At 36.7% G+C, this 72,089-nt stretch overlaps 1 long non-coding RNA gene across 1 annotated transcript; it reads left to right on the top strand.

The window, feature by feature from the left end:
• The first annotated feature begins 19,787 nt into the window (after positions 1 to 19,787).
• LOC124098458 (uncharacterized) lies at positions 19,788 to 48,617 on the top strand. Its single transcript, XR_009227611.1, has 8 exons — positions 19,788 to 19,964; positions 20,677 to 20,793; positions 22,670 to 23,024; positions 27,219 to 28,315; positions 30,524 to 30,744; positions 34,631 to 34,714; positions 38,078 to 38,129; positions 47,030 to 48,617. It is a non-coding gene; the product is annotated as an uncharacterized LOC124098458 (long non-coding RNA).
• The last annotated feature ends 23,472 nt before the right edge of the window (positions 48,618 to 72,089 follow it).

The raw sequence follows: 72,089 nt of genomic DNA, 5'->3' as shown, positions 1-72,089 counted from the left end.
CAACCGTCACACTCCCAGGGCACCTTCATGTCGTTAGATAAGGGCCCTCTGCTCCATCATTCTTCCTGAAATCTTCTAACTGGAAGCACACAGAAGCAGCTCAACCAGGACAAATCAGCCCCTATTGTCTTTATATATATTTTCCACTTATCTGTGTTCCTTTGCATGGTATGATCTGAAAGACATTGTTAACTGAGACTATAAAACTGAGACTGGATGAATGCACAAGTTTTCAAACATACACACTCACACACTTTTACACCCAATTATCCAAGTAAGGATTTTCTGAGTTTTCATTATTAAAAAAAAAAAAAAGCTTATACTATTTACTTTTTCCCTCCATTATTGCAATGATTACTATGTGAGCAATAATGCAAGAGAAACTTTCAGCACTCAGTCCTTAGCTAAACCATTAGTTGAGGTCTAATGTACTAACTACCCTACCTTAAATTATATAACACTAAAATAACCAAACACACACAACAATTATACAAACACAGATCAGTAATTTTGTGATTTTGTAATCTACTCAATTAGATGCAGGGAGGTTTCCAACTCATTAAAAATCCCAATTTTTTAAAACATGCCACAATTTACAATTATGTGTTTCCTTTGGCAAACAAAAGGACAAAACTAACGACCTTCAGTGAAGATTTTTTCCCCTTAGAAGCACAAAACAGAATATTATTCCTCTCCAGACAACATGGATTTTCCATGTCCAAACATTCTCTGAGTGCTTATAAGAACTTTACCTCCAAAGTCTGACATTTGTTTCTAGTTAAAAGACATAACCAACACCATTGCTAATCTAGTAATACACCCCCAATCCTACGCATCACTGCTAGCTACAATCCCCTTTATATTAACTTCCCACCATGTAGAGTCAATGATTTCAAACTCATGTGGTTAGGGCTAAAGTCAAAATCCTTCCTGAATTACATATAATAAAATATGTGAAAACTGGACCATAGTATGGCTTAAAGGTTTTGTGCAGATTTCACAACAGAATAACATAAGCTGCAGTACAATGGTTTTGAGCTTTTGTGTTCCCTAATAAGTCAGCTCCCAGCAGAGCACTTCCCATGTTTTACAGTGACATCTATCAGCCAGTCATGGGGAATCCCAACGTCACTCAGTTTTCCTCAGCACCACTCTGAACAGCTTCTGTCCACAGAGTGGTGCAATCTTAACAGGTCCCTGGCACACAAAGTCCATTGTTAACATATGGGAATGGTGGGTGAACACTGCTCTTTCTTGTCACTAAAACCAAATAATTGGACATTAATTAACTGCAGGACACAAGAATCAACCAGAAATTTAAATAATTGGGCTTCACTAGCTACAAATTAAAAAGAAATGATATACTTTGCATCACAGGCATACTGAATATAGCATGATGCTGAGTTTTGTGAAAATTCAATTAATCCAACCATCTATTAGACCGATATATAAAGACCAAGGAAAAAAGCTATTATGCATGTTAGAATTTGCAATGTGTAATCATGTTAATTTATGGTTTGAGAAGAAACCCTGCTATGCGTTAGTGATTATATGGTAATCAGGAAATAATACAGATATTTAGATCCTAGAAATTATCTTATGAATGGCATAAACGCAAGCTATCTCAGAAATGTAATTAGATTACCAGCTAATTTGTCAAACCTGATAATATGACGCAGACCTGGGAAGAATACTTTTCAATGGAAAAATGGGAAAAGGTCTGGGAAATCCTCCGCTAAACTTCTTTTCTGAAATTCTTCTTCAGGGCCTACATGTGAAGCTCCATAATTATGTTCATCTGTTCTGATTCACTGAAGTGCCAAAATATACTCCAAACCAAAATATTGAGAAAACAAAAATTCTTGAGATGATTTCACCAAAAAAAATACTTTATAACTTTTGCATACACATATACACAAGATACAGATTGAACCTATCTGTTGGACTTTAGTTCACCAAAAACTCTGCCACCTGCGTAAAGAAATCTCCGAGTGGTGTCCTTTCCTTGCCTGGATTCCCAAGGGACACAAACAATCCCTGCCCATCTCATCTCCACACTCAGGATTCAAAAGTGAAGAGAAGGCGTTAAAATCCTGTTCACCTCACTCATTCTCCTTCAGAGGAAAAGCCCCACTCAGGGGCGCATAATAAGCAGCTCCTAACCAAAACCAAATTCAATATTCCACAGGCAAGAAAACAGCAGGCACATTTCGATTCTACTTAGTTGAACCAAACCCCAAAGGTTTAAAAAGTTTCAGGCAGCCCCAACCAAGGACCAAACTTGGGCTTTCACCAGTGGCAAAGCCTAGGAAACAGGAACGTGGAAAAGGCTCTGCCTGTGGAACCCGTGAAATCTCCTTTCCTGAGGACCTCTTGAGTCCGCCACCCAGACCCCAGCAACTCCTGAGACCTCCTCTGCTCCGCAGCCGTCGAATCCGGGTGCCCACCGCGCCCTCCAAGCCCCGCGAAGCACGCCCCCAGGGGCGAGGAACTTACCGCACCGCTTGCACAGCACGCGGCCGACCTCCTTCTTGAGGTTCCGGCCGGTCTCCAGAGGGGGGAACGATGCTCGGAAGGCGGCCGGCGCGCGGCTGCTGCTGTTGGCATCGGGCTCCATGAAGAAGATGTACCTGCTGTCCTCCTTGAGCCTCCCGCAGGAGGGGAAAGCCGGGTGACCCCAGTTCCCCAGGCGCACGGTGAGCAGCGAGTCCTTCTTCAAGCCCCCGGTTTTCACCGCCCACACCTGGTGCACTTTCACCAGATAGGGTGCCTCCTCCTCCCCGGGGTCGCCAGCGCTGGGCGCTGTGGCTGTGGGCCAGGAGGGCACGGTCCCGTTGGCGGTGGGCAGCGGGTCCTCGGCGGGCGGCCCCAGCGCCCCTGGGCCGGCGGCTGGCGGCTCGCGCTTGCCACCCCACGCCCCTGCTTCGCCCGCCGCCGCCGCCTTCCTGTCGAGTGCCCCCTGCTGCCGCCGCGGCGGGTGCACCTTTCCCTCGATCACCACCGCGGCGCGCTGAGCCAGCTCCTGCACCGAGCCCACGCTGGGCGGGGACGAGTAGCACACCGAGGCCCCCGCGGGAGCCGCCTCGTCGCCGGCCGCCGCCCCCGGCGCCAGGGCCGCGGTCCCCAGTAGCAGCGGCAGCAGCAACGGCAGTAGCAGCGGCGGCGGCAAGCGGGCGGCCGAGTCGGGACGCGGGGCCGGAGGGCCAGCACTCCTGGAGCGGCGCGGGGCGCGTCGCCATCTCATGGTTTGAGGTGCGTGCGGGCTCTTGGCTGTCGGTGCGGACTCTGCCTGGCTCTGTCGCGCTGCCTCCCTTTTCCTTGCAACCCCCCCGCGCCCCGCACCACTCCTCCTTCCCCCCTTTACCCTCCTCCTTTTATTTATTTATTGGGGGGTGGGGTAGGAGAGTTGTTTATGGAAGGAGGAGGGGGGAAGAGATGGGTGGAACCACAAAAAAGACGAAGAGATATAAAGGGGGGAAAAAAAGAAAAGCTAAAAGAAAAAAAAAAAAAAAAGCCGCTGCGCTGCCACCGCCTGGGTTGCAAGGAGTGACAGGTCCCCCCCGCGCCGCCGCCGCCGCACCGAAGCCCTGCTGTCGGGGCTGCTGTCACCGGAGGAGGACGTGGAGGTGGAGGAGCTGCTCAGCGGGTAACAGTCCTTTGTGTGAAGTGATGCTGCGGCGGCTGCTGGGGCTGCGAGCTAGCGGCTGGGCGAGAGCGCGAGGGAGAGAGCCCTGGAGGCGGAGTTGCGTGCCTGGAAATCGCTGGGTGGCCGCGGCGGCGGCAGCGCCCTGCGCCTCGCCAGCCTGTTTACCTGTGGTGCGAACTCGCCCCGCGCTTCCCTTCTCCATGATGATTTCGGAGCTGGCCCGCGAGTTGGTCCTCCTGGGTCTTCCCTTCCCTGCGTGCCTCCTGCCTCTCTGTCGCCCTGACTGCTGCAATGGGAGGACGGGCGGCAAACAGGCTGCAGTCCGAGTGGGCTGCGGAGATTTACTGGGGAGTGAGAGGTGACGCTTCAGTAAGCAGGGTCCTGTTAGCCGGCGCAGAATGCCCAAACGCTGGTGAGAGGCAGGCTGAGAGGGAAGGATGGGACATAGGACTTGCGGGCGGGCCCTCGGTTCAGAAAAGTTTGGGGTGAGCGGATTACTTGACAGCCCAAAGGGAGCAACATGTTCATAGGAGACAAGCAGCAATTAAAATAACAACTTTAAAGCACGCCCTCTGTCCTTCCAGCTTGCACACACAGTGTGCACTGATTCAGGTATGACACGCCTCTTTGACTCCTGCTTGGGTGACACTTAAGTCCTTATTACTCCTGCCTTTTCTTCTATTGAAATTCCTGGTTCACTACAATTTTAGGATATGTGTGGTTGAACCATAGATGGAGTAAAACATTTGCTCAGTAAAGGCCATTTTGTATAAAGTTTATGGCACTTTGTCAACTAACCCGTTTTCCAATAAAAAAAAAAAAAAAGAAAAGAAAAGAAAGAAAGAAAGAAGTTTCTGTGGCTACTGGAACAAAAGATCCCAGGCATAAGTAGTTATAGGTTCAATATTGTTCCACCAGAATACCACACTCCTCACCCTCACTCCACCCCTTCCTCTCCCCACTACTGCCCACCTGTTCTGCCAAATTTAAGGAGCTACATCTAGAACAAGAATCCATCATATCCCAGAGATGTGCTTTTCAAGCAGTACCATCTAAGAGAAAGAATACATTTTAGCATTTCAAGGTAAAATTTTCCTCTTACACTCTTTTACAGTGAAAAATATTTTTAGTGACCCAATACAGCTGAATTAAAATTATTTTTCAATGGGCAGTAGATCCACACTGTGAAAAATGAAAGGTGAACAGCAGTCTAACTTGGTAATAACTTTACTCTGGGAGTCTACAGTTGCCATTTCTTGAAAGTATGGCATATAAGTTCTCAGAATTTTATATGAAAAATAAAAGGAAACTATAAGCTACAGGATCTTTTGTTCTTGGCATCACATAGTTAGCTAGGAAACAATGTTTCGTTCTCTTAAAGTCTAGCTTGAAAGGATGGCATCTAGATGCACCCTGTATGTCCCAACATGTGGGGATTCCTATTTCTTCTACCATGATGGAGTGCTTGCAGAAAGATCATCATATGAATAGAGGTGCATCTCTGGCCTCCAGTATGTGTTCTCTCAATCCCTGGAGCTATTTTATGGAAAGAAAGTGGCTCAGACATCCAATTCTACTAGTTTCTCCATTTTTCTTTGGACTGGCCTCACATATTTCTGACTCTTGACTTCTTGGAAGTGCAACTCTAGCCTAGAACATTTTTTTTCTTCATCTCTGTCTTAAGCTCTTCTATCAATTATCTATAACTAAATGACAAACCACTCTGAAATTTGTTGGCCTAAACAGTATACATTCATTTAGCCCAAGATTACACGGTTGGCAAATAGGACTGTACTCAGCAGAGTTTTTCTGTTAGGGGCCAACTAGTCTCCAGTGACCTCAGGTGAGACAGCTTGTCTCATAAAGAATGTGGTCTCATCCTTAAGAAAAGAGCCTGAGCTTGTTTGTGGCAGCTAAAGATAATCTAAGAGAGGCCCAAAGCATGCAAGGTCTCTTGAAGACTAAGTTCAGAACTAACATCTTGTCACTGCAGCCTTTGTAAGGCCAGCTCAGATTTCAGGGTTGAAGGACTAGACTGTACCTCTTCATGTAAGAAAATAAAAAGTTGCATTGCTAAAAGGCAGAGATACAGGAAGCAGAAGAATTGAGGCCATTTTTACAAATGACTCACCACTGATCTAAAGCATCCTTTGAGATACACCTGCTCTATAAAGCCTCTTTTTAAAAATACTAAACACACTGAGCAACCAATACCCATAGTGCACTAACTCTGTCTTCATTTGCTGTCTGTATCATGCCTCTTGTGATCATGATATTTTATTGAGTTCAAAAGTTTCAGGAATTTTACTCCCATCTCTTTGAATAGGTTGTAAGCTTGTGAGAAAGCAGAGGCCATACTTTCAGTATTCCATTTTAACTCAGTTATAGGTACATATTAAGTACTCAATAAATGTCAGCTAATTAATCATGGACTGAAATGGAAACGTTCTTACCACACATTACCCCAACACTGACACAGAGAGATGGAATTCCAGGCAATAAAGACAACAATAAAATGTTAAAGCACTGGATTGCAGAGTCATTAAATGCATAGATACCTCCTCTTAGAACTTTACAAAGCATTTTATACACCATCAAACATAAGCTTTTTCTCCAAAAATGTACTTTCAAAAATGCCCTTGCTCCCCTACTCCCACATCTTCCCCACTCCTCTCTCTACTAAATAGTATTAAGGGATAATTTGTATGTGTATTTTTGGTGCAAAGGTAAGCCTTCTTGAAACAGTTTAGAACTAAGAATTGTTTATGCAAGCATTTCATTTCAGTTCTTATATTGAAGCCCTGATTTGCCAGGGCACTCATTCTGGAGCAATGGTACCTATTTTGCATTTTGAATGAGAAGGAATGGCATTTCTAATATGATTAACATGTTTGAGGAAAGGTATGGATAATTGTTTAGTGTGATTATATGCTGTTCAGAAAAGAGATAAATTAATTTTCCATATGATCATTTTAAAAACACAGAAAGAAAAGGCTCATTCTTGGAAATATCCTAAAACCAGTAGTTTTCAAACTTTAGTGTATAATTGGTTGTGCATCAAAAATGGAAAGTTTTCATTTGGTATGTTGAGCATGCCCCCCACCCCAGATTTTCATTCTAAAAAGTTCTCAGCTATGCTACTGATGAAGAGACCACATTTGAGAACTACTGCCCAAAACTTAGGATTTATAAAATTCAATATTCACTTCATAATAATCATAGTTAGGTGTTGCATTCAAATATTCAGTATCACCTCCACATTGATTTTTCCCACCCCAATTTTAATAAGGAATTGTGGATTACCTCCTTGGTGTTTAGGATCTATTATTATTTAGCAGACTTACTCTACGAGTTAAGGAGGCATGGGTGACAACCTATTAATAGTAAAGATGAGTGTTTCCTTGGGGCTTAGCTTGCCTCTGTGGTCAAAGTTGCAAATAAAATGAAAACTAAGGATCAGGGCAGTTGTCCCCATGTTAACTGGACTATTTCATCTGTCAATGCAAAGAAAGAACAGAAAAAATTTTGAAAGTAAATGTGAAATACTGTTTGTGCTAGTTTATAAAATTTGAAGAGGAAGCCTACAAATCCTCCACAATGCAACAGCAACTTAAGGAGGTTTTCCCACCCCTAGCACTTATTAAATGCTTCTAAATGGTGGCTGTTGAGGGGACAACAGGAAATCCACAGAGGCACTAATGTCCGCTTTATCATCATTGACCAATAGACACAGGAGTGCACACCTCTGGCCATAAATCATGAAACAACAATACCGCAGGTCCTGGAGTTCTGAATGTACAGTCTCTGAAAGACCCTTGCTTGCTTAACAGCCTATCTCAGAGCAGACACAGGGTTCGGGATGATTTAGATCAAGTACATTAACAACAAACTGGGGAAATGCAGGCCCATGCAGGCCACCCAGGAGAAGCAGTGTGGCAGAATGTCTCTGCCAAAGAGTAACTAGAATGTTAGGATGACTCATAAAGACCAGCTGCAACATGGGTCTTCAAGAACTGGGCCTTGTTCCTTGAGTCACAGGCTCTGGTGTTTCTGATTGCTTTGATCCACCCATCCATCCATCCATCCCTCATCCATTTGTTTCATTATCTTCTTTTTAAAGGCCACTACTATGTGGCATAGGAGAGAATATGGAGATGAAAAGCTCCCACCCTGAAGAACTCAAAAATCCAGTGCCACTCATTTGTAACACTGGACATGAAGTTTTGTGCATTTCAACTGGAAGGGAGAAAAGGAGAATGAAAACAAACTCAGGTGGAATTGCAATTCACTTTACTTCGCTCATCTGAAAACAAGAGGATTTTATGATTTTTTGGTGTGTGTATGTGTGTGTGTGTGTGTCTAAGAGAGAGATTCACAATTATCTTGGAACTTTGTGGCAAGCATAGAAGATCCATAAGTCTCATTTAAGTTCATTTCCTTAACCCATCAAACCAATGACCTTTACCAGCCAAAAAAGAGATAAGCAGACACTGAAAATTTACATGGGATAATACATATGAAGTTTAGGAACATAATTGGCTGGAATCAAATTGCAGTTCTGCTATTCATCAGCCCTAGAACCCTAGGAAAAGTTATGAAATTTTCTGAACTTGTTTTCTTATTTATTAAATAAGCACAGTCCTTGCTTTACTCTCTAGGATTCTTCCGAAGATTACAGTAACTTAGTATATGTGAAAACTTTTTATAACCTCCAAAGTTATATGAAATACAAAGTGGATGAATGACATCTTGGCCTCAACATCCTTTCAGTCCAGTAACAAGAGCAGCACATTTTGGAAATTGCCTTCAAGTTGATTCCTTAAGGTCTACTTAGATGCTTCTATTGCTGAAAGCTGACTACATCCTAAGCATGAAATTTTTTTTTCTATAATGAGATATGAGCTACTTGTTAAAGACTTGGTCATAAAATTCAAACAATCACTGCCTGTTGTGCACCATTATTACATTATTATTTGTTTAGACTGAGTTAGTCATGATCACTGGTCTGGACTGGTAATCTTGTCTTTTCCATCATCTCTCTCCTCTTTTTCCATTAATTAATGATTCAGGGAGTGGAGCTAAGGGGCAATGTCAAGTTCTTTTTGTAACTGTTGTCTGTGTGAATATATTTGTGTCTGTTTTCTGATGGAGATAGGAACTCAAGAAAGAAACCAAAGAGGAAGGAAAGTGGAAAATGCAAGACAGAATGGTAAGGACTCCCAAACTAGCTCAAAACAAAGGCTCATTCTTACAGGGAGAGAGACTATAAGTAAAAGCTGCAGTTCAGGCCATTTTGATGAACATTGAGGAATGCAAACGCGCATACCATACATGTTGTGAAAAAAACATGGATGTGAGGAAGACCTCTTCCAAACCTGGAAGGAAGGAATATTGCAGATGTGTCCTGCAGCAACCAAGATAGAAAAACACAGCAGTGAAACTGTCACTGTCATTGTCAGAGTAAATTGGGGAGATCTGTGTCCTCATGGCAGCCCCCCATAAGGAAGAACAGAAGAGGATAGCAAATTTGTTTCCCACATATGTAGAGTGGCTCCCCTGGTGGGAATTCCCAGCCATTATCAAGACATACTTTGGAAGAGCTGGTAATCATTCCCATGTAAGCCAATGAGCTGGAAAATATAGCGACCCATGTTAATATAATCTCCTTACTACCCTCGGGAGAACATTGAGATGATGAATACTAATGTTACTAATATTATTATTAACTAACATAATACTTGAAGTAGAGAAAGTATTGTTATTATCATCATTTGGCACGTTATCCAAGCTGGTTATTATTTTACCAGCTTTGGTTATTATTTTTATCACTTTTCTTTGAGGGCAAGTCTTTTTCATGCCTTACAAATGAGGCACATAAACCATCCAATATAAATATGCTTCTTAAGATCCTAAAAATATGTACCTAAGTTACACATTTCCCCTTCAAAGTTGATTTAGAAATCTCATTGCACACTGATATACAGGAGTAATGAATATTCATTTTATTTATTTTTAAGAACACTTTATGACCTTATCATTGCTGTTTACAAATACACCAAATTTGGGTAAAGAAGGGGTATAATTGTAAGCTTGTTTTGATTTCTGTCTCAATAGTAAAAAGGAATAGCATTTTTGCCTTCTTTCTAGTTATTCCAAAAGGATTCACAGAGTATTCTTGAAACTTTCTAAGGATTTTTCCTTATGGATAAATGAAACCCAGGAAGAAACTTTTGAAAAACTTGTAGGGAATTAAATGGCCATATTTATGATAGGATTTTGTTTTCTAAACCTTTACAGTAATATACACCCCTGTTGGGTCCAAGAAAGGAAAAAAAAAAGACAGAACATGAATCATGAGTCTCAAAGGTAGAACCCGATGCTCAATTTTGACAATTTAACAATTTCCTGATTATTTTGCCACCGACACTCTCAACATCATCCTTCCCTTGAAAGTTTTAGGATATAGATGACACTTTCAGTCACACAGAGAGAAAACAAATAGATTTTTAGAACTCAGGTGGAATTGCAATTCACTTTACCTCACTCATCTGTTTCAATGAGAATGAAACACTTCCAATTTTGTCACTTTGATTTTCCATTAGTTTTACAGATTCTTCTACTTTAGCAAAATCCATACCTGCTGATAGGATACTTTCCACTCCTTATCATAAACATAGATCCATGAAAATCATGATTACTTTATGCTAACTCCTGAAGTTTTCCGTCAAGGTTTCAGTATAGAAGAGAGTTTTACTAGGTCAAGGAGAACACGGAAGCCTAGGAACCAGAAAACAATAATATGTAATAAAAGTCATCAAAATGAGAAATCATCTATTTCTGGCCACACTGGTACATTTCACAGCAGTTTTTACTACATGTGCCCTTGAAAGAGTGGTAAAATAAGTACTGTTATCCACCACCTAAACCCTGGGTTCCATAACAGAAGGTCATAAATTTCCCCAGTGGGTTATCCTTTAACTCACAGAGAAACACATCAGAGGTTAGATCAGGAAAAGATTGTAGATACCTAGTTTGAAATTCTTATGTATATAAATGATAAGATGGTTCAGAGATGCCAGTTGCCTTTCTCAGGGTCAAAAGCTGAATGTGTTCCTTGGACGGTTAGAATTCGAACTCCAGCCTTCTGTGCTTTGCCCACAAGCCACAATCATTTAACTGAAAACTCTTGTCTTAAGACTATTAAACCACTAGTCCAGACTTTCCTTTCAGGAAGTGATAGGATGCATAATCTTAGCAACTCAAGAATACTGAGTTCTCAGCAGCCAGAATGCCAATTCTCCTTTCAAAAGTTCTCTCTGAGGCATTCAGTTAGCACCCCCTACAGCATTTCACTGTCCGCAGAATACTGTTCCAAAAAAGCAAGCAACATATTTCTTGTGATTTTCTCTGTTCATTGGGTATGTCAGTTTCCCATTGTTTTGATTCTTCCTGAGGTCAAATTGGGGCGTGAAAGGGTTACAGACTTTTCTATCATCTTTTGTTAGAATGCAGAAGAAGAGGTCTGTCCCAGGGTTCAAGGACAACTCCCCAATGACTACTAAGGTTATTAGATACAAATGCAGATAGATATAGATGATATAAATCCAGATGAAATAGATATAGACATAGATATCTCCTGAGGCTGGAAGTCTAAATGAAATTATGATACCTGTTTCTAAATAAGAATAAAGAAATATATCAAACTGTTTTATTCTAAAGAATATGTCTCTGGGTGATGAGACCAAAGTAGATACTGTAATCGATATTACAGAGCTGAGTCTCTGAAATGAGCCTAATGTACACTCTCATTGCAGGTCCTAAAGATATAGCTGCCATTTATGGCACCTCGCCAGTGGTGCTGGAACATGAGACTCTCAAGTCTTCTCAGGCCACATTAATCCTTCTCCCTCCAATCTAATCTTTAAACGTAGTCATATTCTAAATTGGAATTTATATTGAGTAAATACCCTATATCACAAGTGACAATATAGCATTAGATATAGCTCAGTAGCCAGCTTCCCTGGGTTCAAATTCAGCCTCAACCCTCACAAGCAATATATCCTTAGAAATGACTTAACCTCTCTATGCCTCGGTTTCATTATCTATAAAATCATGATGATAACAGTGACTACCTTTCAGGATTAAAGTAATTATATTAGATTAATGTCCATAGTACATTTAGAAAAGTGCAAACACCTAATAAGTAGTCTATAAATTACTGTGATTTTTATGATTGTTGAGCACAGGGGCAGCTGCCTTAGAGTTACTTTTGTGTGTGTGAACAAGACAAAGTCAATTAATAAATGTCTGACTGAAAAAGAGACAACAAATGAAGACCACAACAAGGATTTAAACAAGGATTTTAGCATTAGTAATAAGTCATCCCCAAAAAACTAAGTTCTAAACATCGATTCTTCAGAGAAAGAAGGCACCAACTCCTTAACTCTATGCTCTGGGCATAACCTCCCCCAAAGGCTCTTTAATAGTTGTCAAAATCACCTTACTGCTTAATCTGTCCCCATCACGGTGTAATCATTTTACTAAACAATCTGAGCTTCGTGGGAAATGGCTTTACTTTTCTCCAATCACTGCTTTTAAATATGCTCTCCTGCTCCATCTCTTGGTTCTTCAGATCCCACAGTCTCCAAATTTGTTCAGATAAATGAAAAGCCCCTTTCATTAATGATGACTATGATGACTTCCATGCAGAGGTTTAACAGGCCCCATTCATTTCTAAGTCAAAATTCAGTCTCACAGCCCATTCCAAGCTTCTCCTCTACTGCTCCAACTTAGGACTGCAGTAGGGGAGAAGACACAGGCCTTATCTTTCCTCTTTCCTTCTTATCTTTTCCCTCCCTCTTCTGATTTCCATAATCAGGATGGAGCAAGAGGAAATTAAAGGAAACATGCACTTTTTGTTGACTTAAATTACTTGTATTTTCTCTCTGGTTAGTAACGACTGACTGTCAGTGACCTCTGTTGGTCAGACATCCTGAGACACAGGGAGTTTCCTTAGGAACTTGGTCAGCATTCCTTGCTACTCAGTTCCCAGACAAAAGTGATGTTTCTCAACATTCTGTTCTCCTTTGACAGTTCCAGGAAAGGCATAAGGACCTCTGTACTCCAGCAAGTCTCCAACTGAGGATAAAAATGCCAATTTCCTCTTCTTCTAGGTACCCTCACTATCTACTTGTAGTTTTTCTTGCAGCTCCCTCAGTTGGCTTAAAGGAGGTGTTAGAGGCTGACTCCATTCCTTTACCTGAAATGAGATAGGAAGGGCTACGGTCCTCACCGCGATGACACAACAGCTCATTACTTTTCTGCCTCCCTTGCTGCTTCTCTGTCTCCATTTCTGGGAATAAGCAAGCAAGGAATAAATCACAAGGAAATGGTGTAAAAGGAGATGATCCCAGGACAAGCCTGACCATGTTAGTCCACGAAGGATCTGACTGCTTATATAATCTTTGTACCAGACACGGAATTAGGGCAATATCACAAAATCAGCAATTTGAAATGTTCTATAAAGTAAAGGGGGATGGAGAAAATTCTTTTCAGAGGTCAGCAATACAATATAAAAGATGAAGTCAAAATCATTCTGGTAAATAAGATGGAAAATGTGTCAATGAATGGTGGTTCTATTTTTAATTTTTTGAGGAAGTTCCATACTGTTTTCTATAATTAACTATACTAATTTATTCCTTCCAACAATGTGTGTAAATGTCCCTTTCTCCACATCCTCAAAGGCATTGATGTTCTGCCTACACTCCCATTTTTATTTCAGAACCATTTACAATAGCCAAGATACGGAATCAACCTAAGAATCCATCAACAGATAACTGAACAAAGGAAAATGCAGTACGTATATACAATGGAATAGTATTTAGCCGTTCACAGATAAAATCCTGTTATTTGCAACAATGTGGATGGAGGTCACTGTGTTAAGTGAATTAAACAAGACACAGAAAGACAAATAGTTCATGATGGTATTCGTGTGGAATCTTAAATTTATCTTAATTTTGTAGAAGTTGTGAGTAGAACTGTAGTAACCAGATTCTAGGGAGAATAGGGTGGGGATGGAGTGAAGATGATCAATGGCTAAAACACTGCATAATAGACAGATAGGAGAAATACATTTTTGATGCTCCTTGGCACAATAAAGTGATGATAATCAACAATAACTCATTGTGTATTTCAAAATAGCTACAAGAAAGGATTTTGAATGTAATCACCACACAGAAAAAATAAGTGTTTAAGGTGATGGGTAAGCTCATTCTGATTTTATTACACAATGTAAACATGAATCAAAATACCACATTGTACCCAATAAATGTATACAAATATTATGTAACAATCAAAAAGAAAAAGAAATCAAAAAATAAAATATCTTTATATCTCACTTTTATCTGTAGAAAAATCCACTCTACCAAAAACAAATATGTGGGAAGATATCAGAGTATTGAGTTATATTATCTTAATATTAAAAATTCAGATGCAATGCATAAATGATTAAAATTGGGTCTGATAGACTGAGCATCCTTTGCTGTATTATTACGGTCATCTAATTATGTGTACTATTAGTTCTAAAATTTTAGAAAATAGTGACTCTTTAAATAGCTCTTTTTCTCTCCATTAAGTTAAATTAATATATAATCCGTGGATTTCTTCCTTTGCCCCAAGGCAAGAGTTTTTAATTTTTTTTAATTTAGAGAATTTAGAGTTTGTATTTTTAATCTCTTAAACTGTGTTATTAGTTATTGTGAAAGTTTAAGACATGCACTGATAATAATTTTTGTAAGGTTAACAGGATATAACAATGAAGCACAGGCATCTTTTTTCTGATTTATATGAGCTCAATATAGATGAAACACACACACACACACACACACACACACACAGAGAGTTGTTGAACCAGAATGCCCTGTGATCAAAGAACTCTCATTCCTTTCTTATTTGAGAACCCACCTTCCCTCTATCTTCAACCCGTTATAACTATATTTTTACTCTCTTCTAACAGAGGAACATGATCAAATCAGATTCAGAATGGGTTCTAGATACCATAGATTTTTCTTCCTAGATGTATTACAAGAAGAAAGATAAATTTCCATTGTTAAAATCGATTCCTTCCCAGTAGCAACACTCTCTTGCCCTTCAAAACCATCCCCGTTCCCGATCCCACATCATCACTCCTTTATAATGTCCTTTACAAAAAATATTACAAAGGTTAGCAGTATGTTTTAATGATAGCCTTAATGCCAACTCATTTTGACAGAAGAAACTCATAACTTTGTTAATGATGAAGATCGGGTGAGGAAAATGTTGGGGTGAAATAGGAAATAAAAAAGTAAAAAGTTTACTTATTTTTACATAAATGTTTGGAAAATTAAAAAAATCAAAGAAGCAAAAGCTCATAAAGCTTGACTTTTTCAAATGACTAATGTTGCCACAGTACCACACTGAAGTATTTTCAGTACTTTCCATTTCATATAAAACCAGTAAACTTCACCTTGAAATTAATTCTTGGTCCAGATGAAGAATCAGATCTTCCTTTCTACCTCTGGGATCTGATAAAGGAATGAACTGAAGTTACCTGTTCTTAGCATCTTTACTTTTCCCCATGTCTTAATTCATTCGAGCTGCTATAACAAAATACATTAGGCTGGGTAATTCATATACAACAGAAATTTACTTCTCACAGTTCTGAAGGCTAGAAAGTTTAAAATCAAGATACCAGCATATTTGTTGTCTGGTGAGAGCTGCTCTCTGCTTCACAGATAATGCCCTCTGTGTTCTCATGTGACACAGAAGGGTAAACAGTCTCACTCAAGCTTCCTTTATAAGAGCACTGCAGTGCTTTGAATATGTTCCCCAAAGTTTATATACGAGAAGCTGATTCCCAATGTTAATAGGTGGCAGAACCTCTGGGAGGTGAGGCCTACTGGAAGTAATTAGATCAATGGGGTATCACTCCATAATGTAGTTCACCTAAACCCCTGGTTAGTTCCCATCAGAGTGGGTTGTTATATAAAGAGTAAGCCTGGTCCCTAAATCTCTCGTTTCCTGTCTCACCATATGAATTCTCCCTCTCTTATGTGTTCCCAACATGATGATGCCATCTGCCATGTTGTAATACAGCCAGAAGGCCCTTCCCAGAGCTGACCAGATGCTAGCAGCATGCTCTTGAACCTCCAGAACTGTGAGCTAAATAAAACTCTTTTCTTTATAAAGGATCCAGTAATGAGTATTTTGTCATAGCAACAGAAAAACAGACTAAAACAGGGGTGTCTCAATAGCATTACCTGACTCTATTCCCAGTGTGACAAAATATAATTTGCCTCAGCCCTGCTAAGGGCTAATATTACCTGGTCTTATTTTTCTACCACTCACCAAGAGGTTGGCTGTTAGATGTAAGCCACACTTGAAACTGTCCTAGAGTCCAGGAATCCAAGAGCAAAGAGTTTAGTTGCAGACTCCATGATCTCAGTTCTTATTGAGGAGGAATGTATTAGGTTCTAGAGAGTTTCACCAGAACAACTAGAAATTTATGGAGGTCAGAAACTCTACAACCAAGGATGCTTTAAAAAACACAAACTATTTCTTATCAAAGTAATACATGCATATGGTTCAAGAGTAAGCACTTCTATATGATTTGTTAATACACACAGGATTTTCAAGGCACCCCACTTTCTAGTATTCCAGCCATAAAATGATAACTTTGAGCTGACTCTTGGTATTTAACCCAAGAAGATGCTTATATTGCTATTTCTAGATTTTTTTCCCCAATTTTAGGCATTATTTATTAATAGAAAAGTAAGGAATTAGCTCTTTTTTCTTCTCCTGGATCCCAAATGCATGCATACTCCTCATATCCTAGTCCTTCCCGGGAGAGAAAAATCAAAATTTAGATGAGCATTCAGTCTTTACCTTATCATTATATATATATAATTCAGAAATGAGCCAGGCAATAAAGTATTATTAAAATTCCTTCTATGCCCAATATTTCATTCACCCTGGAGCTAATCATTGTTTTGAATTTTCTTTTCATTGCTTAGCTTTCTATGTGCCTATCCCTAAGTCAACCTCAAATCCTTCCCTCCTTGTCTAAATATACTCTCAATACATTTCTTTAATTTTAGCTATTCTATAAATTTCATCTCCTTAAAGTCACCTCTCCCTGAGATTGGGACACGCTTTAGTCATTACTTGTGCCCAGTGTTCTCATTCAAGATTTCCTTTTGCCATCAAGCAGGGGAGCTTGCCCGTCTCCCGAGTTGAAGTTTTTTCCTTGGTACAATGTGTTGTCAGTCAGCTTTTCATCGCTGTGACCAAAATACCCGACCAGAACAACTTTCAGGAGGAAAAAAATCATAATTGGGGGCTGAGTTTCAGAAGTCTCAGACCATGGTCACCTAGCCCCATTGCTCTGGGCCTAAGGAGAAGCAGAACATCCTTCTGGAAGGGTGTGGTGAAGGAAAGCTGTGCAGGTCATGAGAGCCAGGAAGCAGAGAGAGAACACCAGGAGCCAGAGAGATGTGATTTCCAAGGCATGCCCACACGGACCCCTTCCTCCAGCCATGCCCCACTGGCTGAGGTTACCACCCAATTGGTCCACTCAAATTATTAGCCCATTAAATGGGTTACAGCTCTCATAACCTGATCATTTCACACCAGCACCTTCCTGCAGTAACACAGGAGCTTTGTTGGCGGGGAGAGGGGACACTCCTTCTATCCAAACATAAGAGAGTGTCTCCCTTTTTCTTGGTTCACAATCTTGTTTTATTGGCTATATCCTTCAATAGCTTTTCAAGAAAGGGTTCATAGGACTAAATGTTTTGAGACTGTCCTAACACTTAATATATGATGTTTGACTGTATAGATTTCTAGGTTGGAAATCATTTTTTTCCTTAAAGTATAAAGGTAATGTTCTATTTTTCCATACTTTTTAAGATTGTCTTTATTAAATCTGAGACCATTCTAATTTCTTTTCCTTTTTATGTAGCATGATTTGTCTCCTCTGGAAGTTTGGAGAACCTTCTCTTTACCCCCAGTGCTCTGAAGTATGAGGGTACTTAGTGGACATCAGTTTTCAGTGACTTTGTTGCCTCCTTTCATTCTAGGAAAGCAGATCCTTCACTTTGAGGGAATAACATTAAATCATTTTGTTGGTAAATCCCTCTCTCCACTTCTCTGAAATTTCTCTCTTCAACTCCTTGACTGGTAGTCTGATTTCCTATTTTTTTCTCTTTTATTTTCCATTTATGTTTTTTTGTTTTGTTTTAGGTTTGGATTTTGGGTTTGTAGAAACTTATAGGAGGAACTTTCTTTAATTTTTATCTTCCAAATCTTTTTTTTTTCAGTATTTTTTCTATACTTTTTTTTTTTTAAATTTCAAGTCCTTTTGGATGTTCATTTCAAGGAATCTTGTTCTTTTGAACAAAGATAAATGGTTTTTTTTGTTCTCTTTCTTGGAATAATAACAAATTTTTAATAATATCGTTTTCATTGTCTTTTTCTTTTTTGGTTGTTACCTTTCATTTGGAACCTTCCCTAGCTCTCTCATAGTGCTAAGTTGTCTTCTCTTGTTTAGGTAAAGGAGCCAAAAGGCTGATAAAACCTGTGTGCCCAAGGACAGAGCTTTTGAACCAAGAGTTTCATAGTTGAGAGAACTGGGTGGTGTGTTCACTTGGAACCTTCAGTCTCAGTCTTCTTAAGTCTTTGTCTTGAATGGGTCACATTCCATAGAGAAGGCCACTTTCTGGAAGGCAGAGGCCTGAATGCCTTGTTGAGCTCTTGAGAGAAGCAGACTAGGAACTTCCACGCTCATTATGCACACAAGTCTTGAGCACCCGATTTTCAATACCGTCACTCTGTTCCTCTTCCATCCAGAATCCCCAGTCCAGAACCCTTTGTTCTACCTTCCCAGGGAATGAACCTCCAGTTTCATGTCTAGGTGGAAAAGGAACAGTCATCTAGGGTCATGGGGCCAGGGAGGGGAGTCCAGTCATCTAACTGCTTCTAAGATTTCAAGTCCCCTCAGAGAAGTCCTTGGTACTGATGATGCCCGAGTCCTTTACGACACTGAGTTGCTTCTTGGCCATACTCATTGTCAACTTAAAATTTGGCCTTTTCAGGTAATTTTCTAGTTGTCCATCCAATTTCTAGTGTTCAAAATGTTATCATTATCATTTCCTTATTCTTTTGGGTTATACTGTCAAAAAAAATCCCTTTATCTTGTTTTGGTTAGGTATTGAGAATGAATAAAATTAGATTTATGCCACATTTATCTGAAATTATAATGAGACTCCTCAAGAATAGAAGCTAACCTACTCCATGGCAGGAAATTCTATGGACCTGATACTCTTTATTTTTCAGCTTCATTGATTTACTATTTAAGTAGTCAAAACTACATTTATTGAAGGTGTACAATTTGACATATCCATATACACACATTATTAGGATAAGTAGCAAACACTTACACCATCCCTGAAAAATACCTGTGCCTATTCATAAACATTCATCCCTTTATTCCTTCCCCCAAGCAACCACTGATCTGCCACTATGTTAGTTTACATGTTCAAAAACATTTAAACATAATAATACGGTATATACCCTAGCCTAATTTTTCCTGGCTTTTTAAACTCAGCATAGTTATTTTGAGATTCATAACTGTTGTTCCATGTATTAATAGTTCCTCCTTTTTCATTGCTGAGTAGTATTCCATTGCATTGGATATATCACAAGTTATTTATCCATGCATCTGTTAACGGGCGTTTGATATTACAAGTAAAATTCTATACACATTTGTTAACTATCCCTAGATGTTAACAAATGTTTTTGTTTTTGTTTCCCTTGAGAAAATGCCTAGAAATTGAACATCTGGGTCATATGGTAGATGTAAAATGTTTTAGGAAACTGCTGAATCATTGTTCAAAGTAGTGTACAATTTTACATTCTAATTAATAGGGTATAAAAGTTCTGTTTTATCTACATCCTGACCAGTATTTGGAATGGTCAATTTTTTTATATATCTAGTCATTTTAATATGTATGAATAGAATTGTGTTTCATTGTTATTTTAAGGGATACTTCCCCAATGACTTGTTTTTGTTGTGTTTGTTTTGTCTTATTTATTTTTAGTTCTAAAGATTTACCCGGGAGCGCTTTACCACTGAGCTACATCCCCAGCCCATTTTTTTTTTTTATTGTTTGTTTGTTTTTGAGACAGGGTCTCACGACGTTTTTTAGGGTCTTGCTAAGTTGCTGAGGCCAATCTCAAACTTGTGATCCTCCTGGATCAGCCTCTGGAGCCACTGAGACTACAGGTGTGTGCCACTGGATTCAGCCCCCAATGATATTTTTAATGTGCTTATTTGCTATCTGTGTCTTATCTGGTGAAATGTCTATTTATAGCTTCTGCTCATTTTGAGACATAAGAGTTTTTTTATATATATTCTAGATACATATGTTGTCACTATCTTGATAAATGTGTTGTGAATAATTTCTCCCATTCTCTGATTTGCTTTAACATCTTATTAATGGTGACTTTCGAAAAGCAGTATTTTTTATTTTAATGAAATTCAAATTGTCAATTACTTCTTTTTATGGGTCATGCACCTTTTGTTTAAAATTTTTTTAAAAAAACTCTCCCTACCCAACTTTGCATATAGATATTTCCTATACTGTATTTTCTTCTAGAAGTTTTATAGTGTTACAAAAGTATAACATGTTACACTTTCCATTGATGTCTGTGATCCACTTTAATTTAGTTTTTGCATGTATTGTGTGGTAAGAGTAGATGTTCACAAATATTCAGTTGATCTAAGATCATTCTTTCAAAAAAATTTTACTTCTCCCATTATTTGGCCTTGGTACCCTTATCAAAACTCAGCTGACCAGGCTGGGGTTGTGGCTCAGAGGAAGCGTGTCACGTGTGAGGCACTGGGTTCGATCCTCAGCACCACATAAAAATAAAATAAAGGTATTGTTTCCACCTACAACTAAAAAAAATGTTTTGTTTTGTTTTGTTTTAATCAGCTGACCAAGTCCATGTAGGTATATTTCTGGACTCTATTCTGCTCTAATCTGGACTGCATATGTTTTAAGAACATACTGTCTTGGTTACTACAGATTTGTTGGAAATATTGAAATCAGGTAAGATAATTTTATCAATTCCATTCTTATTTATAAAAATTTCTTAAAATATGTCTTTCCATATAAATTTTAAAATTAGCATGTGCATTTCTATAATATTGTCTGCTCAAGTTTTTATCTGGATAACATTGATTTTATAGACCAACTAAGAGAAAATTGCCATTTTAACAATATCAAGTCTTTTAATTCATGAACGTTTACCTATGTCTCCTTTGTTTTTCTCTCTGAAATTGTTTTACAGTTTTCAATGTAGTGGTATTAAACCTTTTTTATTAAACTATTCATAGACATTTCAAATTTTGAGTGTTCTTATGAATGGGATTTATTTTTTTTAAATGTACTTTCAAATTTTTACTGTTTTTACATAAATGAACAATCTCAAACTATATATATTTGATATATATATTTGATATATATATTGTAAATGTGTGTAACATGTTATACACACACACACACACACATACACACACACACACATATGTGTGTGTATAATTATCCTGTTTCCTATGCCCTTGCTAAATTCGCTGGTTGGTTCTCAGAGATGATTTGGAAATTCTTGCATATTTGCTATGTGAACAATCTGCAAAAGGGAACATTTTACACCATCCTTTTCAATCCTTATTCTTTCCTTCTTTGTAATGACTGGACCCTCAGAACAACCCTTCGTGAATGAAACCACCATTTAACCTACTTCACCTCCACTTCTATCCTTTCTTGTCCCTTTGAAAAGGAAACAGTATTCTTTAGACAAAAGACCTTGACTTTGAAACAGATAGACTTGGATTCTAATTCTAGCTCTGCCTCCTACTGTGGCTATAGGATTCTGGCTGGGTGACCTTTGATCCATTACTGGAAACCATGAGCCTTTCCTTCATCTTTAAAAGAGAAATATTATCTGTTTCATAGAGAGTTCTGAGAATTAAATGAAATAAATCACATAACACATAGTAGATATGAAGAACTGCCCATTCACCCTCTATCATTATTAATAACTCCCCTTAGAGGCCAAATCACAAACCAAGTTCTGCATGCTAGATTTCACTAAGAATCACTGAAAACAAAAGTTCAGCTTTTAAACCTGGCCATGGTTTGCACTCTACACAATTTGGTCACAGCTAGTTTCTGTTTTCAATTTCCTTGAATCTGGTTCTGATCTTAACATAGGTAAGTCACATGGTTATGTAGTTGAGATGTGCATTTTAAAATATTTGTGCATTTTTCTCAAACTGGCAAATATTTTAGGGCTGTGTATAACGTGATCACCTAGAAGCCTCAAAAATAGTTCTAGTTTATAGATATACTTCATTTTTTATCCAAAATAGTTTATCTAACTTTATTCAACATGTTTAATATTGGACTATTTGTGGTTATTTCCAAAACTAGAATTTATCCTCAAAATATGAACATTTGCTACTTTTGAGTACATTCAAAGGAATGTGATAAACACAGAGGTGGTTATGAAAAGAACAATGAAAGACAAATCAGTAGAATATCCTTCAAGTTTGGGCAAGTTATTACATGATTTGGGAAAAAACATATATGATTGCTCAGCTAGATTTTTCCCTACCAAATGATAATACAGGTATCTAGTTAATATTTGAGCTATTGTGGTCTATATTCCATGTAACAAAATATTAAAACCCTGGACTACGCTAAAAATATAAAGTATAGTAAGAAAAACATACACCCTGACCTCCCTACTGGACAAAATCAAAATAACATAATATCTTTGAAAGCATTTAAATTTTTAAAAATAATGTGTGTTACTGGACCAGACCCCTCATGTTCCCAGAAAGGATAGCCCGACTAGAATCATGGTATGATAGAGAACCCAATCTGAACAATCCTATTAACCCTGTCATTTTCATGGGTGCAGACAATTCAATTCAGCCTAAAGGAAGAAGCTTCTAGAAAGTTAATCAAGCCTCCCAATGAACTACAATAGCTTTCAAGATTCTCTTTCAGTGCAACAGTCCACAGCCTCGCTCCATGCCCTGTGAGGCACAATCTGGAAGATAAGTCGGGAGCTGTTGCTCTTCTACCAAACCTCAGAGCTTTCTGGAGGTATGATGCCCCAGAAGTGTGTGAAAACCTCCTCCAGGTCACACTGCAACTTCGTTTATTGCTTATTACCAGACTGCCCTCCATGTCATTCTACATTAATGCTAAAGAGGAAATTGCAGTCTCACACAGTGATTGAAGGCACTGCTCCGGAGGACTACATGAGGAAGGTATGCATGGCAAACAGTGAGCTACTTTGGGGATAATTCCCAACTAAGTGTAATTACTGATTTTAAAGTCTCTTCAATTCATGGAAATAGAAAGCACAGTCCCTGTGTCATGGGTCAGACTCACTAGACACACAGCTAAACCACATTTCCCATCCTTCCTTGTAGCTAGATGTGGCTCTAGGACTGAGTTTCTAGCATACAGAGTATAAGCAGAAGTTATGTACATCACTTCCAGGCCTGGACCATGGGGATCCTTCTGGCTTTCTGGAAGAAAGACAACCCGTGGATGCTTTGTGCTGAAGAAGGTAGAGTCTCCATCCATCTAAGTTACCTAATGGAAATGAGTCTCTCTACTTAGACCTATTTGACATCGCATACTATCACTGGAACAAGAAAGAAGTTTCTACTTTATACATTTGGAAAGTTATGTCCCTTCAAATTATAGAATCTAAAAGCAATTCCTAAAAAAAAATAAAAATAGAGGGTATGTTGAAAATATTTTGAGTCATGCCACTATCACTGAAGTTCTTAGGAGTAGTTATGAGTAAAAGCTTTGCAATCAGGCCTGAAGTAGAGCCGATATAATATGTGGCATTGGGATAGTAATAGGATTTCATAGTATTGTTCTTTATGTGTTACCTGTCACATAATAAGTGCTCAAGAAAAGTTAGCTTTCATCATCAAGTGTATATTCTCCCAGGATACACAAAATTAAAAAATTAAAACTGAATTAGTCATGAAGTACTTCTGATATTCCTTCCAGGAAAAAGGTAGGATCACACTTCCCTGACCATTCTTGGGAAGAGCTTACCCCTGTGATTTATTTTAACTAATAAAATGTGGGTAAAAATGGCATGTCACTCTGAAGTGAAAGTATTTGAATCAGCATGGATTTCAAATGCTATTTTTTTTCTCTGTCATGGCAGCAGCAGTAACTGGAAATAGCAAGTGACTGTTCTGCCAGCTTAGGTCCTCAAATTAGTAAAATACTAGTCAGCACATGATATTTATGTGCCATGCCCAAGAAATGATTTCTTGTTGTTTTAAGCAACTAGAAATTGAGGGTAATTTGTTATTAGCCTCTCCTGACCTATATAGGAAAAAATATTCATATGAGTTAGTCTAAAAGATAGTTTCACTATTTTGCAACAAACTCTAATAATAATAGCTATTACTGAGTGATCACCAGATTCCAAGAACAGACATATACTTTACATGCGTTAACCATTTTTCACAATAATTCAATAAGACTACCTACAGTATTCTTATTCCCACTTCACAGGGACAGAGAGGTTAAATACCTTGCCAAGGTTACATAGCCAGAATTTAGAAAACAACAAGTTTAAATCAGCCCATCTGACTCTGGAGGCTGTGCTATTAACCCTCATTACATTACCTCTTGTAGGATGCTGTAAGTGCACCTCCCAGTTCCCTACTTCAGGACCGGGATTCTCTCTTTTTTTTTTTTCTTTTTTCTTTTGATCAACTGCCAAAAGCTTGGGCAGCCAGTGGTATTTGACCTTGGTCCCTCCTTGGGAATTGCCCTTGGGCAAAGAGAGCTGTTTCAGCCCAGGTCAGGCTCCCTCCCTGAGGGACTGGTGAGGATTCTGTTGGGTCTACATCATGGTTCAACTTCTTCCTGTTTTCCTTGCATTTCCTCACAAAAGTATTCCCCAATAAACTTTCTTCTTCATGTAAATCTCATAGCCTCTGAATATGTTTCTCAAGGACCCACAATGACAGTACCTCTCCACTGAAACACACAGACTATGTGTTAACTCAGTGCATGATTAATTGTCATAGAGCCTGTCAGTTCAGAGAAAGTGAAGATAACTTGGCTGTCCAGAGAAGGTTTGGAATGATGAAATCTCTCACAAGTTAATGGAGATATAGAGTCTTACTATCTCAGGTGAATTCAGTGCACTTCATTTCTCATAAATGTCATCTCTAGTTGTGTAAATCCAAACAAAAAAAATGTCAAAGAAGGAATTCTCTGTTTTGTATATAATAAATGATAGTTGGTCTTTATATGTGAACTTATTCATACTTATAAGTAAAAATGGGGAGTTTTCCATCAAGATGGTTGTCTCAAGAGATGAGAAGACATGTATCTTTATTATACCAAATATTATATAACTCTATTTTTAGTTTTACATAAAAATGTATTGAAATCTTATGTCTAAAGTTGATTTCTGAGATATGATGAATACAAGCCAAAATTTAATTCATAGCCCATCAGCTCTTTCTTAGACATCTTAGCTTATTTAACACTAAACTCTAATCATATTTAAGTTGGTCCGCATTAGTTTTATGTATTTCCTTTAGCATCATTATGTATTTCTCATAATTCAAACTCTATCCCAATATCAGTTGCCTACATTTACTCAAAGGAGAAATATATATTTTAAAACTTGAAATAAATAAGTAGAATCATAGAGGCAGTGACAAAACAAACAAATTATAAAACCAAAAGAGTGAATGGATCTATGGAATTTAAAATAAATATTATCACAGACTTTACCTTGATATGCACATAATTCACACTTTGTATTTTCTACTTACATATCTTCACCATATATTGATGTAGATTAATGATCCATGTTATAGAGAGTTCAGGAAAAATTAGATTATTATATTTTTTTCTTTATGGTATTTATTTTTATTCTCTCCCTAACCAAAGAAGCTTGAATTCAGCAATAAGAACTTGAACCCAGCAATGAGAAGTTAAAATTGAGTAGCTTGTGCTGTTCATAGAATTTTTAAAAGCTTAAATCAGCATGCAGCTTGCATTTATAAAACAGGTAGCAAGGCCCTTCATTACCATCATTTTCAAAATGTAAATAAGAATGATATTCCTTATTGGCCGCTTTAATCTCATTGAATGTACATTAAGTTATGTCAATGCTTCAGTGGGGACATATTTTTGCATTCATATTATGAACCACTGAACAATTGCTTTATTTTCACAGAATTACACATAAGAATAGAAAACGCATACATTATAAATTAGAACAGTACTTCAGAGAAACCCCTTGAAGTAACCAAGGACAGAACAGCCAAAAGAATGGAAATGTTAAGTGACAGGACATTTTCAGAGAAAGACAATCTTTAGAAAAAAATTGCAAGTGACTCAGACAAATCAAACTAATCAAAGACCTCCATAATAGTGGTTCTTATGAGGTTAGTAAAAGAAAAGAATTATCTAAAATTCACATATCAAGTCTTGGCAGGTGAGTAGTTGCTTTTTTCTGCAGTTTAAGAATGTTTGAAAACAATTTGTTTACTGAAAAAAATTTAAAATTTCTCCCAACAGCAATTTCATTTTACATATTAACTTAGACTTATTAAAGCAACAGCTGGCACTAGCTGTGCTCTGAGGTTTATAAACTCACATCTCAGAAGTGATTCATGCCCCTCCCTGGAGCTATTCTTCCATTCAGCCAGGCAACATCTTGTCACCTTTGTGATATCAAGTACTAGATTTCTATCTCATGTGGATTTTCTGAAGGACATATATTATGATATTTTATACAGTAGTGCTCCTTCTATCAAAATCTCATCATAGAAATATCTAAGCATGAATATAAACATATTTAATTTAAAATGAACTCTTCCACATCATGTACAACCACAACAATGGGAAGTTGTACTCCATGTATGTATATTATGTCAAAATGCACTCTGTCATGTATATCTAAAACAAATGAAATACAAAGGAATGAGAATGAAAAAAAGATGAACTTTTAAAATGTCATTTTGTCTAAATATGATAACTTTTGTTTTCCTCATTACATTTTATCTTAGGAATAACTATTTGATCCAATTCTGACATTGCCCAGGACACAAGAATTCAAATGCACTGTGAACTCCTAAGTCAGAGTGAGAACATACAAAAATTTGCCCATGACACATTCACTAACACAAACCCTGAGATAGAATCAGCTTTAGAAAGAATAATAATCATTACTCTAAAAAGCATTTTTTTGTCGGGATATACTAAACCGAAAAGTGGTTTCTGCTTTCAAAACAGTTTTTTCTAATTATAATTATTAAGTATTAATTTCATTATTTTTCAAATGATTACAAATTCTCAATTTGAAGAGGGAAAATATTAGATATTTTAGTAGATATTTTAGAGAACAAAGCAGTAATCACATAGGTCTATCTCACGTCCCATAATCTCTTTCTCTGCAGGACTATTAAAGAGGAAGATATGGCAATTGGTGCAGAACACAGGCTCTGGAGCCAGACTGCCTGAGTTCATGTCTTGACCTAACCACTTTCCAGCTAAGTGAACTTGGCTTCTTTACCTGGCTCCCTGTGTCTTAGCTTCCTCCTCTAATAAATGGAAACATCCATAACTACCTACATTATAGGATTGTTGTAAAGATTACATGTATTTATACAGATGAAGCAATTAAAATAGTGCCTAGCACAGGGGAAACACTCCAAAAGCATTAGCTACCTTGTTTTGTCTCTTCATTTTTCATGCTGAAGTTGACTTACAAATTCCCCAAATTTAATGTCCTAGTTTAGACACTCAAGTAAGCTATTATGTGTGCATGATGTTTTTTTTTTTTTATTAAGTTTTCTTACCATTGAAAAATGTGTATATAACACCTGGACATTGAAAAAAAAAAACAGGTGGCTTTTTAAATAGCTTGGTATTGTAGAGAATTGTGACCCACTTACTTTTGGCCTGTTGAATAGCCCAGCCTTTCATACCCTAAGCTTAGAACATAAGAAACGTCCCGCTGAGTTGTACCCTGCCTTCTGCAGCGCAACATTGTATCTTTGGCAAGAGAACTAGAAGAAAGCTCTAGAGATAATATGGCTGCTCACCATGTATCCAATCGAAGGCGTTGGGCTGGTATACAGCAACCTATGTACCTTCCCTCAGACCCACCACGGATCAGTCATTATCTTCCCCAATCCATCTTAAATCATGTTACATTTTAAGTCTATTCCAACTTATGAAGACAACAAGCTAAATAGATATATTACTTTCTTTTTCATATTTATCCTTCAAACTACACTTTTAATCTTCACTAAGTGTCTTTTTGTTCTGGAATTCCAAAATAAGGAAATTAGTATTAAAATAAGAAAAAAGAATCATATAAATAAGACATTCCAAACATTTGTAATATTACTTTAATATTTCAGATATTTACTTCCTAAAGAACTTTATTAATCATATAAATCCTGTAGGAATATTTGCTCCTGGGAGACTGATTGCTCTCATGATTCTCATTTGCATCAATGAACTTCTTTTCACCTGGCCAATCAATATGGTAAGACACTCAGAGTTCATTATCATAGAAGCAATGGATTTTATCTGAGCACAGTTTCTCATTTAAAATAATAGATATAAATTCCTTATTTGTATACAAATTTATACTAATTAGCTTTGTTTCTAAACTTAGAGGTATTACATAGATAAGTTTATCAAATGGCTTGTATTCTTTGAGATGTGTGATACTTGGATTTATACAATGTAAATCTGTAAAAATTAATTTCATTCAATATAATTTCAAGTAGTCCTTTAAGTAAATAATGTTGCATGACAATAAGTTTTCTAAATTAATATCCATAGTTGCACTCTTCATTAGTAATGGGCTAATAGTTACTACTATGTTTCCCTTCAACTTAAAAGTATGCTTTTAAAATATTTTTATTTTTTCATATTGTAAAAAATAAGCAGCATGTCTTCTACTTTTTTCTTTAAATACACTAATCAGGTAAATAAGCTTTAATAAATGCTGTTTATAAAGAGCATTGTTACTCCCTGAAAGCTTTTTTAATATTATCCTAAAGATATTGTGACAAAACTTAATTTGCATGTATCATATAACCTAGTAATATATATATATATATATATATATATATATATATATAACCCAGTAATATATAGTAATAATATTCTATCCTTTGAAATTTAACCAAGAGAAATGAAAATGTGTCCACATAAAGACTGTTGGTGATATGTGCCATGTTTATGGCAGCATTATTTTTATTAAACAAAAAGTTGGAAGAATCCAAATGTTCATCAATTTATAATGGCTAAATAAAATGTAATGCATCCATATGATGGTGCATTATTCATCAATAAAAAGGAATAAAGCACTGACTTGTGCTACAAACATGAACTTAGAAAATATTAGGCTGATTGAAAAATAGTCATACACAAAAGACTACATACTCTGTGTTTCCATATACAGGAAATGTCCAGAAAAGGCAAATCTATAAGACAGCAAGTAAACTAGTGAATGGTTGTCTAGAGCAGGGGTGAGAATGAGGAGGTATGACAAGAAGGCACATGGGATGTTGGAAATATCCTAATGCTGAATTGCAGTGATGGTTGCTTCAGTCTATAAATTTATTTTTAAAACTATTAAATTATGCACTCAAAATGAGAAAATATATAGTATGTAAATTATATACCAATAAAGCTACTTGATAAAATAGGCAATATCTAATACTTGAAAATATAAAAGGGGACAGCTGACCTTATTTCCACTTACATATGCACAGAGAGTCCTCAGCACTGTCCCCCAGGGCAGTTCATTGGTTGTCTTGAGTCACACACTTGGTTGAGTACAATGAAATGCACATGGGCATCACCACCACAATGTGCCAGTACTGTTCTATATCCTAATGTCATAAGATTGAGTTATAGCAGTCCCATCTCAAGAAATAGCCCCATCATTTTCTTTTACCTTTGAAATATCAAACTGCCCCAGAAACGTACATGCAAACCTCTTAATGTAGCATATAAATAACCATATAAGTTTGACACCTATACAAAAAAATCCAGAAAAAAACTTACCAGCACAACCTTATACACAACCTGTCGCATCACACATCAATAGTATGAGTACCACACCATACTGGTATTCCAGTGGCTGGTCTTTTTTCCCTCCTTTCCTTCCTTCTTTTCCTATAAATATTTACTGAACGCCTACATGTTTCAAACATTTCTAGGTATGTGACAAAATTATTTGCAGTCATGGAACTTGCAGTGTAGTACATTTTATGCATTAATTATCTACTGCCAGGCAACAAGATTAACCCAAACTTAGTACCTTAAAAAATATACATTTATCAATTCACAATGTCTGTGGGTCAGGATTCTGAACACTGCTTAGCTAGGTCTTCTGTAAGGCTGCAAATAAGGTGTCAACAAGGGCGTACTCTCATCTGAGGTTCAAGTGGAGAAAGACCTTCATTCTCCACAAGGGAAATGAGGTTGAAAAAATATGCTATGTTCATGTGTGAATATATTGCAATGCATTCCAATTTTATATAGAAACTAAAAAGTAAACAAATATAAGAAAGACCAAAGGAGTAGAGGAAGGGGATCAGGAGAAGGGAGGTGGGGAGGGAAAGGGGAAATACTGGGAATTAAATTGGAGAAAACTATGTTATATGAAATTATGAATATGTCAAAATGAACTCCACTATTGTGTATAACTATAATGCACTAAAATTTTTTCTAATAGGAAAACATCTATTTGTCACTCATTTTTGGAAGTATTTAGTGTTTGATTCCTTGCAAGTGCCGGACGGAGGGCTTCAGTTTCCAGTCAACTGTTTGCCAGAGGCTGTCCTCAATTTCTTGCATGTGGCCCTTTTCATGGACACCTTACCACATGTCAGGTTGCGTTTTCAAAGCCAGCAGAGGAGACTCTTCTCACAAGATAAGATTACAATCTTATATAATGTAAGTATTCATGGGATCACATGTATCCAGCACTTTTGCCCTATTCTTTTGATTAGAATCAAGTCGCAGCTCCCCACATTCAAAAGGAAGTAGCTACATAAAGGCTTAACTACTGAGAGAAGGGGATCATAAGGACACCTCACACTCTGTCTGCAACAGTCCACATTCTGACCCTCAGGGAGTCATCTTCCCTTATACAAAATATGCTCACCACCTCTAAAGGTCCCCATTACAGCATCTACACAAATTCAGAGATCTCATTATCTAAATCAAGTCCAGGGACTGATGAAAGCTCTCTGAGTTATCTACTAATCGATACAATAAAGAATTTATCTGCCCCTCACACCCAACATACAGTGATTGAACAGGCATGTGTTGGGCAGGCTGGTCCACAATGGCTATAGTTAGGTTCCCTCACTGAGGCTTCTGGTGGGCTGTTTTCAGTATGTAGCCAAGGTCATGAACACACTTATTCAGCATAAGGACTCAAGGACATAAACATTTGCTTGTGAGCATGTGCCCACTTACATAACCTATTGGTAATGTCCCTTCTTTGTCTGGCCTGCATGTAAAAAAGGCCTATAGAAATGGTTCAGGGTGTTAATTGGGGCTGGAGCTAGAGGCTGAGGGATGTCACCACCTCTGAATAAAGAGGTCTACTATCCCAACTGTGTCTTGCATATTCTTCCACTTGACAACTGGCATAGTTGACAGGATATTCTGCAGAGGAGAGATACATTAACCCTGGAAGACAGAAAGGACCTGTGGCCACTGAGCAGTATGTAGCACTCAGTTGCCAAGGTCCTATTATCATGGATTCTTGTGGAGAGTTGGGATATGGTGGATGGGTCCCCATGAGCATAAAGAAGGCAGTTAGCTGCCACTGGCAAAATGGTGTCACTCAGAAGGCAATGGGGCAAGTGAGTTAAACTTCTGATGCTCTGCAAACAAACATGAACCCAGCAGGGTGGACTGCGAATGGTATGGCATAAGCCAGGCACTGGCCTGTAGCCCAAGTGAAAGATGGCAATGGTGGTGCAGATGAGAGAGAGAAACGGCATAAGGAGCCACATTGTATGGCCGTTGGGGCCATAGAATGAGTGTTTCTTACAACTCTAAGAGCAAAAACTGATGCAGCTTTGCAAGAGAGTGCCAAGATGAAGGAGTTGCAAAATAAGGAAGAGTATGGTCGCTGGAGGAAGATCTCCATACCTTGAGAAAACTCTTTGGCTTCCCCCATAGTGCTGTTCAAGTTCAAGGAGGAGTAAGACCTGCAAGCCCAGCCAGTGGTAATACAGTAGATGAAATAGCAGCTGATGGTTCCAATGGGCAGCCACCAGTAGGGCCAGCCCAGGTAACAAAGTTCATCAAGATCTGCCTGTCAAGCAGAGTTGGTGGACTTGGGAAACTAACTTGGGACAGAGGCTCAGAGATCCTCTGGTCACTTTGTTGTTATACCTGAGAGATTTAGATATTCTGGGAGATAGCAGGGACAAGAGACTTTAAGAAAGGATAGGATCTGTTGCCCAAGTAGGTGAACCAGAAACAAGTCCACATTTTGGAGGGAAAGCACCTATACTGTCCAGTGCTTGGTACACTGATGACTCCAGCCATGGCAACTGCCTGTGTAGGTGGCAGTGCTATGGAGTCAGAAACAGGTACTGTCTGGTTTGATACTAATGCAAGACAAAGTAGCTAGTGAGCTGAGTTGGATGATAGTAGCAAATGAAGCATCACTTACAGTGATATGTACTGACAGTTGTGCTGTGTATTGGAAACAGATTCTGTGGCAAGAGCTCTGGGAGCTAGGCCACCAGGAATAGGAGACTATAGTTCATGTTATTGTCTGTGCCCACCTGACTAGCCCAGGGAATGATGAAACAGATTCTTTGAAAAGGGTGGAATGGTTAGGGTGGGTACGTCCCACCAATCTGTCAGCTTAGTTACATCTCTACCTACAGTATGCAGGTGTGAAAACTATGTGGAATGTAGTCAAACAATGGGGTCTACCTTTCACCTGGAGTGTCCTGGTAGAGGCATACCAGATAGGTGGGGTTTATCCTCAGGTATCTCCACATCCCAGATGACTTGAGCCACAAATAGCCAGGTGGACATGTCCCCTTGATACAATGGCAGGTTAACTATATTGACTCTTTACTGAATTCAGAGGGGACCATATTTGCCTTGATGGGAGTTGATATGTCCACAGTTTGCCTGACCCAGTCGTTAAGAAAATCAGCGTACGACGATTTGTGCCCTGACCATGTTGACAGCCTTATACAGCCAGCCCGTCATAATACAGAGTGATCAATGTACTCATTTCACAGGTCAGGATGTGCAGCAATGGGCAACTCAATTACAGATTCAGTGGAAGCTGCATGTCCCATGTCACCCATAGGCTCTAGACGTGATAGAAAAGTATAATGCCCTGCTTAAGCAAGGACTTAGGACTGCAGTCAAGCCACCTTCTCTAAAGGGGTGGGCACAGTGCTTGTAGGCAGTCATGAGAACTCTGAATGAGCATCCCCAACTAGGGTGTCCAGCTCCTATGGAAGCTTTGCTGTACCACAAAGCAGCCCCAATACAGGTGCAGGTGACGACAAAGGATGTTGTACTTCAGTCTGGGTTTTGTAAGCAAGGCAATGTTCTTTTACCTGCTCCCCTGGATTGAATCTGGGGCAAACTGTGGATTGGACATGACCTTGAACAATAAAAGCCCCCTGACTTTTGTTATGGATGACCCTGTATTAGCCCCATGGGGAAAGGGTTTGGAGTGTGATTTCCTTGTGACACCATGGTTTACTAATGAGTGGCCCTTGGGGGTACATGTGACTTGGCTGGGTTCTACAGATGGAACACAGATTTTAAAGGACACATTTGTTATTTTTCTGTGGCCAATTATTAGTTCCTGGTTATTGTGGGGCTGCCAGCGCACTGCCAGGGTAGTTTTCTGCTGAGGAGGTGATGAGCCACCTGAGAAAATGAAAGTCTGAAATAATTAGTGAAGAATTAAGAGACAGTACCAGAAATTAGTTTTAAAAAGCACAGCGCCTGATAGGTCCTAGCCCTGGTAGGAAATGGAATCAAAGGACTAGAAAATGGCAGTGGGTTCTTTAAGGGAGAGTACATCAAAGGCAGGGATAAGCTTTCAGTGGGTGGAGTCTTGCTTTCTTGGTGTCTTGAAGTCAACAAGTTGATTGGCATCTTGGCAAGCCACACCCATTTCTGAGAGGGTATGTGTCTACGTGGCTCCAGCAGATCACCCCAACTCTGAACGTAGCAAAGCTAGGTAGAGTATCACGTGTTCTGGGCAATCTCAAACCAGCAGGAGTGCCACTGTGTGTTCCCAGATACCAGACTTTTCTACCCAGTGGCTTCCATGCCAATTTGGTTCATGTATTGTTCACAGATGGCTTCCAGCACCTGGTCCCGGTACACACAGAGCCTGCTGAATTTCAGGACCTAGTTATATGAGCACTTTATCACTGCCCAGGGAAGTGACCACAAGAGGCCACTGTGCTTTCCCTGGACTCAAAGCTGACATGTCCTGTCCCGGATGGGCGTGTTTTACCTGAACTAGTCCCTGTAACAGCTGGCTTTGTCCTTTCATCTATAGCATCTATAGGTATGTCCTTGCCAATGCCATTGTGAACTGAGCACACACCAATGCCAGAGCAGCAAACACTTCTGCCTACTGACTATGCACTGAATGAAGTGCCTGGGAGTTCCTCTGCCAGACTATCCTGGTGCATCCAAATTATGTCCTTGGACAATTGGAAATGGCTGGGAAAGACTTTTATTGCCACCTCAATATGGGATTAAACTGGTGATGGTTTTTAGTAATCCAAAGAGATGGGTCTTGTCTTTTGGTTGTATGTTGTTACAGCTTATAGTTATTGTGGCCTGTAGACGCAGGACTCTGCCCTCCTCACCAAGGGATCACTGGAGAAGACTTCAGAAGCATAGATTGGTAAGGAATCCTAAAGGGGTGCATTGTAAAGCAGGCTGGCCCAAAACGTTTATAATTAGGTTCCTTTACCAAAGTTCCCAGCAGGCTCTGCTTTTAGTATGAAGCCAGTGTCATGAACACCCTAATTCAGCATATGTACCCAAGGTCATAAACATCTGCTTGTGAGAATACACCCACTTATGTAATCTATTGGTAATGTGCCTTCTTTGGCCTGTATATAAAAAAGGCCTATGGAAATGGCTCAGGGGGTTAAATGGGGCTAGATCTGGAGGCTGTGGGCTGCCATCACCTCTGAATAAAGAATGTCTACTATTCCAGCTCCACCTAGCACCTTCCTTCACCTGCCTGGGATCCCAAATCTGTTTCCCAGGGTCTGAGCCTCTCCTGTACAGCATAAAAATATAAAATAATAAACATATAGATGTTTCTACTCAAAAAGGTAGAACTCTAAGGGACAAAGAAGTCACTGGTCCATAGAAATTCTGAAATTCAATCTGACAAATGATGAGAGTTCTCTATCTAGGTCTCAAAGTCTATGATAAGTTTTCTTAGCTCTCAGCTGTGCCCTCTGGGTTCTTGTTCTCCCCTATGAGTTGTCCTTTATGTATGTGTGTGTGTGTAAAGTAGCACATGTTTTTCAGCTGAGTGCTTTTAACAACTGCATCCTTCCTGTAAAATTTGGGGAATCCAGCAACTTCTTTCATTATTTACTCTCTCTGCTCCATTCAGTCTATGTTACCATGGTTTCTACTAAAACATAAATACGCTGTGGGTTTCCTGTGAATTTCACTAAGGTTAATTCCACTATACAAAAGTATAATGTATATATCATTCCTACAGGGTCTATAATTTGATTTTAAAAACTTTGAGGCATGACCTTGACCTATTGAAAGGGCACTTTGTGCAACTGAGCTCTACTTCACTCCTTTCATATTTTGGAAGTGTTTAATAAAATATACAGTCACACCCTCATATTTTCCTCCACAGCTTTTATTTGTGATAGGATTGGGGTCATTTCTCAAATTTAGTGTCTTTTACCTCTGGAGAGGCTCAGCGTTTCCTAAGACATTAAGCCCTAGACTGTATTTGTTAAGAAATTTTACTCCCAATTTATCTCATCTTAAACATGAACAGGAGGGGGGAAAATCAAGCAGCATATTAAATATCTACCTTGAAAATATCCTCAGCTAGTTAATTTAGTATATCATTTATAATTTCTTGTTTCCACCTAATTATAGGACGCAAGCTTGCTAGGCTTTCTGCCACTATATAACAAGTATTCCCCTTTCTTCGGTTTCCAATAATATCTTCCCAACCTCATCTCCAACCTTAAAGTACTGAATTCTACTGACAGTCTGTTGTAGGCAATTTAACCTTTTTATATTATGCCTCTCAAAATTTTGCCAGCCTCCACCTACTGTGCAGTTCTACAATCACTCCTACCTTTTTAGGTATTTGTTATAGTATCAACCCATTCCCAGTACGTATATCTGTATTATTTATCTACTGCTCTGCTATGGTTTATATCTGGTTTCATTGAACCAAAGGTCCATGTGTTAGCAGTTTGGTCCCCAACATGACCAAGTTAAGAAGTAGTGTGCTTTGAGAGAAGGGACCTGGTGAGAACTGATTATGTTACAGGGGGTTTTGCTCTCAGAAGAGATTGAGGTAGTTCCTATGAGGATCCTGAATGAGTTTTTATAACATTGTAATAAGAGTAAGCCTGACCCCTGAATTGCTCTCTGGCTTCCTGTCTTGCTATGTGATCTCTACCTTTCATGTACCCTTCTATCAAGGTAATATCCACCATGTGACATAGCAAAGGGAGCTCTGGCAAGAGCCAAGTCAGTGCTGGAACCATGCCTTGAGCATGCAGAACTGTAAGCTAAATAAACCTCTTTCATTTTATTTATGAAGAATCCAGCCTCAGCTATTTCATTATAGCAACAGAAAATGTACTAATATATTTTCTATTACCACAAACTCATTATCCTAAAAAAACACATTTATTCTTTCACAGTTTCTGTGGGTCAAAAGGAGTCTAAGCACATCTTAGCTGAGTATTCTGAAATACTACAATTAAAGTGTCAGACTGGTTAGTCTCATCTGAAGTTTCAGAGAAAAAAGTTCTATTTTCTTGTTCACATGGGTATAAACAATTTTCAGTAGTTGTGGATTGCCAGACTGAGGACCTATGTTTCCTGATTCCTGTGATATGGACTTCTTATAACAGAGTAGCTTGCTTCTTCAAAGTGAGCAAATCAGAGAGTGAGTCTTCTCATAAGACAGTCATAACAGCCCAATATAATGTTATCACACATATCCCATCAACTTTTCCCTATTCTGTTGGTTAGAAACATATTCATGGGTCCTGCTCATACTCCAAGAGGAGAGACTTGGTTTTCTTGATGTATACCAAGAGTTAAGAACCATGGAACTACCCTAGAATCTGTCTACCACATACTAGGAGAAAGCTACTCTGTATGAATAGATGGAACTTTCACCACAATGTATCTCCATTTCTTCTCAATCCTGATTCTAGGGGTTTATCATGTTTAAAGTTTCTCAAGTCATTTCCTGTATTTGTGAAATAATTCTTCCTATCATTACCTCACAGGTACATAGAGGAGAATGGTTAGAGTAGAAAAGTATAATGACTACATAGAGAAATAGCACATGTAAGGGTAACAAAATATTTTAGAGATTAAAAATCATTAAAAGTTAAAGATTACAATTTAGAGATTTGATCTCAGTAAAAAAGAGGGAGACTCACTATGGCAAAGCAGGTATCAGAAATGGGTTAAGGAAAGATACTGGCAAAAGTACCCTATTGGTTATTATTTTAAAATTAATTAGATTGCATAAAAATTCCTAAGATTGGCAATAAGGATAAAGATGATTTTTACATTTCAAAAATGCTTAGTATTGCTAAAATTATGAATGATAGAGTCTATAATAGTGTTATTGACTGTTTTGTCCTCCAAAATTGAGATATTGAAATGCTAATGTGGTGGAATTAGTAGATGGTGCCTTCTGGAGGTAATTTAGACCATCAGAGTGGAGCCCTTATAAAGGGAATTAGTGCTCTTATAAAAAGAAACAGCAGAGCGAGCTTTCTCCCTTCCCACCATTTCTCTGCCATATGAGGGTGCAAGACAAGTCAAAGAAGACAGCCTTCTGCACATGGGAAAAGTGCTCTCACTAAACCTGGTGTCTGCCACCAGCACCTTGGACTGGCAGCCTGGACCCCCAGCCTCCAAAACTGAGAAACAAATGTCTGTTAAGCCTATGATAAAGCAGCCTGAACACAGACAACTATATACTTGTGCTTTCAATAATAGTTTATTGTTTGTATCTTTTTAGGTCACACACATACAAAAATGTTTTAATGAAGCCATCTCCTACAACAATTGAGGTAATGTAGGTAACATCAAAGATGATATGACACTGCTCACCCCTGCATGAGAGACAAAAGACATGATTGTAGTTGGTATTTTATTGTTAACTATCAAACTAAATTGCTTCTTAGTGTTTTTTAATATTAAAATGTTAAAAATATTAAATGCCAATGGGATAAATTTTGCTTAGATTTGGTTTTAAAATGTTATTTGAAATCTTAAATTTTAAATCTTAAAGTTTAATCCTCACAACAACCTGACATGGGATGTGCTGTTTTATTGCTGTTTTCCACATGTGGTGGTAACCTATTCAGAGAGATTAAGGATCATGTTTACTTTCACACAGTATTAGGTGGTGCTCTGATTCAAATCAAGGTATCTCACCTCACTCCTAGCCCTGGCACCTCTGCCTCCTTTTGTGAGGGTTCTGTAAGAATTGAACCTTTGACTTATGTAAGTAAAGGGAAACGGACCTAAACATTCAAATCATTTTACCAATTTGGTTTCTAATGAGTGTGTAGACCAGGTGAGCAGCCACACTAATTTATTTGGATAAGCTGGGAAAACAATAAAAAGTATTGTGCACTAAAACTGTAGGCATTGAGAAAAGCTCACTTAAACTGAGCATTAGAAATGACAGCCTTCAGAGTCTTTATTAAGGAAAAACAATGATGAGATCTATTTGCTCTCAGGAAGAGGAGAGAATCCCACCACACGAAAAGAAAAGATGCTTATCTAGTTAAGACTTTTTAATACCCAAACTTAATGTAGGAAGGCTCAAAGAAATAGATAATTGGAGCATTTCATTATAAAAATAGGTATTTAAAATAATATTCCTGAAAATGGGGTTGGATTATTTAAATTTGCTAAGAGGAAAATGAACTTTTTCTTTAATCTCCTTATGTTCATTTTTTCATCAATAAATTCAAAAGAAAAACAAGGCCATGACAATGATGCTTAGAAAATCCAGCAAATGCTACAAGTTATTTTACATCATGCTGCTAGAGATACACTCCATATTCTGGTACGTTACTTTTCTTGTGCCTCAGTTTCTCAGTCTTACTAGCATGAGGTTGTTTAAAATCTACAACATGCTGAATATGACTTTGAAGCACCTTGTAAAAGAGCCATTTGTAAGGAGTCCTACCCATCTGCACAAACGTCTCTCCAACCATCTGCAAAAAGAAGTGGTGAAAAGAGAAAGCCACTGAGTTTTGATCTCTGATTTAGTCAGCTTTTTTGCAGCTCTGACTAAAAGACCCAACCAAGAACAATTTTAGAGGAAGAAAAGTTTATTTAGAGACTCGTGGTTTTAGAGGTCTCAGTCCATAGGCAGCCAGCTCTATTCCTTGGGGCTCATGGTTAGGCAGAATATCATGACAGAAGAATGTGATAGAGGGAAGCTGCTCACATGATGATTGGAAAGCAGACAGAGAAAGACTAAGTACAGTTCACCAAATACACATACCCCAAAGATTCGATCACAATGACCTACCTCTTCCAGCCACATGGTACCCATCTTCAGTTATCACTCAGTCAGTCACAGTAGGGGATTAATTCACTGATTGGGTTAAGACTCTCATAACCCCATCATTTCTCCTCTAAACCTTGTATTGTCTCACACATGGACTTTTGGGGTATACCTAATATAGAACCATAACAATCTCTTATAAGGGCACTGTTGGTAAGCTTGGTAACTTATTAATAAGGAATAAGTTATTACTTTGAAGATGTTCTGGGTGACTTCAAAAATACTTTTGTGAGGCATATTAGAACTACCCCAGATAGTAAAATAAGAAAGCCAAATGAGTATGAAAGTGAGTGAAATCAAACATCCCCAAGTCTCCCAGCCTCCTTTCCAAAATCTCCAATTCCTTCTAGATTCTAGTCTTCATCCCAATTGCTATGAGAAGTCCAGTGTACTAATATATTGCTGTGGATTCTCAAAGCAGAATAGAATGGGAATCTGGAACAAAAGTGAAGTATCCTTTGACCTCTCCCTTTAAACTGCTGCCCCTGATTCATTCTTTGAAGATGGCAGCTCCCTGTTAGCCTTCTCTGGCTGCCATCGCCTACCCTTACTCTTTTCTCTCACCATGGCCTTCATCTTCTCCCCTATTGCCCATATGAACACAAGATATTATATTGAATAATTTAACAGAACATTTAATGATGGAAGAGGTCATCTTTTTTGCTGCTGTAACCAAAGGACCTGACAAGAACAATTTTAGAGGATAAAAGCTATTTGGGGGCTCATAGTTTCAGAGGTCATAGTCCATAAACAGCCTGCTCCATTCCTGGGGCTTCAAGATGGGGAAGAACATCATGGCAGAGGGAAGCAGTTGGGAACATGGTGCCAGGAAGCATAGAGAGAAACTCCACTTGGCAGGGATAAAATATATACCCAAAAAGGCAGGGTCCCAGTGACCCACCTCCTCCAGCCACATCCTACCTTTTTCTCATGAGAATTTCTTTTTCTTTTTCCCAGGCTCAGTGACAACCAAAGAAAGAACACAAATTTTTGATTTTTTTTTTTTCTTTTTCTTTTTTGGTACTGGGGATGTTTTTTGGTTCAGTGGAACCCAGAGGTGCTTTACCACTGAACCATGTCCCAAATCCTTTTTATTTAGAGCCTCATTTAGTTGCTAAGGCTAGCCTCAAACTTGGGATCCTCCTGCCTCACCTTCCTGAGTCACAGGGATTACAGGTGTGTGCCATCACACCTGATTTAAAATGTGGTATTCTTCTTTTATTTTGTTTGGCATTTAAAAAAAATTATTAATTTATTCCAATTAGTCATATATGACAGCAGAATACATTTCAATTCAAAGTACACATATAGAGCACAATTTTTCATGCCTAGCACAAACTAGAGTCACACCATTCATGTCTTCCTTCATACATGTCCATCTCATTCCACCTTCTTTCCTACCCCACTGCCCCCTTCCTTCCCCTGCCTCCCCTTTTCCCTATCTAAAGTTCTTCCACTCCTCCCATGCTCCCCCCACACCATCCTCATTGTGGATGAGCATCCTCATAGCAGAGAAAATATTCGGCATTTGTTTTTTGGGGATTGGCTTACTTCACTTAGCATAATATTCTTCAACTCCATCCATTTACCCACAAATGCCATGATTTTATTCTCTTTTAATGCTAATATTCCATTGTGTATATATACCACAGTTTCTTTATCCATTCATCTACTGAAGGGCATCTAGGTTGGTTCCATAATTTAGCTTTTTTTTTGTTTATGAATGGTGCTGCTATAAACATTGATGTGGCTGTATCACTGTAGTATACTGTTTTTAAGTCTTTTGAGTATAGACCAAGGAGTGGGATAGCTGGGTCAAATGGTGGTTCTATTCCAAGTTTTCCAAGGAATCTCCATACTGCTTTCCAGATTGGTTGTACCAATTTGCAGTCCCACCAGCAATGTCTGAGTGTGCCTTTCTCCCCATATCCTCACCAATACTTATTGTTGTTTGTATTCAAAGTAGCTGCCATTCTGACTGGAGTGAGATGAAATCTTAGAGTGAATTTGATTTACCTTTCTCTAATTGCTAATGATGTTGAACATTTTTTTTCATATATTTGTTGATTGATTGTATATCATTCTCTGAGAAGTGTCTGTTCAGTTGCTTGGGCCATTTATTAATTGCCTTATTTTTTTTTTTTGATGTTAAGATTTTTTAGTTCTTTATACATCCTAGAGATTAGTGCTCTATCTGACATGGGTGTGGCAAAAAATTTCTCCCAAAATATAGGATCTCTTTTCACTTTATTGATAGTTTATTTTGCTGAGAAGAACCTTCTGAGTTTAAATCAATCCCATTTTTTGATTCTTGATTTTATTTCTTGAGCTATAGGAGTCTTATTAAGGAAGTTAGGGCCTAATCCAACATGATGGAGATTTGGGTCTATTTTTCTTCTATTAGGTGTAGGGTCTCTGGTTTAATTCCTAGGTACTTGATCAACTTGAGTTGAGTTTTGTGCATGGTAAGAGATAGGGACTTAATTTCATTTTGTTCATATTGATTTCCAGTTTTCCCAGTACAATTTGTTGAAGAGGCCATCCTTTCTCCAATATATGTTTTTGGCATCTTTGTCTAATATAAGATAACTGTATTTAGGTTGGCTTTTATCTTTGTCCTCTATTCTGTACCATTGTTCTACAAGTCTATTTTGGTGCCAATACCATGCCGTTTTTGTTACTATTGCTCTACAGTATAGTTTAATGTCTGGTATAGTGATGCTACCTGCTTCACTCTTCTTGCTAAGGATTATTTTAGCTATTCTGGGTCTCTTATTTTCACAGATAAATTTCATTACTGTTTTTTCTATTTCTACGAGGAATGTCATTTTGATTGGGATTTTGATTGGAATTGCATTAAATCTGTATAGCGCTTTTGGCAGTATGGTCATTTTGACAATATTAATTCTGCCTATCCAAGAACAAGGGAGATCTTTCCATCTTCTAAGGTTTTCTTTAATTTCTTTCTTTAGTGTTCTATAATTTTCATCGTAGGGATCTTTCACCTCTTTTGTTAACTTGATTTCCAAGTTGTTTTTTCTTTCCTTTTTTTTTTTTTTGAGGATATTGTAAATGGGGTAATTTTACTAGTTTCTCTTTCAGAGGATTTGTCACTGGGTGTACAGAAATGCCTTTGATTTATGGGCATTGATTTTATATCCTGCTAGTTTGCTGAATTCATTTATTAATTCTACAAGTTTTCTGGTGGAATTTTTTTTGGATTTTCTAGGTATAGAATCAAATTGTTGGCAAATGGTGATAATTTGAATTCTTCTTTTTCTACCCATATCCATTTAATTTCTTTCATCTATCTAATTTCTCTGGCTCAAGTTTCAAGAACTATGTTAAATAGTGGTGAAAGAGGGCATCCCCGTCTTATTCCAGTTTTTAGAGAGAATGCTTTCAATTTTTCTCCATTTAGAATGATATTGCCCTGGGGTTTAGCATAGATAGCTTTTACAATGTTGAAATATGTTTGTGTTATCCCTAGTTTTTCTAGTGTTTTGAACATGAAGCAGTGCTGTATTTTGTCAAATGCTTTCTCTGCATCTATTGAGATGATCATATGATTTTTATCTTTGATTCTATTGATGTAATGAATTACATTTATTGATTTCTGAATATTGAACCAAACTTTCATTCCTAGGATGAACCCTACTTGATCATGGTGCACTATCTTTTTGATATGATTCTGTATTTGATTTGCCAGAATTTTATTGAGAATTGTTTTTCATCTATGTTCATTGGAGACATTGGTCTGAAGGTTTCTTTTTAAATGTGGCTTTCTCTGGTTTTGGAATCAGGGTGATATTGGCCTCATAGAATGAGTTTAGAAGTGTTCCCTCTTTTTCTATTTCATTAAAGAGTTTGAAGAGTATTGGTATTAGTTCCTCTTTAAAGGTCGTGTAGAACTCAGCTGTGGTATCCATCCAGTCATGGGCTTTACTTGGTTGGTAGGCTTCTGATGGCATCTTCTATTTCATTGCTTGAAATTGATGTGTTTAAATTATGTATATCATCCTGATTCAGTTTGGGCAAATCATATGACTCTAGAAATTTGGATATTTTCTATTTTATTATACTACAAATTTTCAAAATAATTTTAATTATCTTTTGTATTTCTGTAGTGTCTGTCCTGATATTTCCTTTCTCATCACATATGTTAGCAATTTTGGGTTTTCTCTCTCCTTCTCTTTATTAGCATGGCTAAGGATTTATCAATTTTATTTGTTTTTTTCAAAGAACCAACTTTTTGTTTTGTCGATTTTTTCAATTGTTTCTTTTGTTTCCATTTCATTGATCTCAGCCCTGATTTTAATTATTTCCTGTTTTCTGCTGCTTTTGGTGTTGATTTGTTCTTCTTTTTCTAGGGCTTTGATATATAATGTTAGGTCATTTATTTATTGACTTTTTCTTCTTTGAAGGAATGAGCTCCATGAAATGAACTTTCCTCTTAGTACTGTTTTCATAGTGTCCCAGAGATTTCAGTATGTTGCATCAGTGTTCTCACTTACCTCTAAGATTTTTTTGATCTTCTTATTGTTGTGTTTTGCAACCCATTTTTCATTCAATAGCATATTATTTAGTTTTCAGGTGTTGGACTAACTTCTATTTTTTAATTTTATCATTGATTTCTAACTTCATTTCATTATTATCTGATAGAATGCAGGGCAGTATCTCTACTTTCTGTATTTGCTAAGAGTTGCTTTGTGGCATAATACAAGGTATTTTACAGAAAGACCCATGTGCTGCTGAGAAGAAAGTGTATTCACTCATTGATGGATGAAATATTCTACATATGTCCATTAAGTCTAAGTTATTGATTGTATTATTGAGTTCTATAGTTTCTTTGTTTAGTTTTTATTTGGAATATCTATCTAGTGGTGAAGGAGGTGTATTAAAGTCACCCAGAATTATTGCCTTGTGGTCTATTTGACTCTTGAACTTGAGAAGTGTTTGATGAACATAAATGCTCCATTGTTTGGGGCATATATATTTATAATTGTTATGTCTTTTGATTCATGGTTCCCTTAAGCAGTATGAAATATCCTTCTTTATTCTTTTTGATTAACTTTGGCTTGAAGTCTAGTTTATTTAATATGAGGATGGAAACTGGTGCTTGTTTCAGAAATCCACGTGAGTGGTATGTTTTTTCCCAATCTTTCAACTTTAGTCTGTGGATGTTTTTTCCTATGAGATGAGTCTCTTGAAGGCAGCATATTGTTGGGTCTTTTTTTTTTAATCCAATCTGCCAGTGTATGTCTTTTGATTGGTCAGTTTAGGAAATTAACATTCAAGTTTATTATTGAGATGTGACTTGTATCCTGGTCATATTTGTTTATTTTGGTATTTAACTTGACTTGGTTTCTTCTTTGGTTGGTTTTTACTTTAGTGTAATGCCTCCCTTTGCTGATTTTCATTGTTGTTTTTCATTTCATCCTCTTGGAATATTTTGCTGAGGATGTTCTGTAGTGCAGGCTTTCTAAATGTAAATTCTTTTAACTTTTGTTTATCATGGAAGATTTTTATTCTATCATCAAATATAAAGCTTAATTTTTCTGGATATAAGATTCTTGATTGACATCTATTTTCTTTCAGAGCTTGATATACATTGTTCCAGGACCTTCTAGCTTTCAGGGTCTTGGTTGAAAAGTCTGCACATATTCTAATCAGTTTCTCCCTATATGTTATCTGATTCCTTTCTCTTGTGGCTTTTAGAATTCTCTCCTTAGTCTGTATGTTAGGCATTTTCATTATAATGTGATTTGGTGTGGATCTGTTGTGATTTTTTACATTTGTTGTCCTGTAAGCCTTTTGTATTTGATTTTCCAATTTATTCTTCATTTTTGGAAAACTTTATGATATTATATCATTGAATAGATTGTTCATTCCTTTGGTTTGGAACTCTATGCCTTTCTCCATCCCAATAATTCTTAAATTTGGTCTTTTTATGTTATCCCATAATATGTGAATATACTGCTCATGGTTTCACATCTTCACTATGTGCTCAACATTCTTTTTAAGATTATATATTTTGTCTTCATTATCTGAGGTCCTGTCTTCTGAGTGATATAATCTGTTGGTGATGCTTACTATTAAGCTAATTTGGTTTATTGTTTCTTTCGTTTCAAGGATTTTTGTTTGTTTCAGAATCTCTGTCTTCTCATTGAAGTAAACTTTTGCTTCCTGTATTTGCTTATCTAATCTTTATCAAAATGACCTTTTGCTGCCTGTATTTGCTCTCTTATATCATCTTTTAATTCACAGAACATTTTCAGTATGTAATCTTGAACAACTCCTTTGTCATTTCTTCTGTTGTGCTGGCTATGGATTCTAATAATGTAATGATTTGGTTTGTTGGGGGCACTTTCTTCACTTTTTCATGTTATTTGTGTTTCTTCCCTTCTAGCACTGAGTATCCAAGGCATTACAGTTTTTACCCTATAGGCTTATAGTGTCCCTGCAGGTTTCCAATCTTCTCCTTTAAGGGGGAGAACAATGTGAACAGAACCCAATACAAACAATGTACAACCTTAAGCCAAATAGTTGCTATTAAGATGTTCACTGTTTTGTCACAATATATAGAAATTGTAAGTTCAATTATTATCTATAATATGAACAGTATGTTTGCAAAAGGGTCTGTAGCTTTTGATAGTGGACAAAGAACTGGGGGTGAGGTGTAGGATGAGATGTTGAGTAGGTAGGAGGTGAGGATATAGAGTTATTAGATCTTAGAAAATGTGAAAGAGGAATCTAAATATCTAGCAGGAGAAGAGAGAGAAAGTGATTTGGGGGAGACAAGTAAGTGGCAATACAGTAGAGTCCAAAAACCAAACAAACATAAATATTAAGAAAAGTAGAAATGTAAAAATAGGAGATAAAAGAATATAGAATACCAACCTAATATACTATTCAGACATCCCAGTGCTCAGTATCCTAATTCATGAAAAGTACTTGGTTTCACAAATGTTGGGGGATGTGAGGGCAAGAGAAGAGGAGAGAGAGAGAGAGAGAGAGAGAGAGAGAGAGAGAGAGAATATCTTGAAGGAAGATACAAGGATTGTTTTTGTTAGAGATCAGTATCTTTCCTTCTCATCCAATAGGTGGGGTTGTTAGTTGTTTGCTGGTATCTCCACCTTTAGGATGGTGAAGGTTATTAGGGTGGGAGGATTGGTCTGGGGTGCAAGGTGCCTGAAAGTAGGGTATGGCACCAGCCAGTCCCCAATGGGAGATTGAACCCCAAGGATCTCCTTTGGGTCCAATTCGTGTGATGTGGGCACCTGGTCTTATCTCCTTATATCACCTGTAGACCTCACAATTCTTAGTCTCTAATTTAGTCTCTGAACTATGCCTCACTCACCCTCTCCCTTTCTACTTCCCAATCAGGAACCTTTCTTTCCAGACGTCTTGTGGTCTGTCCTCTGGGAACTGTGCACCTGTTGGAGAGAGCTGTTTTATATTGGGCAGTCCAGGACCTGGTTTTTCAAGCTATCCACCAGCCATGTAGCTGCACTGTGCCTGGTTAGTGGCTGCTGAAGACAGGGGGGAGTTGAGGACTTTCTGTACCTTGATATCACTTCTAAGCTCCAGCTGGTGTTCCAAGCTGGGAGTTGCCCCAACTAAAGATGGCAATGAAGGTGTCCCAAGATGGAGGTGACTGCTTTCAGCAATGGGATGTCAGTTCAGGTGGGGACTGGCAGTGGTTTTGAGCAGCATGTTCAGAGATATACTGTTGTGTGCAGTATTATGACTGGTGGCTATCACCAGACCCAGTGCATTGCCCCAGGTGCAGGCTACTGTATGTAGTGGACTGTGGCAGTGGTTGCAGTGCCCCAAGATGGAGGCAACTGGAGGAGCCTCACATTGGCAGATGGGGGTCCACACGGAAGTGGTGGCTGGAGTTCCTGAGCATGGGCTGTGGCCAGGTGTCCCAGGTGAGAGCAGTGGCTGGGATTCCTGTGCTGTGGACAGCCAGGAGTCCTGAGCGGATGCTCATGCCAGTAGTCCTACTCAGGTACCTGGAGGACCTGAATGGACAAGTGGCCAGGAGTCCTGAACTGACACCAAGGCCTAGAGACCTGTGTTGCATAGTAGCCATGATTCCTGCACAGGAGCAGCTGTCAAGGGTTCTCTAAACAGAGAAACAGTATTCCCACTACTTAAATCCCAGGTCCCAGAGCACCCAGAATATAGCCTCACTGTAGCCCCCCATCTTGGATCACCTCAATAAAATGTGGTATTCTTGAAATTGTCAAAAATTAAATTCTTAGCCAGACTCCATCTCCATTAATGTTTGCAAATGGAATAGTGGAGGGTACTAAGTAGTGGGCTCATGCTCATATTAAAATTTATATTCTCAGGCTGGGGTTGTGGCTCAATGGTAGATCCCTTGCCTAGCATGGGTGAGACATAGGTTGTGATCCTCATCACCACATATAAATAAATAAAACAAAGGTATTGTGTCCATCTACAACTAATTTTTTTGATTTTATATTCCCTCACTTTATGCATAGTTTAGTTTTTTTTTAACCTTAGAGTATGGAAATGCTTGAGAATTCTGGAGCAACTCTCCATACACACGTGTGTGATCTCACATACACATACACAAGTATCCTACAGTGGGAAAAAATCTTCCTTCTAGAGGAAAAAGCATAGGACTTTGGAAAAGATACATCTGGATTCAAACCCTGACCTTCTCACTTGCTAACTATGTTCATACTCTTAATGTCACTGAATCTCAGGGCTAACAATACTGTTCTCGTTCTGTTATTTTGAGGATTATGGAGACATGTATATTAAGTAACTTTCCTAAAGGATTTACACAATAAATACTTGTCATTTCTCTCCTGGAGGAAAAGGGGAGCCCACTGATACCTGTAGTGCCATCACTAATACTTTCTCCATGGCTCTAGTGACATTTAATCTGATAATATCTTAGAAAGCACTTGACCTTTTAATAGAAAACAATTCTAAATGTGTGGCATATTTGTATTATTTTAAAGGTGATGTCCTTTCATTCTTATTTTTGTTTGTCTCAGAGTTCCTTTCATCAAACCCATTGTAAAACATTATCAGAAATTTCTTGGTGATCCTAGACCTTGCTTTGGAAAACAGTCTGCCTGATTTCACTGAATGAATGTCAGTTTCAAACCTGAAGTTTACACATATGCATAAACATAAATCTGAACATCTTTGTACTGTGTGGTCACCAAACTAGAACCTGTTTCACTTAGGCCAAACTACCAAATCCCACCAGACAAGTACAAATTTAGGCATTTTCTAAAACATCTACAGAAAGAATGAGGATACCTCACGACCTCATGACCTCTAATACAATGCATTCACTCTGAAAAGACCTACTGGCTTGGTTTGGGGCTGGGCTTTGCCAAAGAATGTTGTTGCAGAGGCTGCTTTTGTATACTTTTCAAGTCATCCACGCTTTACCTTAGCCCAAAATTATCATCTGAATATGCCAACTAGAATGATCCAAAAATTCAATAAATAGAATACAAGCACTAAAGGTATTTAATATCAAATATAAAACACATGAAGCTGATACTGACATTTTAGTTGAACAAAGAATTCTACTTAAAACTTCAAGAGGAACTGGTCATAAACATATAACACACATACATACCAGGAACTGTCTGCAGCAATTTAAAAAAGGAGAAATATAAAAGGTAATTCAGAAAAATGTTTAAAACATGTTAATGAAAAAAATCAAATGCAAATTATTGCATGTAATACTCTAACATAAATTTTCTAAAAGAAGATAGATATATAAATTAAAAGAGAGAATTTTATAATATTTGAAGTTTTTTTTTTTTGCCAGAATTAAAATTTCTCAGAATTGAGCTATTATAGTTTCAGATATTTGTTACACTAAAAATCAATGGAATTTTCCATTCTGGAAACTAAGAAAAATAAGAATAAGAAGTCAGACATTTGTGAACATGATCAGTTCAGTAACACTCAAAAATTATTCGCATAAAATTAACATAAGGCAAAGCCCTTTTAGAATTAAAAAAAAAAAGAGAAATCTCAAGAACTTAGGTTTAAATTATATATTTCTTACAAATATCACCAAACTACCAAAAAAACAAATTGTAATTATGTATCCCAATTTACATATTTAACATTTTCCAGTGGTGAAATCACAGTTTTGGTGTTGTCAATAACTTTATACTGCAAACAAACTTTTTTTGACACTCCAAATAAAGATTAAAATGTTCTACTCACTCTTCTGCAATCTGAGAAGAAAGGATTGCCACTTGCCAATAGAAACAGTAGAAAAATCATCAGTAAAAAGCATCAAGTTTAAAGTAATATTTTCTTAAAAAAGAAAGTATTAAGAGAGTAAGAGAATTAACTCTACTTCTAGTCAAGAAGAGACCATATTTAAGAGAAATTACAAAAACTGAAATTACAAAAACAAAACAAAATGACATAGTATATGTATTATGGTTTTCATGATACTGGCCATCAGGTAGTAAGGGACACTGATTCCAGAGAAATAAAATATAAACTAGGTGGCCATATGCTTGTCCTAGATATATTGGCTGAAGATAATTTCCAGGCCACAAAACAGAAAGGGAGAACTTCTGCAAAACTCTGTGTACTCCCAGGGAGAGGAGTAAGAGTCTGAGGTTGGCTGGAACTGCAGGAGAGTGCTAGCGAAGAAAATGCTGAGCAGAAAGAGAATCCTAAGACCTGCAGAGGGTCCTCCTCAAGTATTGATCAACACCTGCATATGAAGAAACTGAGTCCAAAGCCATCCAGAGGGATTAAAGGGACTCTGGCATAAGGTCTTTAGAATAGTGCTTGTTACCACCAGACAGATTTAAGAACTTCATAATCCATGGGACATTAATAGAGTTCACAGAATTGTTTTGTCTCAAGGTGAGAAACAAACAGCCCTAGACTAAATGTTTGCTGGTTATTGTTACAAATCTTTTTAAAGACATAGACTGACAGATTGGATTTTTTTTTAAAAAAGTCCCAACAACATGTTGCCTTCAAGAGACTCATCTCACAGGAAAGACATCCACAGACCGAAGGTGAAAGGGTGGGAAAAAAGTACCACTCACATGGACCACATAAACAAGCAGGGGTTTCCATGCTTATATCAGATAAAATTTACTTCAAACCAAAGCTAGTGAAAAGGGATAAAGAATGACATTTCCTACAGGGGTTTCCATGCTTATATCAGATAAAACGGACTTCAAACCAAAGCTAGTGAAAAGGGATAAAGAATGACATTTCCTACTCTTTAAAGGATTCATATAACAACAAGACATAACAATTATAAATATCTATGCCCCAAACAATGGGACATCTATGTATGTCAAACAAAACTTTCTCAAATACAAAAACCAAATAGACCACAACACAATAATACTGAGTGACTTTAATACACCTCTCTCACCACTGAATAGATCTTCCAAACAAAAACTAAACAAAGAAACTATAGAACTTAATAATAGAATCAATAATTTGGACTTAACAGACATATATAGAGTATTCCATCAATCAACAAGTGAATATACTTTCTTCTTAGCAGCACAAGATCCTTCTCCAAAATAGACTATATGTTATGCCACAAAGCAAGTCTTAGAAAATACAAGAAAATAGAGATACTACCCTGCATTCTCTCTGACCCTAATAGAACAGAAATCTATGATAAAATTAAAAAGAGAAGCTACTCCAACACCTGGAGACTGAACAATACACTGATGCATGGATAACAGAAGACATCAGGGAGGAGATTAAAAAAATTCTTAGAGGTAAATGAGAACTCTGATACAACTTATCAAAATCTCAGGGACACTATGAAGGTAGTGATAAGAGGAAAGTTCATTGTAATAAGCTAATTCATTAAAATAAGAAAAAGTCAACAAATCTTAAAAGCAATACACAAAAAGATCTTTCTCCAAATAATGTTAACTGTATCCCAAAGTAAATCTCAAGAATAGTGGTAGGAATATACAAATAGCCACTATCAAACAATATATAACCTCACAATGTCTAGCATATAATTAAAGACAACTAATTATGCAAACAGGGATGAAATATTTACCATAATTACAAAAAATATAATTCACTGTCAAAGTTGATAATCAACCATATGTTAGAATTAGGAGTAGAGAATATTAAAACTATATAACTGTATTTCACTTGTGCCAAAAGTTAACTTTGAAAACATGAAAGTTATTAAAACAATCCAAATAAAACTTCTGGGTGAAAATAGTGCCTAAGATGAATTAAATATTCTGGAATTCACAACAAATCAGACATCTCAGAAGAAAAGATTAGTGAACTTAAATACCTCATGGTAGGAACTATCCAAAATGAACAGCACAAGGAAAAAATAACTTAAAAATTAAAAAGAATAGTAGTGAGATGTAGGACAACGTCAAGTGGCCTAACATACATGAAACTGAATTCTCTGAAAGAATGAAGTGAGAGGGCAGAATACACAAAAAATAATAGCTCAACAATTTATGAAGCTAATTAAAAGTATAGTCCCACAGATTCAAGAAGCCCAATGAACTATAAGCAAAAGAAACATGAAAAGAACAACAAAAAGGTATATCATAATCAAATTCCTCAAAACCAGTAATAAAGAGAAAATCTTTAAATATATACATGTAAAATTTAAATAATATGCAAATAGGAACAAAAATAATGATGATAGCAGATTTCTCATAGTAATGAGACAGTGGAGTAACTGGAAAAGTGCTGAAAGGAAAAGGTCAAATTGTTCATCTAGAATTTTGCATCTTGAAAAAACTAGATTTCCAAAGAAAAATATTTTTAGACATACAAAAGCAGAAAGAAATTTAACACCAGTAGGCCTATAGTTTAGCCTAGTACAAGATATGTTTAAAAGAACTACTTTAGGAAGAGTGAAAATAATGCCAGATAGAAATATGGATCTATACTAATGAATAAAGAAGACTGGAAATACAAATATATGGGTAAATATATGTAATATATTTTCTTATTTAAATATCTTTAACAGATAATTTACTATTTATAAAAGAATAATAATAGTCTATAGTATCTATAACATGTATAATAAAATGCATGAAATCAATAGCAAAAAGCATTGAAGGGAAGAAATAAAAGTAATATTAACATAAGGTTCTCATACTATATATTAAATGGAGTAACATTCTTTGAAGGTAGGCTGTGATTACTTAAAGATGCACAAAATAAACACTAAAGCAATACTTAAAATAACAAAACAAAAAATGATAGTTAATATTCTAACAAAGATAAAATATAGGAAATGTAAAATTAATGCAAAAGTGGATGTATAATGTACAAAAGGGGGGACAAAGAACAGAGCACCAGAAAACAAATGGCAAGGAAAAAAAACCCTAAAACAACCATATACATATCACAGTGAATGTAAGTGGTCTAAAAATCCCCACTCAAAAGGCAGAGATTGTCAAACTGGATTAAAAACAAGACACTAATATACACTGCTCACAGGCTCAAAGCTTTTACTTTTATGAAAGAAGAGAAACCATTCATCACTAATCAAAGGAAAGCTGGAATATTTATATGAATACAAGATAGCACACATTTTAGAGAAAAGAATATTACTGAGGACAGAGAAGTCATTACATAATGTCAAGGAGTTTAAGTATAATGGAGGCAAAACAATCCCAATGTTTTTACATATAATAACAGTTTCAAATTATATGAAGAAAACAATAATAGAACCATAAGGAGACATAGACAAATCTACAATTAGATTTAGTTATTTCAATATTCTTCTCTCAAAAATCAGCAGAGAAGTATCCAGAACATCAGCAAGAACACAAAATATTTCAACATTATCAACCAAATTGATATAATTTAAATTGATAAAACACTCCACATAACAATAGAATATACATCCTCCTCAGGGGGAAATGGAATAGTTACCATACTACAATAGTCAACCAAAAAAAACTAAACTCAAAAAATTCAAAGAATTTAAGTTATTCAAATAATGTTCTCTGACCACAAAAGAATTAAATGGGAAATACATAATGGAAAAAGCTTTGGAAAATCCTGAAATATTTATTGGATAAATAACACATTTTAAAATAATTCACAGATTAAAAAAGAATTTTTAAAAATGAAAATACTTTTAGTGAGATTAAAAATGCAAACATAGAATATCAAAATTTGTGGGGTGGAACTAAAGTAATAATTAGATAGGCAATTATAGCACTAAGCACCTATTTTAGAACAGAAAGAGCTTGTATCAAACTCAGTTTTCACGTTAACAAACTAGGGAAAGAAGAGAAAATTAAGAAAAAAGCAAATAGGAAAAAATACAAATAAGAGCAAAAATGAATGAAATGAAAAATATACAAGCAATAAAGAAAATCAGTGAAAACAAAGATAAAAATTCAATAAAATTAATAAAACTCTAGTCAGATTGATTAGGGAAATGAGAAAATATAATTTCCTATATCAGAAATGAAAGATGTGTTTATTACCAGAGATACTAGACACAGTGGAAGCTGAGAGACTATTCTGGACAACTTTTTGTCAAGAAATTTAACAATGCTGATAAAAGAAACAAGCTCCTTGAAAAACACCAACTACAAAACTCACTATGAAAAGTAAATAAAGCTAGATAGTGCTGAATGGGTGTGAACACATAATATTGTGATGAAAACTATCCTCTTCAAATTGAATTCACTAAGTTCACTATAAATTCACTACAATCTTAAAAGATTCTACCAAATTGTTTAAACTGTTTCAAAAAATTCATATGAAAATACAAAGAAGAGAGAATAGCCAGAATAACTTTGAAAAGGAAGAGTGAAGTTCAAATTAAAACCAAGTTAAAATTAAAACCAATGCTGCAATAAAGGCTGGCTCATGAGTGTGCAACCTATGTAGCTGGACAAGACTTCACTTCTAGAAGAGCCCTGATACCAGAAGTTAAGCAGGATTGGGCCTGGTTAGTACTTGCAGGAAAGAAAAGGTCATCAGATCAGTATAGAATCCACAAATGAACCCACACGCATAAAGCAGTGGGGAAACTACACTCTTTTTTTAACCAAGGATGCCGAAAAAGTTGGATATTCATATACAAAATTAATGAACTTTGATCCAGTCTTACACTATATACAAAATTAACACAAATAACCACAATCCTAAAGTAGAACTGAAAACTATAAAACTTCTAGAAGAAAACTTCACAGATAATTCTTTGAACATAAAAGGCATGGTTTATAAAAGAAAAAAAGAAGTGAAGATATCATCAAAACTAACAACTTCCACTCTTCAAAAAAGTGAATGAGAAGACAAAACACAAAATGGAAGAAAATATCTTATAAAGGATTTGTATTTTTATATATGAAGATCTCCCAAAACTCAATTAAGAAAACACAACCCAGTGAAAAATTGGCTAAACATTTGAATAAAATCTTTTCTGAAGGACATGTGCAGATATCAAATCAATATGTAAAAAGATGTTCAGTAACATTAATCATTCAGGAAATGCAAATCAAAACCACTATGAATGGTGAAAATTAAAAAGACTTACCATATGAAGTGGTGGTGAAGTGTGGAGGATTAGGAACTTTCATACTTTTTTTTAGTGTTAAGATAGTACAGCCACTTTGAAAACAAAAATTGCAGTAGTTCTTAAAAAGTTAAAAATATACCCACTCTGTTCTAGCTATTCTACTCCCAGCATGTACACAAGAGAAACGGAAAATCATATGTTCACACAAAGATTTGCACATGAAAATTTTATATTTTGATTCATATTGCCCCCAAACCTAAAAGAACTCAAATCTTCATCAAGTTGTCAATGAATACATCTAGATAATGCATCTAGATAATGTATAAACAGTTCATAATAAAAAGGATAAGCTACTAATACATACAACATGGATGAATCTCAAAAGTATTATGATAAGCAAAAAAAAAAAGTTGGCCACAAAAGACTAATACAAAATTCTAGAAAAGGTAAAATTTACAGTCATAGAAAACAGATTAACAGTTGCTTGGGTGTAGAGCTGGTTATATTAACTGAAAGGGGCATACAGGAGAGTGGGTAATACAATTGTTCTATATGAGGTCACTGATGGTTGTGACTTGACTAGATGTATATATTTGTCAAGATTAATCAAATTACATAATTAAAATTGGTTATTTTTATTTTATGTAAATTATACCTCAACGAATCTGACAGAGTTTTTGTTTGTGTGTGTGTGTGTGTGTGTGTGTGTGTGTGTGTTGCTGGGGATTGAATGCAGGGCCTTGTGCATGTAAGGCAAGCACTCTACTAACCGAGCTATATCCCCAGCCCAAATCTGACAATTTTTAAAAATTACTTATTAGAATGCTTCTTCTAGGAGGATGCTACTGGTTCACCAGAAAACTACAAAATTCTCTTTATACATGAAAAGGTTATCTTCAGTCTTCCTAATCAGATTTGGAAGAGCAAATATTCACTCAGGCACTAGGTAATACAGCAGCTCCAGAATTTCACTTCATTTTCTTTCCCAGCCTTCTCATTGCATTGTAAACTCTTACACAAAACGAAAATATCATTTTCAACATTCTTTAACTATTGTCCTTCCATAAATACTTCCTGGTTGTAGGCTTGTTGTTGAAAATGTCTTTCAGCAAAACTTCACTAGCTCCTGTGAACTCTTGACAAAGGTACTGTCCTCCCTGGAAATAGTTCTTCCAATCCAGAAGATGGTCGGCTATGCAGCATGCCTTAGAATTTGAACATTTTAAAATAAACTTTATGTAACTAGAATCTATAAATCAAAGGTGGAAGTATTTCCTAATGTTATCTTATAGCACCTCCTGGTGTTTAGATACAAAAGATTTAAAACTTGGATGCCCTACAGCCAAAGAAATGAGAATGATTCTTTATTGTGAAAAGTCAGAATAAAGAATGAATAAGTTTATGGATGTTTTTACAAAGAAGTAAACAGAAGGCTTCTTGGTTTGGATCTTGGTTTTCAAAATAAATAAAAATAATACCTACTTAGAGGATAGTTCTTACATTTATGAATTATGGTTATTATTTTGGCATGGGAGATTGAACCCAGGGGCACTTTACCACTGAGCTACATCTTTGGTCCTTGTTTTGTTTTGTTTTGTTTTTCTTTCTGAGATAGGGTCTTGCCAATTTGCTGTGGTTGGCCTCTAACGTATGATTCTCCTGTCTCAGCCGCCTGAAAATGGGGCTAGTCCTCATTTTTAAAATCAATGAACCAATTGGTTTTCAGCAGGAGTTACAATAAAAAAATTTTAAAAAGAGTATATTTTCAGTCATCCAGTCACCTTTAACCCCACATAGAGTATTTTTCATCAAAAGAACTGATCATTACATTAAAAACTTGCAAACATAGTCTTCTCATGATTACAGCCCCAAAGGGAGATAAGGGCTTGTCTCATTAAAGTCGTTGTGGTTAGGTGGCAAATTTTCAGGTGTTTGATCTTGTTTTCTTTCTCTTCATCTGATAAGGTGAACTAAGGCACAACCTTCTGCTACCTCAACTTCGCCACAGCATGGGGTGGAAAATACTCTTGGGTCACTATAAATAAGACAGCCATCCATCCCCATGCTTGGGTAACACACCACCAACAATAAAAGCTGACTTGTACCATGCAAGCTGGTTTCTGTAACACCTGGATCCTTTATCTCATTCAGGGTCTGAGCAATTATTGGCATGGTGGTCCTCACCAGTAAGCAGATTGTAACTAGTTGGGGCTGAAAACATGCTTTTCAAGGAAAATAACTCAGAAGAGCCTTGCTAACTTCAGGATGAGGAGCTAAAGTCAATGCCTTTTTCCTCATGCCTACTCACCGACCATTCCATTTTCCCTAAACTTCTGTTAACGTAATCAACCAAAGTAGGAAATGGGGAAAAAATGCACTCAGTACAATTTGCAGCATCTCAGTGTCTCCAAAATAATTCAGAGGCAGGGGAGATAGGGGAGATGAAAGCTAAAACGTTTTGAGATTATCTGTGAATTTCATTTATCCACACTAGCCCTCACCCCAATTCTATACAGAGTCAAATGGAGTTCAAGTCTCCCATATGGATATTGAACAGACAAATGAAAGGGGGAAGGGGGAGCATTTATCATTGTTACATAAAAAACACAACAGTGTAACTGGTTTCTTGCTAATGTCATCCATCTGTGGCTAATAGATAGCATATCTTGATAAGCTTGAAATTTTAAAATTCATAAATTTGTTACTTAACGTGATCCATCACCTGAAGACTTTTCTGTTTCTACTCTTCGTCTATTATTAAAATCCTTTTTCACTCTACCAGAGGAAAATCAGCAGGTGCTTTTTAATTATTCAAACTCCTCTGGAAACCAAATTACTTAATGTAATTACATCTGAGATTTTTTAAAAGTACTAATAAAAGCCATTTTCAATTCTTAGGGAATTTGACAGATGTATTTGCCATTTTGTAAAGAGAAAAAATTGCCTTTTCATTTTGACATATTTTTATTTTGTTTTTCATAAAAATTGCAGAGCAACAATCAGAAAAAGATGATAACATTTAGAGATAAAACATGCTGTTTTCAGCCATGTAAATTCTATCCATGAAAATCCATTTTGTTTTGCTATTGCTTTACCCAACTGAATATATATAATGAGGGTTTCCCATGTTAACTAAGGTACAACAAATAAGAAGTTATTCTTACTGCAGTTTTATAACAGAAACAAAACAGATACAGGTGACACACATAAACAGTCAAGCAGGCCATGAAAGAATGCACAGTTGCTGCTATGAAAGAAAGTGCAGTCAAGAATTAACAATCTACTTTGCATGTTTTAAGACAATTTTATTTTCTTTTCAAAAGCCAGAATTTTATGAAGCTGGTTTTCCAATTATCCCCTGATTTTGAATAAACTGGGAGGTGTTATGGATGGAAAATTTAAGTGCAGCTGTTCTGATACGAAAACCTCCTCAATTTCATACTTGAGCCAACCAATAAAGAACCCATCAACCTTTTTACAACTTCAGAAAAACCCTCCAGCTAGCATTTATGCCCGCCTCGATATGTAAAGGCTGCACTTGGCTGGGATTTGACTCTGGGGAAATTATTCTGAAAGGAGCAACTTAGGAAAGTATAAGCACACAAACTTACAACAGCGAAAAAAAACATTGGCTTTACTGGTACAGCGAAAGAACACCTGCACATTTCTCATGGCCCTCAACGATGATCTATGTGTACCAACAATGCACACAGATTCTGCTTTTTATATTAGTGTTCCTGCAACTGACAACAAAATCCTGTTTCAAGAAGCTCAAACAAGGCATAAGTAGGGCTCTCACGATCCAAACAGCTCACAGAGAGATAAATACAAACTGCACTTCCAAACACATGCCTTAAAATAATTCATAGTATAAAACCTCTAGGGCTTATCATAAATTGAGCCATTTACTTTTAAAGTTATCCCCTTTTCTTCTAATTGTGAATTGTTATTTCTAATTAAACAATTGAATTGATTTGCTCTCCTTTTTATGTCTCATTTAAGATTAAAATTCACTCACCTCAATTACTGCCTTCACAAAGTACTGTATTTTGATGTTTAGCCAGCTTCTCCTCATAAATGTATTTATTTCTCCAGCTGTTCTGATGTTGGCCAATTAAAGGGGCTCCTCGGATGCTTCTAGGTTATCTCTAAGAAATGATATGCACGACTCTCATCACACTTAACTGAAGCTACTGTTAGAGAGTCCTGTGTAAGTCTCAGACATAAGCCACAGACACTGGTCCTCAATGCCACCCCATGGCAAAATTGGTACTGCCCTTCAGCAAAATGTAAGGGGAAAAAAGGAGAAAATCAGAGATTGTCAGAATGCAGAACATATTCAATCAATTATTCAGTTTGGGAAACTATTCTTGATTCTGAGAATGTCTTGCAATATTTAAAGTTTAATGTTTTTTTAAACAAGGGTGATTATATATGGTAATTATTTTTAAAGACCCTACTTGGCACAATAAAAATGTTACATGAATTTCCAGGTTCTGTGAATTCTTCAGCATGTGCAATTCAAAAATCTAGATTAATCCAAATCATGCAGTTCCATGGCCTCCAGGACGTTCACTAACAAAGCAACAGGTAGTAGTGGTATAGGTTATCTGCTATGGGCAAGTAGGAAGCTTCCCCATGAGTCTCCAAATAGAAGCCAATTGAGAGCACTCAATATTTATAAAAATTAGTTTTTCTATCTTATTGATTTATTACCTCACTCATTATTTTTGTCTCCAAAATCTTGTACTTACTATTCTTTTTCTCATCAATTTTTTTTAAAATCTATTACAAAGTTAAATTTTATTTTATTCTTGGTATTCCCAGGTCAATATCCATGAGTGAAGTTAAAAGAAATGAGTTTGCTAGGACTGTCAAGGAGGCTTCAATACCTCAGGCTCAACTTCCTCAGAGAATCACCGGTCCTCACTGAATTTCTTTGCTTTTTCTGGACTATGGCTGATCACCTTTCCTGCACTTTAGATTCCTCTTCCTCTGAACGGAGGCGCCATGAATCCTGATCCTCCCAAGAAGATGTGAACTAAGTTTTACCTTTTAAAATTACAGTGATTGGTTTAATAGTATTTGAATTCCAAGCAGCATTTAAATATTCTGTAATTTAAATTCTAAAAGGGAAAATAACTACTGTCAGGGATTACTTTACATAGGTAGAAGCCTACATAGTATTTTGGTGACTATAGGTAGCAGTATCATTAGAGAATATGGAAACTATTGAATAGTGATAATTAACATAGATTTTCTCCATAATCTATATTTTATGCTGATATAATTGATAGTCTTATATGTAAACCTACATTGTATCTGCAAAGGCAAAACACAACAGGAAAAACTTACATCATCAGTATTTTATTACATCTGTGGCTATTTCTCTTTGTTTGCTTTTGTCTCAGGAGATAGCATTTTAGCTTTTGGATCCAAGTGTTACACATTCACTAGCTGGATTTCCTCTGTTCTGCAATTCTCCAAGTAACCTCCATTAATCTAGATTCTCAAGAGGCTCTCAGGCTATTAGATCCCTTAAACTGAAGACTTGTTCTTTTATATGCTTTGCAGAAAATACACATTGAACTTCTATCTTATCCACAGATTGGAGAAAGATGTTGATTTAAAACAGGTGTATATGTAATTTGCTTGTTTTTAAAAAATACTTTGTTGTAATCATCAGCTTATTCATAAAGTGCTAACATTTTAAGCAGTGGGAAAGCAAAGAGTGTTGTGTAGAGATTTTACTTATTCCCCTATCCCTGAAAATCTAAGTAAAAAGCATATCTTGTTGTCAAATGTAACTTCAAAACAAGTACCTAAGTCATCTCCCTTTCCCTGAACCTCTGCCCTATTCCCTCTCCTAAGCCACCCCTAAGAGAAATTTTGGAGATACCACTATTTTTATTTGGGCTCCATTTTTAATTGAAAATACAAAGGCAATCTTCTCCTTCAATGTAAATAAGAGCCAGCTTGGTAAATTGAAAGGAGGACTGGTCTAACATATGAAACTTCTTTCCACATGTAGCTGGGTCCCTAACAAGCTTGGGCAAGTCCTTCTAACTCTTCAGTATAAGTTGATTCTCTCCCTTTAAGACTGGACAACAATAGCTAAGCTTGGGGCCACGTACCTGTAGTCCCAGCTGAGACTGAGACAGTATGCCCACTTGAGCCTGGGAGTTTGAGACCAACCTGGTCAATGTAGAAAGATCTTATCTCAAAAATAAAAATGAATAAACAAATGAAAGATAGATAGGGCATTTGGAACAGGTGAATAGACTCAAGACTCCACATCTGTTTGTGTTTCACCTTGTCAATGGTAAAATTTTAAAATGCTAGCAGAACATTCCAAGTTAGTTTATGAAGAATCCTCAAGAAAACTAAGCTTTGATAGACGTTATTGCTTATTATCAAGCTTCATTCTAACAAAATATAAAAATACATGGACAGAGAAAGAAGGGTAGGGCAAATTTTAAATAAAATACTGGATTCTATAAGAATCTTAGAGATTGTAAGAAGAATCTTAAAAATTTCAAAAACAAATGGTGTGGTGGTTTTGTGCAGTAACTTCTGATACTTGTTAAGAATATATATTTGAGGTGTTCACTAAACAGACTTGAGAACACCACTGGTAGTATCAACTGCATAGTACATAATTTGCACTTGACAAATAAGAGACATGTCTCCTGGAGTACTTATTGCGTATCATAAGGATATTTCTAACATGAGCCAAGTGAATATAAAGTGAAAGAGAAGTTTTTGAATCCACCATCTGAGGCAAAAAGAGATGGTCAGTGGTGGGGTCCACAAACTGGAAGCCTGGGCACAGAGGATGGAAAATACCCTGGGTCAAAATCCATGTTTGTCAATAAAGGGTCTTCATAAATAGACCATGTAGAAATAGCAACCTGTAAGTTAGAAAGTGTTTAGATTGGGAAAATCTTATAGAGTTGTGATGCTTAAAAAATATTCCTTAATATAAACACTTACCTCTGTATAGGGATATCTAATGTGGTTTTCTTGGAAATCCCAGGGAAGAGATTCTATATTCTTCCCCAACAGAACATTTTGGCAGCTTTGGTTTGCAATTCTCCATAACTTGCTAGTTCTGTGTCCTTCTCTTTGAGAACAATACTACCCTTTATCAGTATTATTTTTTTCAAATCTATCAGTATAATATTTGTTCCAAATGCTAGTCCTGAATCTGCTGCTAAACAGCTATGTGTTCCTCTTAACCTCTCTAGATTAAAGTGAAAGCTTTGGCTTTCTAATTTTTTAAAATTATTTTTAGCCTTTCCACTGTAAAATAAAATGAATAGAAAAAATACACATTTCAAAATAGGTACCTTCTTATAATGACCTTTAAAAAAAAGAAAGAAATCAAAGAGAGCAACCACACTTAACAGCTACGAAGAAGATAAAATATTTAGGAATGAATTTAACCAAGAAGGTGAAAGACCTTTAACTGAAAACTCTTAGGCATGAGTGAAAGAAATTAAAGAAACAAATGAGTGGAAAGATGTACTATGTTCATGGACTAAAATCATTAATATTGTTATGATGTCCTTACTACCAAAGCAAACTACAGATTCAATACAATCCCTATCAAAATCCCTCCTCAGTTTTCATGGAAATAGAAAAAGAAACCCTAAATTTTATATGGAAACACAAAGAAATCTGAACAGCTAAAGCAATTATAAGCAAAAGAACAAAGCTGGAGGCATCACATTACCTGATTTCCATCTGTAAACAAAGAGTAACTAAAATAGCATGGTATTGGCACAAAAATGGACACATTGACCAACGGAACAGAACAAAGAGCTCAAAAATAACCTAAGCATTTATAGTGAATTGATGTTCCCCAAACTACAAAATGGTAAAAGGACAGTCTCTTCAATAAACAATGTAGAGAAAAGTAAATATGCATATGCTGAAGATGATATTGGGTTTTTATCTCATACCATATACAAAAATTAACCCAAAATGGATTAAAGATTTAGACCTTAAACCTGAAATAATAAAACTACTAGACGAAAACATGGCAGGAAGTACACAAATTGTCCTTTCAATTATTTTTCATGTTTGATCCCAAAAGCACAGGCAACAAAAGTGGGGGTGGGGGAGGGAAAAATGGTATCACGTCAAAATAAAAAGTTTCTACACAACAAAGGAAATAATAGAGTAAAGACACAATCTATGGGCTGGGAAAAAAAACATTCCCGATCCATATGCTTGCTAAGGGTTAATATCCAAAATATATTAGAAATTCAAACAACACTATAGAGTCACATGGCCTACATAGAACAAGAACAGAAGAACAGTTGCAGAGTAATGTGTTAAAGTGCATTAACATAACTAGCAAAGAAGACCTGGGACCATCCTGACAATATCATAGCTGCTACTCATAATCACAATCATATATAATCCTTATTACACTTGAAATATATTCAACCCTTACGAGGCCCCCAAAACACATCTTATAATTCACATCAGGCTTGAAATCAAGACCTTGTCATATATGTTAGGATCTGATGCAGACTGGGTTCCCTGGAATTTAGAAATCAGCACAGAACATGATTATTAGGTAGTACTCTCAGAATCAACACTTGTAGAAAAGAATAAAAGAAAAAGGAATATACAGATGGAAGAGCTGAGCTATGATTCCGTCCTAAGAAAAAACTCTTGACTCCCAAAACCATATGCCTGGACATAGCATCCAAACTTCAAAAAACCAAAGAAAAAAGAAAACCTTTAAAGAAGCTAGAGGAGGAAAACACGCAAGCAGAAGGAAAATTTATGTAGGTCAAAACAATAGATGTATGAAAAAAAGGGAAAGAAGGAAGAGATGAATTAAGCTAAAATATTTTCTTTTTCTTAATTAAACTGTTTAATTGTGATAGCAATGTATTGGGTAATTATGACAAATAGGTAAAAAGAATGACAGCAATGTCACAGGGATGGGAGGGACAAATGGGGAATACTTTGTTATAAGGCAACTAGCCTGCCTTTGAACTGCTCTCATGTGGTATGAAAGTGGACTTGCACTAGTTAAAAATGCATATTGTAAACTCTAGAGCAATTTCTAAATTTAAAAAAGAAGTATAATAAGTATACTCAGAGATAAAATGAAGTCACATAAATGCTCAACTAAAACAGAGGTGGAAGAAATAAAAATTGCACCAAATGGAAAAGTTATCAACTTTGTAGCATAAACTAATATATCAATAATCATTTTAATGTGACTAGTCTAAATGCATGAATTAAAAGAGATTTCCAGAGAAGATAAAAAATCAAGTCACAACTTATGTTGTCTATAGGAAACCCACTTGCAATGTAAAAAGCAAAAAAGTTAAAAGCAAAGAGATGGAGAAGGATATACCATGCTAACATGAATCAGTGGAGAGTGGAAGTGGCTATATTAATGTTAGGGCAAGCAATCTTCAAAACAAAGAAAATAATCAGACATAAATGGAGACAGTGCATAATAAAAAACTCAATTCTCCAAGAAGATAACAATCCTCAATGGGTGCACACTTAACAACATAACATAAAAATACATGATCTATTCACATATAAAATACAAAAACTGATAGAACTAAAATAATAAACAGATAAACACACTTTTAGAGTTAAACTTTAATACCCCTCTTTCATCGATTAGTAGTTTAAGCAGGAAGGAAATCAGTGAGGATATAGCTGACTGGAATTATCAATCATCAATCAACTTGATCTAACTGATATTTGTATAATATTCCATCCAACAACAGCAGAATACACAGTCTTCTAAACTTGGAACACTCACCAAGATAAACTACTTCATAGGCCATAAATCACACATTTAAAAATGTTAAAGAATAAAAATCATACAGCATATGTTTTTAGACCACAATGGAATTAAGCTAGAAACCAATAACAGAAAGACATCTGGAAAATCTCCAGATATTTGAAAATTAAAGAGCATAATCTTGAATAAGCCACGAGTCACAGAAGATATCTCAAGAGAAATTTAAATATATTTTGAAAAAAGAGATTCCAGGATATAAGGTCAATGTGTAAAAGATAATTGCTTTTCTCTATATCATCAGCAAATAATTGTAGTTTGAAATTTTAAAATAACACCATTTTTCAGCATACTTAAAAAGAAAAAGAAATACTTGGGCATAAATCAATAAAATATGAACAAGTGAAAAACTTTAAAGTACTAAGGGTAGAAAGAAAATCTAAAAGATATTTCATGGATTAGAAGCCTCAATATTGTCAAGATGTCAGTTTTTCCCAACTTTATCTATAGAGTCCTTAGACAATAGGCCTAAATTTTAAAATGCAAAACTATAAAACTTCTAGAACAATCCACATAACCTTGTGTTTGGTGATGAATTTTTAGACCACACAAAAAGCATGATCTGTGAAAGAAAATATTGATGAGTCTAATTTATTTAAATGTAAAACTATTACTCCATGAAAGACCCTGTTAAGAAGATCAGAAAACAAGCCACACACTGGGTAAAAAAATATCTGCAAAGTATGTGTCTGCTTAAGGACTTGCATCTAAAACATACAACAATTTTTAAAATTCAGAAATGTAAAAAAAACCACAATTTTTAAATGGGCAAAAGATACAACATACACCTTGCCAAAGAAGATACAGATGGAAAATACACATAAGAAAAGACGCTCAATATCGTATGTCCTTTGGGAAGTGCAAATTAAGATGATGACCTACCATGACCCACTTTTTAGAGTGACTAAAATCCAAAAAAAAATTTTTTGACAACCCAATTTTTGGCAAGCATGTGGAATAATAGGAACACTCATTCTCTGCTCCTGGGAATGTAAAGTGTACTGATATTTTGAAAGTCACTTTGGAATACTTTTACAAATCTGAACATAGTGCTTTGCAATTCCTCAATTATATCACTAGGTATTTACCTAGCTGATTTGAAAACTTAATGTCTAGGAAAAGCCTGCATGCAAATGTTAATAGAAGCCATATTTATAATTGCTAAAAACTAGAAGTAACCAAGGATGTTTTCCAATAGGTGAGTAATAAAAAAAAAACTATGGTAAATTCATACAATGGAGTACATTACTGAGTGATAAAAAGAGTTATCAAGCCACAAAAAGACATGGACAAAGCTTAATCATTGCTAAGTAAAGATGATAATCTGAAAAAGCTATATATATATATACATATATATATATATATATATATATATATATATATATATATATATAATCCCATGGATATTACATTTTTGAAAATTCAAAACTGTATAGAGAATAAGTATATCAATCATTGTTCTTTTTAAATTTTTTAACTTTCATTTATTTATCTCTTTGTGGTGCTAGGGATCATACCAAGGGCCTCAAGCATAGCAGGCAAGTACTCTACCACTGGGCCACATCCCCCAGCTCCAGTGTCAGTCATTGCTAAGGTTTCAGGGGAGGGGGAGGATTAAGTGGGGTTACACACAAGGTTTCAGGGGAGGGGGAGGATTAAGTGGGGTTACACACAGAGCATTTTTAGGGCAATGACATATAGATACTTTAAAGGTGGAAATGTGATACTGTGTGTTTGTTGAAATCCATAGACTTTTAAAGCACAAAGAATAAACTTTATCATATGAAAATTTAAAAATCACTTCAGAGTTTAGGGGATCCCAGGATAGAATGTACATCAGGACAAAATAATATAACCATGTTATAATGGTCTGAAAGGACTGCATAGGAGAGGAAGAGCTGCTGATCTAAGTAGGTTTGGAAATGGGTGGAGTCCATGAGAGTATACATTAGTTCTGTATTGTGGTTTATAAACTTGCTTCCCACAGGGATACAGTTGAAGAATTCTGAAACCACTGTACATGTACACTAGAAAAAAATTTCTTACTGCCATATTAAGAGGTTATAGACAAACAAGAGGAAGCACCTGGAATTATCCATGAGCTGATGGATTAAACGTAAATATGAACTTGTATTTTAGCTTAATTTAGGTACATATTTTTACATATAAAAATTTTATATTTAACATCTAGATTGAAATTTGTCAAACACATTTCCTTGTTCTATCAACTGGGAAGACATAGAAATAAAGACATCCCAAAAGCAATGACCATCCTAGCTCCACAATCTTGGTCTCTAATACCATTCTCCAATAAAAGGAGCCAAGATTTCCTGGAGAGTTGACAGTTCTGAGGCTGGCACAGGAAATATACGAGATGAGCCCAGAGTATTTTCTAGGGTCAAAAAGTAAAGAAGTGATAAAACAAACAAAAACTCTAAATGAAGTTATGGAAGTATGTTAAGGGGTGCAGAAACTAAATGAATGTCCTCCACTTACCAAATACGGAACAATAAGAGCAACAAAATAAAGTGGAGTGCAATTATTATGTGCAGTCTACTTATGAACCCATTCTAATTCAATCATTGACTAAAAACAAAGGGAAAAGAAGAAACAAATATCCCATGTAGAAAAATTCCAGATAATTTATGCAGAGATTCTTTCAAGCAAGGAAAACTCCTGACTTGTTAAAAGATTAGCTTTGCACAGATACATATTTCCAAAGAATACAATATGATAGGTAAGCAGGGGCAACTGTGGAGAAACCTAACCAACACTACCTCAGCCAGGTGACCAAGATCAACACCAATAAGTCATGTTCATAGCATGAAGTCTTCCTCTCAATCGTGAGAAAAACATAAATAAAAAGGGGGGCGGAATGTATCTCTTTCCTACTTATCAATATCACTAGTAATCCTGGCATAAGTGAGAGACCTTGACCTTCAGACTGAAATATCATATAGATTTCTTGTTTTCTTTCATTTATATTTCTCATCATGCTTAGAAGGACATTTTCAAATAGTTTCCCTATTTGGTATAAATAACCACATGATAAGAAGGCAGAGTAGATATTGGTAATGCCACATAAACTATATTGAATTTGGACTACAAGGGAACTGGGGATGGGGAGAGAAGACAGAAAATGGCCATGGAAATAAACACATAAACAAGAAAGTAAACATTCATGTGTATGACAGGGAGAATATGAGAAAGACAGTCTGGAAAAGCTGATGATGTCAGATGGAGGTCATCGATATCAGTATGAAAAAAATATTTGGTTTTTAACCCTTGAAAGGAGTCAGAGAGTACTGGCCAACAAAAATGAGTGGAAGCCTATTCTCTCTCTCTCTCACACACACACACACACAGAGAGAGAGAGAGAGAGAGAGAGAGAGAGAGAAAATCAAATGGAGAAATGGGGAAAGAAAACAAGCTAGATTTCCAGTCAGACTTTGACACTTTTTTCAAGGACTTATCTGCTCTGGCGGGGACAGAAAGAACGCAAGTTCTTAAGGAAGAAAGCCCTTATTTTAGATCCAATTCTGCCAGGTACCTATGTGACCTTGGGTGATTCCAAACCTCTGTGTTCTGATTGCCTTATTTGAATAATGAGGAAATAATATGTATTTCTGGGTCCTGTAGAAGAGGTGAAGTGACATAGAATATCCTGGGACAAATGTTATTTCTAAAGAAAGCTCAGTTCTTGGATGGGTTTTCTCTCAGAAATTCAGAAATTGCTCCCAAGTTGTGAGGAAGACTTACAGATTCACTCACCTTTAATAATTTCTTCCGCCAAGACAAAGGCTATCCTGAAGGAGCAACCAGGAGTTAGTTGCTTGGTTTCCTCCCCTGCCATACCAGGAAGAGAATGAGGCAAAAGTGAAAAGGAGGCCACAAGATGACCTACCTTTTTGACCAGGGCTTGTCCCTCCTGAGTGTGTGTGCCTGAGGGGGCTGCAGATCCTGTACTGATTTCCAGAGTTACCACTGAGGACTTGAGGCTGTTGTTGCTTACTTGGTATCTCAGTGGGAAAAGGAGAGTCTGGGCTAGTTTGCTCTATTCCATTTTAAAAACATAAGTTGGTCGAAATCCCTTCCATAAATTGTATTAAATTATTCAATATCTTCCTATTAAAATAAAACCCCAACCCCTTGGCCTTCGGGCATTGCGTAATTTGCCTTCTGTCTTTGCCTTCCTCTTCAACTTTAATTTGTTCCATCCTTCCCTTTTCCCCAACCACAGCCATTTTCTTTCTGTTCCGGGAATACTCAAGCTTGTTCTACCTTGGGAGCTTTTCACAAGCTCCCACTTCCATCTGAAATACCTTTTCCTCTCTCTCTGCTTTGCCAAGGCCTATTTTTTCTCAAGTGTTATCTTCTAAGACTTCTCAGGAAAGTCACCCCTGCCCTTTCAGGCTAGGTTAGTCCCCTTTTTATACACATCCTAACACAAGACATTTCTCCTTTATATCAGTTTTTCAACTATACAGATATAGTTTTTATGAGGTTATTTATATGTCACTTCTATAGGTAGGTAAACTCTTTAGCATAATTACACTCTCTTTTTATTGGTATATCCACAATTCCTAAAACATAACAAGCACTAAAATATTTTTATTTCTTTGATAAATAAGTGAAACCGCTTATTTGTACATTTTCCTTGTTTTACTCTCTTTCCTTTTTAATCCAGTAGAGAGTTGCTGCATGTGGATCCAATCTCTAGGTCTAGAACTTACACACCAGACTAGGCTGTCTCGATGTCTTTGCACAGTGCCTAGGATCGATCTGAAGCAACATTACAAGAGTAGCAAAGCTTCCCTCTTCCAGAGTTCTTTGCCTGCCTTAATCACTTCCTTTCACCCTCAGGTAGCCAGTGCTTTCACCAGTGAAGAAGTAATTGCATTTCTAAAAATGACCTTTACTTCTTACTAAATAATGGACTCACTCCATCCAGAGGCCCTTTTAGCAGCAGACAGTACAGGCACACAGAATTGTCTGCACCGATGACAAGCAGAGAAGAAAAGTAATTTTGGAGGGAGCTTTTTCACAATCCTCAAGTAATGGTACAGAGTCCTGCCTACTCTGCCTGATTCCTTGTTTGATTTCTTCATTCCATTCCATATATTGAGCACCTACTACATGAACAGTTTGTGCAGGACTAGGAGTCGTACCAATAATAAGATTTGATCATCTTCAAATTCAGTCTAACAAAAGACAGAGATACTTGGATAAACAATTACAATACATTGCCAATTATTAATCCATGCAACAAACATTTACTGAGAGCTTATTTTGTCAGGAGCCATGCCAGGTGTTGGGGAAACAGTGATGAAAAGAAATATCCTTGCTATCAAATGGATTATAACATAAAGGCAAACATACTTGCAAGCAATTATTGTTAGAATACACAGCTGAGGCATCAGAGAATCGAGAAATAATTGCCTCATATAATTCTTTCAGCAACTCAGCTCATAAAGGCAAATTCCATCCTCAAGAATATTTTGCTGTTGGTCCCTTTAATAAATGGCAAGGAGACAGGAGATTTTTTTTTCCAGAAAGAAACAGAGTACAATATAAAGGGAAAATTATGATGAAGGAAGACAAAAGAACCTATAAAATACCAGGAAAGAAATGTCAAAGGATAAAAGGCTAGAGTAAAAGCACACTTAAACTTTTAATAAGGTCAAATGGGAGCCAATTAAAAACAATAATACTTTCTCAACTTAATCTACAGCTAAAGAGCTGAGAAGGTCCCTGACACCTGACTCCACTTCAATTCCCTGCCTCCAGGCAGTACTTGATTTCAACTATCCTGGATTTTGACTGTGATGTCCCATCTGTAACCCTTGGATTCTTCACAATAGTTTAAGCTTTTGCAAATTAATCAAATTCACTTTTTTTTTCTTTACATTGGAAGAAAAAAATAAACAGAACCAGCATCTATTTGTCATTCATTGCCTCTTCTAGAACTTCTCAGAGGTACTCTCTGGTGTAGAACTTAGCTATGCACACCATGACATGGACTATTGAGAACACATGAAGATTATCCTTTAATCTTTATTATGGGATGTCAAAAAGAATGGAGTGTAAGAACCTGAAACATAAGAAAGTATCAAACCTAGTTTTGATATTTTGATGGAATTACATTTAGTAAGAATTTGAATTTCTTTGTGCTACGTTTACAAATAATAAGATGTGTGACATTTAAGGTCCTTCTCAGGATTAATTGTCTATCAATCTGTATTTTAATCTATGTATTCTAAAACTTTATTTGATCTTGGAAGGGAAAATCAAAATAGCAACTGTAATGAATACTGTGATGCTATACTCAGATCCTACCTGAAGGCCCATCCCTTCTTCCTTCAAAGGGTTTTGTGCATGAAAAACCCTCTCTCCTTGTTATACTTCTTGAATGTTTGATTTACTAAATCATTGCCAATAAATTTTTAAATCAATATTTCTTAAATATTTTAAAATTCATTATAAACTTAAAGAAATCTCCTTAAACAATTCAGAGTAGGCCTACTGATTTAGAATAGACATATTGATTCCTTTGAACACTTAAAACACTTTAATTTGTAGACAAAATATGTAGAAATACAATGTTCTCAAAACACACTACTGTTCCTAGCCTTAAATTTTTTTCTAGAACATTAGCAATCTTTGTTTGGCCCGGCATGGTGGTACACACCTGTAATCCCAACAGCTTCGGAGGCTGAGGCATGGCGAGTTCAAAGCCAGCCTCTGCAAAAGTGAGGCACTAAGTAACTCAGTGAGACCCTGTCTCTAAAATACAAAATAGGGCTGGGGATGTGGCTCAATGGTCGAGTGCCTCTGAGTTCAGTTCCTGGTACCAAAAATAAACCAACCAACCAAAAACCTGTGTTTGACTTAATTTCTTTATTATTTTGGTACTTCCTTACATATTGCCAGTATTATGGCAATGTTAATGCTGAAACCATCTCAGAATACAGTATTTCTGTACTCAGAAATTCAAGGTTATAGAATCTAGGTTACCAACCAACTGATCATGACTTTAAAGTTTATTCAGGCTTTTATAGTTATCA

Source organism: Marmota monax, unplaced genomic scaffold, assembly GCF_021218885.2.
Source record: "Marmota monax isolate L192 unplaced genomic scaffold, Marmota_monax_Labrador192_F-V1.1 WCK01_AAM20220418_F8-fsc00117, whole genome shotgun sequence".
Taxonomy (NCBI): domain Eukaryota; kingdom Metazoa; phylum Chordata; class Mammalia; order Rodentia; family Sciuridae; genus Marmota; species Marmota monax.
This window is presented reverse-complemented; position numbering and strand designations above follow the sequence as displayed.